The sequence below is a fragment of the Nymphalis io genome, chromosome 28 (assembly GCF_905147045.1).
Source record: "Nymphalis io chromosome 28, ilAglIoxx1.1, whole genome shotgun sequence".
NCBI classification, from domain to species: domain Eukaryota; kingdom Metazoa; phylum Arthropoda; class Insecta; order Lepidoptera; family Nymphalidae; genus Nymphalis; species Nymphalis io.
Window position 1 is genome coordinate 7,929,398 of NC_065915.1, and position 72,089 is coordinate 8,001,486.

General features: G+C 34.6%; 8 protein-coding genes across 8 annotated transcripts; 7 read left to right on the forward strand and 1 right to left on the reverse strand.

Moving 5' to 3' along the window:
• Positions 1 to 363: 363 nt before the first annotated feature.
• Positions 364 to 4,403, forward strand: LOC126779041 (uncharacterized). The gene is made up of 3 exons (XM_050502790.1): positions 364 to 479; positions 1,968 to 2,853; positions 3,307 to 4,403. Exons 1-3 carry the CDS (start codon positions 438 to 440, stop codon positions 4,401 to 4,403), a joined length of 2,025 nt encoding a protein of 674 aa, XP_050358747.1. The 5' UTR covers positions 364 to 437.
• A 13,032-nt stretch (positions 4,404 to 17,435) lies between these two features.
• Positions 17,436 to 18,372, forward strand: LOC126778980 (uncharacterized). Its single transcript, XM_050502723.1, has 2 exons — positions 17,436 to 17,509; positions 17,645 to 18,372. Exons 1-2 carry the CDS (start codon positions 17,459 to 17,461, stop codon positions 18,356 to 18,358), a joined length of 765 nt encoding a protein of 254 aa, XP_050358680.1. The 5' UTR covers positions 17,436 to 17,458; the 3' UTR covers positions 18,359 to 18,372.
• Positions 18,373 to 19,781: 1,409 nt separating this feature from the next.
• LOC126779042 (uncharacterized) lies at positions 19,782 to 22,143 on the forward strand. Its single transcript, XM_050502791.1, has 2 exons — positions 19,782 to 19,831; positions 20,448 to 22,143. Exons 1-2 carry the CDS (start codon positions 19,784 to 19,786, stop codon positions 22,092 to 22,094), a joined length of 1,695 nt encoding a protein of 564 aa, XP_050358748.1. The 5' UTR covers positions 19,782 to 19,783; the 3' UTR covers positions 22,095 to 22,143.
• Positions 22,144 to 22,520: 377 nt separating this feature from the next.
• On the reverse strand, positions 22,521 to 24,111 carry LOC126778986 (uncharacterized). Its single transcript, XM_050502734.1, has 2 exons — positions 24,032 to 24,111; positions 22,521 to 23,104 (listed from the first exon to the last, which is right to left on the reverse strand). Exons 1-2 carry the CDS (start codon positions 24,077 to 24,079, stop codon positions 22,571 to 22,573), a joined length of 582 nt encoding a protein of 193 aa, XP_050358691.1. The 5' UTR covers positions 24,080 to 24,111; the 3' UTR covers positions 22,521 to 22,570.
• Positions 24,112 to 25,786: 1,675 nt separating this feature from the next.
• Positions 25,787 to 30,062, forward strand: LOC126778996 (protein FAM136A). Its single transcript, XM_050502746.1, has 4 exons — positions 25,787 to 25,959; positions 26,717 to 26,836; positions 27,914 to 28,012; positions 28,590 to 30,062. The coding sequence occupies exons 1-4, from the start codon at positions 25,873 to 25,875 to the stop codon at positions 28,725 to 28,727; spliced, it is 444 nt and encodes a 147-aa protein (XP_050358703.1). The 5' UTR covers positions 25,787 to 25,872; the 3' UTR covers positions 28,728 to 30,062.
• Positions 30,063 to 36,893: 6,831 nt separating this feature from the next.
• On the forward strand, positions 36,894 to 38,075 carry LOC126778992 (uncharacterized). Its single transcript, XM_050502741.1, has 2 exons — positions 36,894 to 36,972; positions 37,619 to 38,075. The coding sequence occupies exons 1-2, from the start codon at positions 36,904 to 36,906 to the stop codon at positions 38,057 to 38,059; spliced, it is 510 nt and encodes a 169-aa protein (XP_050358698.1). The 5' UTR covers positions 36,894 to 36,903; the 3' UTR covers positions 38,060 to 38,075.
• Positions 38,076 to 55,561: 17,486 nt separating this feature from the next.
• Positions 55,562 to 56,615, forward strand: LOC126778985 (uncharacterized). Its single transcript, XM_050502733.1, has 2 exons — positions 55,562 to 55,674; positions 56,001 to 56,615. The coding sequence occupies exons 1-2, from the start codon at positions 55,633 to 55,635 to the stop codon at positions 56,577 to 56,579; spliced, it is 621 nt and encodes a 206-aa protein (XP_050358690.1). The 5' UTR covers positions 55,562 to 55,632; the 3' UTR covers positions 56,580 to 56,615.
• Positions 56,616 to 60,110: 3,495 nt separating this feature from the next.
• Positions 60,111 to 60,950, forward strand: LOC126778991 (uncharacterized). The gene is made up of 3 exons (XM_050502740.1): positions 60,111 to 60,166; positions 60,382 to 60,451; positions 60,482 to 60,950. Exons 1-3 carry the CDS (start codon positions 60,122 to 60,124, stop codon positions 60,886 to 60,888), a joined length of 522 nt encoding a protein of 173 aa, XP_050358697.1. The 5' UTR covers positions 60,111 to 60,121; the 3' UTR covers positions 60,889 to 60,950.
• Positions 60,951 to 72,089: the final 11,139 nt, after the last annotated feature.

A 72,089-nucleotide genomic window follows, 5' to 3' on the forward strand; every position in this document is an offset into this window, starting at 1 on the left:
TGGAGTTTATTCCACCACGCCGCTCCAACATGAGTTCAAGGGTGCACATGAGATTTATTCGACAAGTGCAGGCGGTGTTTTCCTTCACCATTGAGTGGGTTGATATAATTTTAAACACAAGTCATATAAACTCAGTGTCCTGATGGATCGGAACCCGCGACCATCACTCCAGATTCACTTGTCTAGAACAATTGGACTATTTTTGGCTTTCGTCTTTTGTCTTGTATAGTTTTAAGTTCATTTATTGGTTATATAAATTATTAATTAATAATAATTCGTGTTTAATCGTTATCAAAATAACAAATCACAGATAGTAAAGTGTCCGTTATCTCCGCTTATAAGACGAGAGAAGTAATCTTATCACGTATTAGTCTAAAAGATTTTGATGTGGTTTCATCTCGTTATTACTTCGAGGGTTAAGTGTCAAGCGATGGTTAATGATGTATAAATTGATATGTATCCTGAAGTGTTTGACATTGGTGAGTGATTAACTTTTTTTTTTAAATTTAAGCTTAGAAGGCAAATGGATCAATGGACTTGATGTGGTTACCCCTGCCCATAGACCAGCATTGCATTGGAAATTAAGACGTAAACCCCTTTGTCCAAATCCAGTGGTTAGAACACGAATCTTAAAAGGAGACTATGCGTTGAAGACCACGACAAACACGAATTAATTTTCATGTGCTTTATATCGCATTCCGTGCTCAGCGATAAAAGTAATCATAATGCGGAAACCTGCCGTGGACGAAGATGTAAATCTTCCAAATGTCCACAACCAAGCCCACCAAGCAGACCAAGCCTGGTGCCTACTGGTGGTAGAGCTTTGTGCAAGCTCGTCTGGGTAGGTACCACCCACTCATCAGATATTCTATCCCAAAACAGCAGTACTTGGTATTGTTGTGTTCCGGTTTGAAGGGTGAGTGAGCCAGTGTAATTACAGGCACAAGGGACATAATATCTTAGTTCCCAAGGTTGGTGGCGCATTGGTGATGTAGGCGATGGTTAACATTTCTAACAATGCCAATGTCTAAGAGCGTTGGTGACCACTTACCATTAGGTGGCCCATATGCTCGTCCACCTTCATATTCTATAAAAAAAAGCCATATTATAGTAGGTTTAAGGAGGGGTAACTTTAGCCTAAAAGTGGGACATTGTTTTTTATTTCACCATTACTACTCTATTTAAGTATTAAGATACTTAACTCGTCGTAATTAAATATATTTAAACGTAAGATAGTTCGTCTAGGAAATAATTACACTCTTACATACATAGCTGTTATGTTGCAATTTATATATAAATTTATCGCTTTAATTTGAATTTATTTCAAATATATAATGTAACTGTTAACAGTTAACTGACGTAGAGGTCTTGTATCACGGACGCCATATTGGTATTATAGTGACGTCATAGTTTTAACGAAATGAATTATTTGAATTATTATGTAAGGTTTTCTTACTAATCATTCTTTTATTGTTTTTTTTTTTGTTATTTCAACTGCTGTTGTACAAGTGTATTTGTGTTTTTTGGAGTCTGTAATATCATAATGCTCTAGCCAGGTTCTGTAAAAATAAATTGGATTTTTTTATAGTGAGTACAATATATATTAGTAAACATTAGGCACATGAAAAGTCAATGGTACCGGATTTAAACCTATGATCATCGGTTAGCACAACCAAGTGTTTTAACCATTGGACCATGTTGGCTCTTAGTTTATACATTAATCAATTTTATTGCACACACAATACATTAGCATAGCAAAGGATAATATATAAATTGTTATAAGAGTGCATAACTGGCCTATCGCCATAAGCAATCTTTTTCAGACAACTTTTGACAGAAAGCTTACCATAAGAATTATAAAAACAGGGTAGTAAAAGCTTAAATAAAAAAACTTACATTGTATTATTTTATCTCAAAATGAAACAAATGAACGTATCAAAATATATTGATGATCTGTTTACTTTCAGGTGGCAACTAATCCCTTGCAAGAACTACAGTCATGTCCTCAAGTCAAGTATGTACATAATTACGGACAACCTGACGGACCGTTGATAACGCCATCGAATTATAAACCTTACCAACAACAACTTGTGGTTCAAGATCAAATACCACCTACAATCCAAACAATCCCTTATTTACACAATGATCAAATAAGCCGATTGTATTACAAAGTCATAGCAAGTCCGACAGTAAACTCATTTGCTGATGCAAATACACGTGTTTATGATCAAAATGGAATTGAAATTATACGATACGTGGCTAACCCTAATGTAGCTACGCCTAATGTAGTTAATAATTACATATTATTGCCACCAGAGTATTTTAAAGTAAACCAAAGTGTTCCCAATGAAAAATATTATCCGCGTAAGAAAAAACTAACAAAAGGTGATAACGAAATGAAAAATAATGAATTATCAGAAGTAGAGAATCATAAGAACAAAAAAATAGAACATGTAAATGAAAAACATACATATAACTATACTAATGACAAACCGACGAGTGATAAGCATGGCGACGATGTACCGAAAAAGAAAGCTAAAAGAAAAGAAGGTAGTAAAGTGAATAAAAGTAAACGAAAGTCGTCCAAAAAAAATAAAAAGAAATGTCAGAAACAAGAATCTTCTAAGGTCATAGATGAGGATGATCTTCTCCTTAAGCCCGATAAAAAAAGAACTCATAATTCAAAACTAAAAGCTTTAGAAAATGAAAGTGACAAAGAGGTTGTAGAACAACGAGAAGTTAAAACTACAACTAGGCGTAGTGATGATAACTCAAAAATAACAGACAAAAAGATTGAAAAGAAAAAAAAACTTAAAACTTGTCAAGAAAAGTGTATAGATTCCGAACCAACAGGTGAGCTGCATAAGGATATTCTTTTAAATTCTAACACAAACGAAGTCACTAAGAAAACTGCAGATGTCGATGTATGCTTTGATATTAACGAAGAGTGTGCCAATCTAGAAAGTCGAAGGACTCGTAATAACTGTTATGATCGCAAATATAATAACAATAACAATAATTACCGCCCTCGTCATCACAGTAGTAATAATCAGCAAAACATGCAGAGAGACTGTCCTGCAAATATAGTTTCTTACTTGAACAGTCTAATGTCATTTCCACAATTAAACACGAACTATTTTAATCCAATGGGTAATTTCCCTTACAATTTTAATTACTTGTATCAAACACCACCGCAATCTAACATAAGATCCAATGAATCGAATAAAAAACGAAAAAAAGGTAAGAAAAAGCAAAAATCAAATAATAGTAACACAAGCGAAAAACAATGTACGAACAAAAACCAAGATCACGAAGTGACTTCTGATGATTGTGAAAAAGTAGTAGTGTTAACACCACAATTCATAGAAATTGACCAAATAAATGATCCATTAATTTCTGAAAAGACATCACCTAATATAGAAAAGAATCAAGATAAAACTATAAAAGTTTTTTTAACTAAGGAATTCGAAAATGATAAAACAGATATTGAGTCTCCACCGGTCATTGTCGAGGCACCATCAGAAATTGTTGATCCTCCACTAAAAATTATTGAGACCCCACCAAAAATTATTGCAGCTCCACGAGAAATTATTGAGCCTCTGCCAGAAATTATTGAGCCTCCATCAGAAATTATTGAGCCTCCATCAGAAATTATTGAGCCTACACGAGAAATTATTGAGCCTACACGAGAAATTATTAAGCCACTTAATATTTATGCAATCGATAATTCAGAAGAAACTTTGTATGCTTCTCCGGTGTTAGGTGATGAAGACATTCCGTTTCTAAATGACAATGACGTAATCGACGAATATTATCCTGATTTCACCTCAGACAATCTATACTTAAGTAAAGAGGATTATGAATATAATAATTTCCACGACCGATACTATTACGCTTCGGATAATAAGGCAAAAATGAGTAGAGAAAAAAGAAGATATGAACACGTCAAAGGAAAAAAATTGAGGAAGTCCGATGATGTACACAATAAGAAACAAGAAGTTAATAATATCAAAGGCAAAAAGTCTATTCAACGGCACAAAGATACTTTAAAAGATAAAGAAAATCCTTCAGAAACAAAATTTCATACTCCCCCTCCACTTGAGTTTCCTGATTTTAAAACTGAAATGGTAAACAAGGATCGAGATAATCCTAGGAAAGAAAACGAGCATATACAAAATGAACGTCAGAGCGAAATATCTAAAAATTTAGACCACGATAATGAAGTTGAAACTGTGTTCGCACATTCGAAGGTCGTGAAATACGGCGCGTCGCCGAACACACAAGAGGCAACATTATTTGATTTTACACAAACGAATATCGGCGATGAGAAAATTATATTTTCAAGAGATGGAGATACAACTGTCATTATAGCTAGATCTTTAGGTTATCCGGAGGACTATTAGTTTCTGAACCAAGCCGACCATAATTGTCTATGACTTTTTAATACTATTACTTAAAGTTTCTTGAAGAAGTTAAGAAATCGAAAACTTTAGTGAATATACGATTAATATTATATTTTTGTTTCTTTTTTATTTTAGAATAATTAGACGGCACACGTTAATCTTGACCCATAATTGCGAATTCAAACCCCGGCAAGCACTACTGAATTTCTATGTGTATAATTTGAGTTCGTAATTCATCTCATGCTTGTGCCAAGTCGAGATGGCCCAGTGGTAAGAACGCGTGAATCTTAACCGATGAACGTGGGTTCAAACCCGGGCAAGCACCTCTGAATTTTCATGTGCTTAATTTCTATTTATAATTCATCTCGTGCTTTTCGGTGAAGGAAAACATCGCGAGGAAACCTGCATGTGCCTAATTTCACTGAAACTATGCCACATGTGTATTCCACCAACCCGCATTGGAGCAGCGTGGTGGAATAAGCTCTAAACCTTCTCCTCAAAAAGGGAGAGGAGGCCTTAGCCCAGCAGTGGGACATTTACAGGCTGTTACTTACTTACTTACTTTTTTGTGCCAAGCAGTGAGATAAGACATTGTGATGAAATCTGATTCGGTGAAATAAACTCCTAACCATCTCCACAAACAGAAGAGGAGGCCTATGCTAGGAGCTGTTACTCATTTTAGAACCAGATTTTCAAATTAAATCCTAATTCTAAAGTTAAATTCACTAATTCAACTAATATTATGTTTTTAAGTGACTCACAGTTGGGCCAAGGTACTTTTTCCTCTTAAGAAGCAGGTTTTATGGAGTTTATTTCGCCATGCTGCTCCATTGCGGGTTGGTCAGGACAGGTAAGACTGAAAGTAGAAGAGATTCTAACAGCAGAGGAACTCTCATATAAAGAATATTTTCCTTCTAAGGATTCTATTGTAAACAATATAATTCACGTTTTTCTTATATTATAATAAATTTACTTTTATTAAAATAAGCTTTCACAAGAAAACTTTTAACACAGTTAATCTTAACATCAAAAGCTCGACACCGAATAAAACAGGAACTAAAAAAAGCTCATGTAAATATAATAAAAAAGTTAAATTTGTGAATATAAATACAGTTTCTTTCTTAAATCGGGAAAGTCAGAATAATAAGGTATATTTGTCAGGGCTGCCCCTATGTATATAAAATGCTAAATATAAATATAACTTCACAGCTAAAAGCTATGACAAGTTATGTGACTATGGTATTTATAGTCTGCCCATAAACAACAATATGTGGAAGTGAGAGCCATTCGTTACGTTGTCTCATGGCTGCCAACCGATATTTTTGTAACATTTTTTTTTGTATATGTTGGTTACTAATCCGCAAAGGTATACAATTATGTATTTAAGCGTGGTTAATAAAATATTGATGATTCATATATAAGATTGTCAATCTGTCACAATTTAGAAATCGCAGATATTTTTTACGGATTTTACTTTGTTTTGATAAAACGTTATTAACGTTGGACATGAACATTAAATGTTATAAATTATTTAAAATCATGCAATATTGAGTAATAAAAAAATATTGTGAAACTTATGAAGGAAAGATAAAGTAAACAAAATGTACACAATAGGTAATGTTTATTATATTACATAAAACTAGATAACAAAATGAAACAGTTGTAAGTTAGTTATAATAAAACTTATTCCATTAATATTAAACGCAACAACAAAAACTTAACAACAAACATTTGACAATTAACTTTAAATCACAATTATAATATCATTCGTTGTGTCTGAACTTGGCATTATATTTATAGTAATAGATGCTAAATAAGACTTGCACTTGGGAGCCCTTTGTGCAGATAAAGCCGAAAGTACACTTAAATATTCTTCTGAATCAGCCTCCTTGAAGGATAAATTTATTTCAGAACTTGGCAAAACTACAGAAGAATCTATGGGTGGAGGACATGAATCAAATGGAGGATTTGAAATAACCGTGTCAGGATTAGCAATAGGAGTAGCAATATCTATAACAGTTTCTTGGAAATGAATATCATCACATGGACTCTCTGTTTGTTTAATATTAGGTATAAATTCAGGAGTAGCAGGAGGAGTTTTTCCAAATACAGTTGATAATAAACCCGCTGTCAATAAAGAAATAATGCTGTTCAATGAACAACTCAATTGTGAAGTAAGTGTATCTGTTGTGGTTTCATAACCATTTGCGCTTGTTAATATAGAACACGGTAATGTTGGTGGTTTCTTAATTGTATTAACGATAGGAAGCTGCGATATAGGCACTATTGGTAATTCTTTTTCCGGGACGTAAGCTTGATTAAATAAACATGACGATGATGATGATGTCGGTGTTCCCAAAAAATAACATTTGGTATCAGGTTTTGGAGGTAAATTAATATTATTACAGTAACATATTACATTATCAGGTGATTTGATGTTGTTTTGTGTTTGTGGCGGAATAGCATTGACAATTGGAGTCAACTCTAAGCCTACTTTATGATCAGTTAGTGTAACATGTGGTGGAATGGCAGAACAAGTCTGAGTTTTCTGAGAACTCGCTGTTTGGAACTGATTAAAATTATTCTGACCATAATTGAATACAACGTTAGTGATTGGATAAACTATTTTATCAGTCAAAGCTGAACCTTCGATGTTTGTTTTATTTTCTTCAGTTGTTGCTGTATTTTTAAATTTCTGTTGTCTTATATTGGTATTAGGATTATAAGACGTCACAGGATTTTCTACTAAAACAGCCGAACCTTTAGAGATTACATAATCTTCTCTTGCTTGATTCAAACGATTTTCTGATATTGAATTTTGAACTATTTCCAATTTAGGTGGAATTATAGGATTTTCTATATTTTGTATCGCTAAAGGATTTAGTGGAGTGAGAATTGAAGGTATTTGATAACTTTTTGTTGGTTTAGTGCAATCGATAAATATTGGTTTTGAATCACCGATTTTAACTTTATGAATATTACTTGGTAAATTATCGAGCATTACAGGTACTAAAGGGATTTTAATTTTATTATTACAATTATCTGTTCTAGTTATTACGTAACTAGGCTTGTATTGCACAACAGGCGGAACCAGTTGGTGTGTACAATCATTCAAACTAACATAAGAGTTGACAAAGTTACTATTTTCCAAATACGATGAGTCGATTTGAGGAGACGATAATGTTTGAGGTATAAATGCTGCATTTGGAGTAAATGATTGTATTTGTAATGGTTTATCAATTGCAGGATTGAGAGGTGTCGATATTGAAACCGTTTTAAAAGGAGGCTGGGATTCTTGTACTATACAAGGTTCATGTAGGAATTCAGTAGGAATGTTGACAGATTCAATCGATCTGGACGCCGATGAGCTGTAGGGCGTTGGTGTTCCATTACACAAGTCTGGTGTAAACGATATCGACAACGGCTTTTGATTTGCCGGTGAAGATTTGTAAATTAAAGATGTAACGGGCAAGGTTATTCCATCTGGTCGAACAGAAGATGGCTGAAAATAATTTTAAAATTATATACATTTTTATGAATTAAATAAATTCATGTCAGTAATAAGAGATCTGTCAATCAAGAACACATTTGCATTGCAGATTATTAATTTTGGAAATGGAAGCTGATTAATAAATTAATCGTAGATTATTTCAAATACACACTGAGTATTAGCCAGTACTGTAAATAGCTTATTATATATTTAAAAAAAATTAAATAATAAGTTTTCTGTCGCTGAATATAAAGTCTACCGAGAAGGATCTCGTTAGAATTTATATAAGTGCACTATATATCATTTATGTATGTTTTGTAAGTAGCTAAATAATAGAAAACTTTGTTATGATTAATTAGCAAGATATAGTAAAAAAAATTAAATCAAAATGTGAGTATAGACAGCGATAACATTTGTTTTATTGTTAAATAAACAAAATACATATTATAATGCCCCGCGTTCCTGCAGATTTGCAAATAAAATGTATCAAAATTTATTTTTAAACAGTCGCATTACATTACAATTGATCTCATCATATGTCATATTTTGTTAACCACCACCATCCATATACATTGGCGCTGTAAGAAATATTATCTATTAATTAAATCGCCAAAGTGCCACCCACCTTATCCACAAAAAAAAATATGCTATGTCCGTTCTTCTTATATTTGCTGGCGCACTCATCTATCAAACCCGAACGAACAATACATTTTGCTGTGTGGCGGTAGAATTTATGACCGATCCATCAACTAATCGATAGTCTATATATGTATATGATGAGTATGTATGGGTGGTACCTACCCAGATGGGCTTGGACAAAGCACTACCATTGAATTCTGATTCCATTCGGAGGTCTCAGTTCATAGTAACGTAAATGATATATATTCACCTGATACATTAACAGCCAACAGCAAGAGACCACTAACATCATATCGGAAAGTTCTCGCGTAAATGACACAATGAACTTGAAACGATTATTATGAACTGGAGCTATCTTTCGTAAAATCGTATTACTGGGTAACGTTACCAAATGAATTCTAATCGGGTTAGTATTACATAAAGATATTGCAATAATATTGAAATACTACAGTGAACACGTGAATTAACTGAAGATTGCGAGTTCGACTCCGGACAAGCACCGGGTTTTCATGTCCTTAAATTGTCACTTCAATCAATTCTCGGCGGTTTAGCTAAACATCGTGACGAGCATGTGTCGGGTGAAATCTACCAAATATGTTTTCAATGCTGGTTGCATTAAAGCGTTATATAAAAAAATCTAAACGTTCTTCTTTTTAAGAGAAGGTTACAAATTTATCTCGGCAGTGGGATATTTAAAAATTATTGCTTCTTATTACAATAAAGGCCTTGGAAAAGACGTGACTCCTTAAAGGTTCAAAGTCTATTTTAATTAATAGATTAAACAATAGACTCCATAATCCGGACACCAATTGTTCGGATATCCGTTGAATTTGGTCGATATCAAAAATAAATAAATCATAAACTAAATACTGATTAAATATTTGTGCAAAACTGTTCTAAAATATTCAACACTCGCCACTCGCATTTCACAAATATCATAATAGAATTTTACCCACCCACCATTAAATTGCTAAGTTCTTTATTCAAGTAGACTCCTACAGTCATTTTTAAATAGTTTTTTTACAAGTTTATAAAATAATATAAGTTAAATAAAATTTAAATTACCATATGATCAGACTATGTAGTAACTGTTTTCTACCAATTACACAGGTTTGATCCTGCATGAAACCCAACGTATGTACACTAACTCTATGCTTTTATATCACTTGCATTATATGTCATTCTGAAATCAGATTGACAATTATTAATTCGTAAGGCTGTTGCGAATTTTATTACAGAAACGTTCCTTTTTCCCCAGTGAATCGTGAATAGACTTAGCGGAGTCTTACACTTGGATATAAGCAAATATTATCATATTATAATTAGTTTGGCTCAATCTCATTTTGTAACACAACATACTGCATGTGTTCATTCAAATATCTAATAACTTTTCTCGAATCACTGCGGAAATTGCAAAAACAATTTTTATTTAAAAAAAAAACCTTTAAAATTAATGTTGTTTATTTTAGATTGTAAATTAATACTGTGACAAATAAATCGAACTTAGGTTACAATTCCTACTGCGCTTAATGTTTTATTTATATGCTTATTTTATTTATATGCCTTTGAAGATTACCGTAACCGTAACAGTCTGTGAATGTCCCACTGCTGGGCTAAAGGCCTCCTCTCCTCTTTTTGAGGAGAAGGTTTGGAGCTTACCTTCTCCTTTGAAGATTGTCAACACCGTAATATAATATTTTGAAACATCGCTTGTTATTTAGTCAGTATTAACCAAGGGAGTACCTTAGGGTGCACTCTTTCTCTCTTATTAAGTAACTTGTATTTTTTCTCTCTCTCTACTATAATTTTACAATTTATATAAACTACCACTGGTGACTTATGACCACGTAGACGTCACAAAGTTCCAAGATATTATGTCGTTGAAAATAAATATCGTATTTTTATTAAAAGTTTTATGGCTTAGACGCCGAAATTCTGCCGAATTACGCAAAAATATAATTTATAAATAATAATAAAATTATGTCAATAATACAGTTCATGTTTATCATCGTTATCATTTAAATGCTGAAGCGCCGCGGTTCAGTTTTCACCTGTCAGCGAAACCAGCTGCGGTAGACAGCGAGCCACTAACGTGGTGCGATGACCGCGAACTGCCTAGTGCTAATGACCCAATTACGTCACAGATACAAAAACCAAAACAGGAAGTTATTCAAACAAAATCGCACTTTTGCTTAAATAAAAAGGTACTCATTGCTCTTGATGCAAAGGGTACTCGATCGAAGTGAAGAAATGCCGGCCCTAAAGCTGCTGCAGTAGACAGGTTTACTCACTGGTTAAAAGGAAGAATGTATAGACGTGCCCGTTATAAAACGCAAAACTGCAAGCGAAGATGTGAAATCTGCTATGGTATGGCTTATGGCACTCCTGAAAATCTCTCAGACACATAAGCATCAAGAAATAGTGTTCTTCAGTCTCTGTACTCCGATAGAAGGAATGGTGTGCGAATCGGCAACCCCAGTTGGAAAACTGAGATGGACCACTAAACTATCTTAGCTAAAATAAACAAAATTTACAGGCTGTCGCTTTTAGTCTGACACATCTATTGGCGCACCTCAGGCCGACCAGTATATCGTGACGGCATACAGCATGACGCTCTCTTAGGCCGTTATATCCGGTTATGTAGGATTTTTACCCTGTGGCCGTGACACGTATGGGGATGCCATGGGGCCCGCGCCGTATCCTACTCGTAGCGCGACAGAGTTCATATCAGGGACAGTGTAGTGCTTTAGACCCTCACACACCTCGCGAGTGCGCATGGCAGGGTTGGGTATTGAATAAAGGTTGGGTGCTGTATAAATGTGCATTAATATTAGTTAATAATAATATATATATACATATATTATATAATGCAAAACAGTTCGGTACCAGTGTTTTACTCCTGTATTTTTGTTTTGTTCTTTGTTTGGTAACTCTTTTTTCTAATAAGAGTAAAATAATCGAATGTTGGGCACATGACTTATTGTTTTATTCGTTGTTGCTGTATATAGTATGTATTTATATCACATGCTTGTAATTTTGTATGTTCTGATAATATAATTTATTTATTGATATATAATATGTGTATTTTATATTTACATTTGTATATTGGTTTTGTTTTAATTAAATATTAATATTATTTTATTCATACCACCACCTACCTCATATCCTATCTGTAATTACTTACACCGTTGGTTACCTGGAAGAGATCGCTATGTAGCGATAAGGTTGCCATAATTGTACATTTATTTAGGCAGTAGTGTACTTTGTGTGTATAAAGTAAAGTAAAAATGTGTATGTCTAAATTATGTCGGAAACCGATGCCTGGACTTTGTTGTCGAAGGCCTAGATCCCGCGACAGGCCCAAGAAGAGCTGGCTTGATGTCTTGAGGAGCCCGATCTCACTAAGGAGGATGCTTTAGATCAGGCAAAGTGGAGTAAAAGATGCAGGGATGCGGCTAGGGTCCGCTACTAGGCCAGGAAAATGCTAGGAAGAAGAAGGTTTATCTAAAAAATATTACGGACAATGACAATGATGCCTTCGCATAAGGTACACAATAATCCCTCAATTCATTAATATCCCTTAAAAAATATTTTAAAGGGAACAACGAGTACCTATATTTAGTTAAAAATTAATTACAAAATCATCTATTATTTTTTTTGTAATATTTCAAAATTATCTATTACATTCGTATCATTTAAAATCTTTCATAATTGTTAACAGATAACAGATTATAATAAAACGTGATGTTATCATTTTTTTAATAAAAAAATAAACATTGCGAAAATATCTGATAATAATTAGATATAAATAATAGTATTTCATTTTATTGATCATTACGTTCCGAGATTCGAATTAATACTCACGTACATACAAAATGGCCGCTCGTCTCGTTTTACTGCTCGCCATCTCGTCGGTTGTGATGCAGGTAATAGATAAGTCAAACGGAATTATATATTATTAATATAATTATATTAAAATTTTCCAATTCTGTTTTAGTGAAGTATAAAAATTAATTTGATTAATATAATTAGGAGCAGCGTGGTGAAAAAAGCTCCAAACCTTCTCCTCAAAAAAAGGAGAGGAGGCCTTAGCCCAGCAGTGGGACATTCACAAGCCGTTAATGCAAATATAATTAGATAATAAAACTATAAATAATATTATTTTTATTATTTAGTTTGTATTACTGATATTATTTAGCTGTCTTGAAAAACGCTTATCAATTCGTCTTTGTTATTTGAGTGTATTTTCTTATATATCCGCCGGCTATAAATCGGTTTCTATAAGAGAAAAAGACACTTTTTTATTAAGTCGTTTACATATTAAACCCTCTTTACCGTAACAGCCTGTGAATGTCCCACTGCTGGGCTAAAGGCCTCCTCTCCTCTTTTTGAGGAGAAGGTTTGGAGCTTTTTTCACCACGCTGCTCCTAATTATATTAATCAAATTAATTTTTATACTTCAACTATATATATAAACCCTCTTTATAAAAATTTAAATTAATGTTAAGTAAAAATAAAATCAACTCGAACTAATAACTTATATAATATACTTATATAATAATTTGAATACATACGTTTATTGTTATTAAAATACTTACAATACCTTATTTTGGAAATGGCTAACAAAAATAGATATATATTTATGGATCAGCGCAATATACCTTTCTAAATAGTTAATGAGCGAAATGTCTGTAACTTAGAAATTAAATTTATTTAATGAGGGCTCACATTACGAGGTAATAGGTCTATGCAAATTAGGTATATTCTCCTGGCAACTGACGGTGGTTAAAACACTCATATTTTAATAAAATATGAGGTTTAAATACGAGTTCATCAATACGAGTCAATCCAACTTTAAGCCTTTAGCACTACAGAAAAGGAGGCTTTAGCCCAGCTGTGGGAGAGTAATAAGCTGTTACTTAATCAATGTTAAATCTCATTTCAGAATGCTTTAGGTCAATGTGTAAATCGAGTCGTTCCGGGTTGCGGCCAAACTGTTGTCGAAGGCCTCATCCCTAACCAGCTGTTACTACGTGAGCAAGGGTTGCCCCTCCTACCAACTGTACCCGGCCCTATCTATCCCGGGCCTCTCATGCCAGGCCCTATTATACAGGAAGGATATGGATATGCCCCCACTGTCATCCAAGACAGCAGTGTAGCTAACAGCTTAGCTAATGCCTTGCAGCTTTTGGTAGTAAGTAACCTCCTGAGCAGCACGCTGCCGGGCCCCTGTGACTCCTATCCCCTGGATTACGTGGGGCTGCCCACGTATAATTACATTTATTGATTAATTAATTCTTGTATATTTATTTTATTATTTGTTAATAAATATATTTTGATATAAAGTCTATTTTGTTTTTTGTCATTGCATTTTAATTTTTAACGGTTAAATCATGGTTGTTCTATAAAAAAAACAATTTGTTTAGGTTGCGGATAGTAGAAGTGTCAAGTTGACGTTTAAAATACCTGTCATCTTCAAATATTTACACTACTATCAGTTATTCGTAGTGTTCTGCAGCGGCTTTTGAATGACTCATCGTATAAAATTCTACTATCCGTGATATCTTCTAGACTTCATCATTAGTAACGTATTATGTACATGGTAGTCATTTTTGTTCCCTAATAAATACATCATAGTGAATATTGAATATGCTCACCAAGAAACACTTTTCACTGGTGGTAGGGCTTTGTGCAAGCTACTAGCTTACCTTACCCAGACTACTGGGTAGGTACCACCCACTCATCAGATATTCTACCGCAAAACTGCAGTACTTGGTATTGTTGTGTTCCGGTTTAAAGGTTGAGTGAGCCAGAGTAATTACAGGCACAAGGGACATAACACCTTAGTTCCAAAGGTTGGTGGCTCATTGGCGATGTGGGCGAGGGTAAACATTTCTCACAATGCCAATGTCTATGGGCATTGGTGACCACTTAACATTGGGTGGCCCATATGCTCGTCCGCCTACTTATATTATAAAAAAAAAACGAAGATTATTTTTGTTTGATTCTGGAATTATAGTAGAGTCACACACACACACATCACATACATACACAATAATCACAGTACAGTCGACACAAATGAAGGAGGATTTCCCCATTAGGTCGTCCCTTACATATAAACTACTATTATTATTACTAAGCTAATAAAGGGGATTATAAAAAAAGGTACGAAAGAAGAAAATATTCTTGTCCAACATTTTTAAATACTAGCTATTCCATTATTTATCATCTTATAGGCAGACGTATATATGTCATGTTAATACATATACATATATCAGAGGATAGACGTACCACCATGCCGTAAAGGTTAAAAACATTTTAAGGTACTATTATTTAAAGGCGCTTTGGATACTTTTTAACAAACTAGTAGTTTTTACTTCGATAAGGTGAGCTTTTTCACTTTCTACGCTACTTCTACTGTATAAATTAATTTAAACTGTCATAAGCAAGATTGAACCAAAGACCAGTGCACAGTAGTCAGCATACAATCTGCCCGCCCTGACCATCTGTCAGAGTTACACAATGGATTCCGCTGATATCAACGTTCGTCAGTACATGTCGATACAATTGTGAAGATGCAATCAATTTCATCGATGATAGCAGTTTCATAAAATTAACTTGCAAGCCATTAGTTATTCTAATATCTTGCCTTTGTCACGTTTATTAAGATAATTAGTAAATTTTATATTTCCTTATCAATACATAATTTAACTAAAAATTATTATATTTTACATAGATTGCTGCGCAGCCTCAACGCGATTGCCAATACGGTTGATTTGTTTTGTTGCTGCTGAGTGAGCTCACAAGGATAGCCTTTTGGACTATATCCTGTATATTGTAGTAACATATTTAACATGGCGTCATTATATGCGCTGCATTATTGAATTAGGACAACCTTGTCCTGTAATGATTTATGTAAAGTTTTGATAAATAAATAAATGAGCCAACAGCCCAGTGGTTAGAAGCGGAAATTTAACCGAAAACTGTCGGTTCAAAATCAGTCTAATAATTATATTAACAGTGTGTATGCAAATTAAAAATTTGTATAAAAATTCTATTTCATTATATTCAACTCTAGTGTTTTCACTTCTAGCTTACCCTACCCAAACACGTTCTTTATCCTCTCTGGGCTGGTACGGAGAGTAAGCCAGAATCCATTGCGATTAGTATTTCGACCCAGGACCGTAGTCTGTAACCTTTTAACCCACTAGAGCAAAGAGGCAGAAAGTAAACATAATACACGTAGAACAATATGAGTTTCATGTTGTTCACGATTCGCGTCACGTCCTGCTTGTATTGACCCTCCGAATATCATTTCGAATTGGACGCATTTTGCGTTTTACATTCCTCTTTGTTTCTGACGAACGACAAGTACATCAAAATGTAACAGCTTTTATACTCCACACGTGCGGCGACCTTATTCGCGATTAGAACGTATGGGCCGTTGATTATATCTTTCCAATCTCACACTTTCCACTTCTTATATTAAATCAGGATATATATTTATATCCATATATTTGTAACCACTACAAAAAATAATTGTTAAATTTTTATCTTCTATTTATTTATTTGTAAAAGTACACTTACAACATACATACAAAGAATTTACAAATGAACTTATAAAATAATAATAATATATCTATTATGCACGTCAATGACAAGTGTACATAGCACTTCCAGATTCATAAATTGAAAATAACAGAAAATCATAAGTAAATTTCTAAAAATGTTAAAATAGAATTATAAATTAAGAAAATTGTTATAATGTAGTAATAGGTAATGCCTAATGGTAGTTACAAGTGTTTGCTTGTTCCAAGGAACAACACAAGTGTTAGCAGTATCACTTTCAGGAAAACTTCTATGTCTTCGCAAGCAAATGCTGATAGTATTGGCTGTTTCGTTGGAACCAATCACTTCTCAAAATAAATTGGTTGCAAATAGTTGACACGAAGTGCAGTTACAAAACTGTAAACGTAAATTTACCTTTATTATTACTGATATACGGTCCAACGTGCCGATGCCAGCGTATTTCACAAATATTTTGAAAAGCTTTTTATTTTTATTTTCAAAGTAACTGTTATCACTTTGTTCACGTATATTGGAAGCAGTTATAGTATCGTTTAAATTTAATTTCATTGTTCTAGATACACATTATGATAGCTTAGTGATCTATTTCTGCTATTAGACCAATTCTCAACAGAGATATCCCAATTGGCGGTAAATAACAAAAAACTACACGATATTTTTTATGATAATTTCACAGAATTTGAATCGAAGTATAATATTGATATATTGATTGAGAAAGGCTGTAAGGCTATATAAGAGGCCATTAGCCTTACTGTTAAATTAAGCCGAGATGGCCCAGTGGTTAGAACGCGTGAATCTTAATCGATGATCGAGGGTTCAAACCCGGGCAAGTAACACTGAGTTTTCATGTGCTTAATTTGTGTTTATAATTCATCTCATGCTTGACGGTGAAGGATAAACATCGTGAGGAAACCCGCATGTGTCTATTTACATTAAAATTCAGCCACATTTGTATTCCACCAACCCGCATTGGAGCACCGTGATGGAATAAGCTCCATACCTTTTCCTCAAGGAGAGGACGCCTTAGCCCAGCAGTGTAGGTTGCACCCGCGCGCAATGATTACAAATACGCGTTTTAGTTCATATTGTAATTATTATTTAATCGAACGCTTCGAACAGAGAAATTATGTCATTTGTACTTTACAAAGTCGCTTACACATCATGTATTATTATACAGTATCTTATATCGAAACAGATAATGAAATGCTTTCCTAAACGCTGATATAACGATTTAAAGACGTGCCCGATAGGAAATTAAGATAAATCAAAATCTATATGAGCTAATGTACTAATATATAATATCATTTTAATATTACTCTCATAGAAAATAGGCGATAATATGACTTCAAAACTATTTCAACTGTTTGTAACGCAATTTCTAATTATTAAGGTAATTATTAAAATATTATTTAGTAATATTATATTTGTTTATAATTAAAGAAATCGATTACTCACATAATTTCCAAATTATTCTTTTTTTATTTCATTGTTGTAATATAGATCAATTCATATTGACTTTTTTAAGGTTATGTCGTCATACATGCAGCCATATTCCCTGAGCCCTTACGTCACAAGAGAGTCGGCGCAAATTCCGCAGAAGCCTTACGTTACAGAACGTGAATACCATAACTATCCGTCGAACTACGCTCATCCTACGTACAAGAAATCTGAACCAGTTTTGGTACAAGTTCAACCATCTAGAGCTCCACCAGACGTAACAAATATCAAGACTATTCCAACACCAAATAATTTAGAAATACCGAACAAATGTTCAGGGAACTTAGACTCCCATGTGCTTAATAATTTAGCGATTGCTTTACAGCTTTTAATTGTAAATAATATTATAAACAATCCGCCACCTGAGCCAAATCATTTAGTTTCACCTTTAGCGGAAACGATTTTAGGAATGACATTACCGGTAAATAGTAAATTGAGCGTCCATGATCATGAAGCACCTTTCCAAATGCCTAACGCTCAGTTCTTAGGTTCTTCAAACTTTGGTAACGACGTTATGTCTAAAGGTATGGTGGGCTTACCTTCCTTTGGGTCGCACTCAGCTTCACCGTTTTCTAGATCTGGTATTAACTTGATGTCACCATACGATGCTATAGCAAGTAGTGTGCCGTTGTCAGAAGCTATCACGTCATCCTATTTGTCTAAAAAAGATTTCCAAAGTCCATACGCCGCAATATTGGCGGCAGATTTGAATAGAGACTTATTCTCAATGGATTTTTTTTGAAAATGTGTGTTATCTGGTCGTTAATCTATAATATTTATTTAATTGTTATTTTTTAGAATAAATGTTAATGAAAGTATAGTTGTTTATTTTATGAAATAGTTTATTTTATGTTTTACGTTAATTTTGAAAGAGCCTAAAAAAATTATCTCCTCCGATTAAACTTATTTTCATATTTTGCGTTATGCAACTCCTAATTCCTTAGCATATTTTCCTTAAGGGGAGAGGTGGCTTCTACAATCAGGTCATTTATTTTACTGTCTTTACTTTCTGTTACCTTAATAGGGAAAAATCAATAAATGTAGAATTATGATGGAAAAAAATTATATAGAACCTACAAGATTAATAATTACCCTTCGATCATGTAACTGTCTATACCTTACTATTTAATATTCTTATGATTAACGTTGGAAACGAAAGTAAAACGTATATAGTATTCGCAATAATATTAAAATAATAAATTTGATTTACGTAATTTTAGCAACATTACGGGAATGTAAAAGCGTATTTTTTTATTAAAATACTAACCTTTAACTATAATTAATGTTCTTTAGGGGATGACTAGTCCAGTAATGTTACGTCTTCTTCTTTCGAATATCAAATCAAAGTCGACAAAAAGAAAGGAAACAGTGCTTAGCGAAATCATTGATCGACGGTAATAAGTAAAACCGTGATAAAATAAAAAGGCTTCTCTTGGGTGTCTGTCAGAGAGCTTATGTTATCGAGCAAGGAATCAAGTAAGAGTAACATTTTGATAGTTTAGCTCTAACCCTTATGTGATATGCAAAGCTTAGCGGTGATTGGCAACAATGATTGGATTTAACTGAATCAATACATGCCAATGTAAACATATGTCTATTTATTGATCTTTCTGACCGACTCGGATGACGGCGGCACGCACAGATGCACTCACTATTCCCTCACTCACCTCATAGGACCAACAGCCTTGCGTGCTTTCTGAAGCATAGGAGAATAAACAGTGCCCAGTTTTACCTGATTTTACTTAGTAGTTGGGCTTTGTGGAAGTTCGTCTGAGTAGGTACCCACTTATTAGATACTCGATAAGGTTGGTGGCGTATTGACGATTTAAGGGATGGTTAATATTTCTTTCAATGCCAATGTCTGTGGGCGATGGTGATTACTTACCATTAAGGCCCATTAGCAAGTGATTACCGTCACCAGCACAAGTATCATAACCAGCCAGTGTTGCCTGTATTGGAAAACATGATCGCTGTTTATTTAATAAAATAACACTAAATGTAATTAATATAATCTTTCATATATATAGAAATAATGTAACATTATTTCATATAACCAAATTTCACATTTATCATTTTATGCAACATTAGTATCGAAGTGTTGCGCACTGTAACCTATATAAATGTATATATACGGTATCAGTGTGTCATTTATGTCACAAAAACTACAATGGAATACATAATATTAGTCCTCACCTGCCTCGTGACATTTTGTCAGGTATGTTTTTGTTTTTATTTAATTATTTTCATCCGAAGATGTGCCCGACATAAACAGTTTATTATGCAATAATAATGTCTGCTTTTGAGAAAGAAAAGTGAAATATTTCAATTATTCTTAGCTATTTTCCGCATTTATTACGAAAAAACTTATCATAGCTTTGGGAGCAGGTTTAAAAATGAATATTTTCATTCCGAGTAATGCAAGAGACATTTCTCTGAATAAAACACTTGCATATTCCCGAGGCACAGCTTTAATAGAAGAGAAGTTCAAAGTGTTCCACGGTCCATTAAATTAAATTTATAATGCAAATTAAAACTTTACCGGACGTCAAACGGAAGTGTGGTTTATAATATAAGCATTATATTTTATTGAAACGTATTAAACAGAATAGTTTTCTAACCGCTGAGCCGAGATGACCCACATTTGATTTTTAACCGAAGATTGGAGGTTCTAAGGAGAACAGTTCCAATGCTTTTTATGTTTATGCGTGTATACATTATAAAGGCGGAGTATATTATGGTAGTAATATTAGTTAAATATCAAGTATTATGCTCCCTCAAAAATTAACAAAATAATTGTGATTTTATTGAATAATGTTTTATTATAGTTTCAGGTTCAATCACAGTACTGTGGGGGCTCTGGACCGACAACCGTCGTGACGAGTCCACAGCTGCTCACCAACGGACCATATTTAACTGCACCACAAGTCGTCACATCTCCAGTGGTCGCGACGACGGTAGTCGATAACTCGGTGTCGAACGCCTTAGCAAATGCCTTACAGCTATTAATAGTGAGCGACCTCATCGAGTCCAGACTATCGAAGGTTGCTCCGAATGCATTACTGAACTCATTTGCACCGATATTTGAAAGATTTGGTCCATTGTGTTCCCCTGTAGTTGATGTTGTTGCGCCCTGCCCCACTCCTATAGAAGCTATACCTCCATGCGTCCCCTTAATCGAAACTATCACCCCTACTTGCTATGGAGGAGTTACAGAAACTATCACACCGAACCTTTTCGGTGGTTTCACCGAAACTTTTTGCTCTAATCCATTCGGTATTTCTGAAACATTCATTCCCAATTACTATAGTGGATACACCGAGACAATTGCACCAACGCCCTGTGGGATAACAGAAATTATTGCTCCTAATATAGGCTTCAATACAAATATAGCAACACTCAATCCTAACATATACGGGGGTGCTACAGAAGTAATTTCAACAACACCATGTGTACAACAATTTCCGTCAAATAATGTGTTTGGAGGATTCACGGAAGTCGTTACCCCTACATGTGGTCCTAATTATTACAGCGGCGTAGCAGAAGTACTTGCACAAAACCCGTTCACAAATAATTACTTCGACCGCTTCGCAGAAGTTGTTACCCCAACATGTGGTCCTAATTATTACGGCGGTGTAACAGAAGTACTTGCACAAAACCCGTTCACAAATAATTACTTCGAACGCTTCGCAGAAGTTGTTACCCCAACATGTGGTCCTAATTATTGCGGCGGTGTAACAGAAGTACTTACACAAAACCCGTTCACAAATAACTACTTCGACCGCTTCGCAGAAGTTGTTACCCCAACATGTGGTCCTAATTATTGCGGCGGTGTAACAGAAGTACTTGCACAAAACCCGTTCACAAATAATTACTTTGACCGCTTCACAGAAGTTGTTACACCAGTGGCCTCATTTAATCCTGGTTGTATTGGAGGTGTGACTGAAGTTATAAGTTCAAACCCATACACACCGAACTTTTATGGAGGTGTGACGGAAATAGTCTCACCCTTTGCACCTGGCTGTGTTAATGGAGTGACTGAAGTCATTACTCCGCCATCATACATGCCTAATTACTGTGTTACAGAAGTAATTTCGCCTTTCTCGTCATATAACACTGGATGCTTTGGTGGAGTAACCGAAGTACTTACCCCTTCACCATTCTCACCGTTCTATGGTGGTATCTCAGAATTTATTTCTTCTGTTAGTCCTTTCAATCCCGGTTATATACCAGAAGTAATCACGCCTAATCCTTTTGCTCCGAATTTCTTTGGTAATGTAAAGGAAATTATTGCTCCAACTGGGCCATATGCACCTGTAGCTGCTGAGGTGTTACTCCCGCCTGCTATTCCAGCTCAACTGACATGCAATTTCGGTTACATGCCGACAACTGTGCCTTGCGTCAGTTTCAACGTAGAAGCATTACCGTTTGAGTCTTGTGGTTGTGGGTGCAACGGCTTCCCAAAAAGTTTTTATTATTAAATATTGTTAATATTGTTATATCTTTATGTAATAAAATATTATTATTGAATTTTCACTGTTTTATTGCATAATACACAATTTAATATGTATTATTTTATTTGACAAATATATATTAGAATTCTCATGTTTGTATAATTCAATTGCAATATCAAAATAATAATTATTGGTATTAGGTCAGCTTTTTTACATTTTAACTAGTTATCATCAATTTATACATGTATATAATAGTTATGGATTATAGCTATTTTTAGTTAAGTTATTAACCTAACCTGAAATAACATAAACTATTGAAAATTTATGCGTATAATTATAAACCTATTTTATTTACTATCCAGCAACATTAGTTCTGATAATAACAATATGAAAAAAAAAAAAAAAACTTTTAAATTTTGTGTTGAGGTAATATACAAATAGAAAAAAAAAACAATTTATTCAATAATTTATTAACAATTATGATAACTTACAGATAAAATCGATCAATTACCTAACATACCAAGAATATTTCCAATTAAAGCGTTATTGTTTACATTAGCAACACCTGGACCTGGAAATACAGAAACTCCAGGTGCTATATTAGGATTTATCATGCCTGGATATAAATTAGGAAAATTTATAGCAGGAGAGATTATATTAGGAACAGGATTGGGAAAATGTCTTTCAGGACAACCGCACGAAAACGCTGGTGACGAAAGAGCTTCACCAATAATCGGTGACGCCAACTGAGCCGCTAATTCTGAGCCACCCTTCGTGTTTTTAAGCAAATTACACACTATCATCAGCTGGATGGTATTTGCTAAGTTCTGGCACACTGATGGCGTGCAATCTGTGATGATTGTGGTGGGAGCTGATGGTACTAGTTGTGGTATCATAGGTAGAGCATTTGGATTTTCTATCATTGTTTGTTGATACGATAAGGGGTTATTAAGTGGTGCTTCAATGATTGTTTCTGGTATTTGCCTGTTGAATACGAAGTTTTGTGGTTGACGGTTCAGACATTGCGAAATGACATCCTGAAATTAAAAAAAATAATTAATTGTAAAATAGAAAAAAAAAATACAGACCAGTTTTGTAAGTATTGCATTACCTTTATGAGTCAAGAAAAGATTGGCTGAAGATTTAAAAATAGGCACAGCCAATCTCTAGATGTTTTAGATAAAACAAAATAAAAAATATAGCCCAGATGGGCTATATTTTTTATACTTACACTTAGGCTATTTTTTATACCTAACAAGTGAACTCCGAACATGCGGACAAAGTCGCGGTCGAAAAGTAATATTAAAAAAATATATCGAAAAACGAAAATTGATAAGTGAATGACACCTACCCAGACGGCTTAATGACTATGCCATAATAAAATATTAAGCACCTTATAACATGCAAAAATACTAGAGCATCATTATTTTTAAGGTAAATAATACCGTAATTTTTCATTGCGACCTTTCTTATTATAATCTCTTGCTCCAATATTTAAAGATTAAGGTATAATTTTCACGCCACTTATAAATGTATTAAAGCGTTTCGTGCTCCACATACGTAAAAGAGGCCGTTTTTACGTACAAAACTCATTTTTTTTGGATTAAGTGTGAATTACAAAGGTTATGACTTCAGTTATCACGTTTTATATAATTTTCTAGTGTACTATATTGCATATTAAATTTAAAATATATTTTAATAGTTACGCAATTGACCAGACTAAAACATTTTAAATTTAATATTTGATTAATTGACAATTGAAGCTGACAAATATGTTTTGATTTTGGATTTTAAATTTTTAAACGAAATATTTTTCAACTAATTGCAAAACAAGATGGCGTCTACATATTTTATTAAGCAATCAACAATACAAAGTTAACTGAAATATAGTCTAAATTATAATTAAATTACTTAATTAATTCTACTTCCTATTAAATTAGTAAAGGTAATAGAAATTAACTTACTGGAATTTGAAAAGTTGCAAAACAGAAAAATATAAGCAATTTTTCCATTTCAGTTATTACAGATGTGAATGCACTCGACGAAGAAGGTTTTATGAAAATCAAAGATTTCTTATATATTTATTCTTGTATTATCTGTAGTTCGTGTCATATCTAAATTACGCGTTGATAACATTTCATTTAGCATTAAAGTACGTTGAGTAAGCGATGTTTAATGCAGAAATCATAAAAAAATATTGTATAATCAATAGAGTATGAGTATTGATGTTTCGATCCAAATGGATATGGAGTCAGTTTATATTTTGTTTTAATATATGTATCTAACTTATGGTCTTGAGCCTACATTGATGGTGAAGGTCATGGTTATAAATTGTATACAAGCACTTTCTCGAAAACAAAGTTCGAAGTAGGTAATTTAAATAAATAAATAATTTTAAAAAATCCGACTACAGAAAAAAACGCAGTCTGAAAAGTACGATGCACGTAGTAAAGTACAGTCTTATGTACCAACTATTCAATAATTATTTATCATATAATCGGCGACTTCAAGATTTCAAACGACATAAAAATATAATTTGGAGTTAAAGACGAACGAAGAGTTTTCCGCTTCAGAATTTACCGCAATGTCGGCCTTTAATATTATATATTAAAGGCCGACAATGTCGGCCTTTAATATTAATATTATATATTATAAATTTAATAGACGCTGTTCGAACGTAAGTAACGTAACACAGTTGGATCCGACCGTTTCTCAGGGAACCAGTGTCGGTTCCATCATCGACACAAATTCGAGATGGCTCAATAAGTAGACTCAAGAGTAGGAACGTCGAAGGTGACTGGTGGATGGAGGCCTTTTTGCTTTATTTTATTTTATAGATATAGTTATTGTTTTTTTTTATCTCGACAATAAAAAACATGAAAAATAATAGCTACAGAGTTCCTTGTCGGATCTTTCTGGTAGAATCTACATTCTGAACCGGTGACGATTTTAAAGTAGTTATAGGCGTATTTGAATCGAGACTTAGAACAAAGCAAGCGACAGCAAAATCAATTCTTTATTAATAAGTAAGTATGCTAACACCGACTAACATTTTTACTCTAACTCTAAAACTAATGAATACTTCATTATTTTATGCGCGATAATTAAGCATTTTTTTATGTTTTATACTATAGACTAACAATATTTTATATTAATGTGCAATTATGTGCAAAAAGGTAACAAACAACGTATTATAAAATAATAGATACATTAATATAGTTATAATAAAAAAACAATAGTCTGCTCGTATTTTAAACTAATCTTTAAAAATATAAATAGTAAGAAATGGGTGTACCGTTCTGACCGTTGCAGAAATACATTATATTTTCAACCGAAAATATTAAGTAAAATATACAGTGACAAATTTATTAGTTTCTACTCTCAATAGACTTTATAAGTTTTTTTATATTCAATTTGGATCCACACGAGATAATAGATAATAGCCGATTGATAAAAATGGGTTATAAACTTCATTTCAATGGTGTTAATTAATTTGTTGTATATTTACACAACTGTGGAACAAAGAAATACAACTTGTGATAGTACATAAATTGGAAAGCTTTAATAACTTTTTTTTTCAATTAGTTAAAGAATTCCTTGTTCAAAACTAAATTACCAATTATCAGTATATCATATTTTCTGGATGTGTAAAAATTTACAATGTCATTGGCAACTCTACACAGAGTTGTCACTTGTCGCTGTCACTGACTACAGTTGTCAGATTAACCTGAGGATATCAAACTGCCGATTGCATTTTGTGTTAAATAATTATTATTGAATATACAAAACATTAATATTAACAAAAATGGTTGAAGCACAGAAGTACAGACTCGAGCAGGAGATGACAAATCTCGTCAATGAATTAGATAGAAGTTATTTAAGAAAAATGCAAGTAAGTTTTAGGTTATGTCTTATCATGTGAGACTTATGCAACATAATAATTTAAAAATACATATTCTGAATTACCTATTTACTTAAAAACAAAATAAAAAAAAATTCAATACTATACATAGCCTATAAATATTTCGAATTTTTAATATTTTTAAACAATTCCATTGATTCAATTGTTTGGTACCTGGGATTTGTTTTTATTAATTGAAATATTGTAAATAGTAAAAAATATCGGTAGATTTAACGTTACATAAATTTGGGTAAAAGAAACGATAGATAATATGATAATTGTAGAAATAGATTAACCAAAAAAAATATGAAGACATTCTTATAACTATTTCATCAGATATTATGTTTTTAAATTTTCTGTAACTAATAAAATAATTACTAAATATTATGCATTAAGATATCTCACAGGATAATGCATCAATTTATTTGTTAAATGAATACAATTAATATTTTAATTTTAGTAAACATATTTTAATATTATTTCAAATTTTATTAATTTATTTTCTGCTGTTCTTTTCTTTAATTCTTGTCAATATTATGTAACATAATTGATGTCTCCTTTGCTTGTTGTGGTTAAACATTAGACCTAATTTGTGTACTGTATTAATTTCTAATAATTACTGTATTATCATGTTGGTAATCCTTTAAAAAATTAATGGAATTATGTTGGTCATATTGTAAAGTGCTTAGAATGGAAAATACAAAGTCGTTACTGTTTTAAAGTTATTAATTAATCATATTTCTTTCAGGGTGATATGCACAGATGTGCATCGAAGTGTTGTGATGATCAGCAGTCTTCGTTAGAGAGAGTGCACGGCTGTATAGAGAACTGTACTACACCACTTAACCAAGCTAATAATTATGTTCAGGTATGTATTCCTTAATTAAATTGTTATAAAAGATAGAATTAACTTTCTTTTCTATTCTAAATCAATATAGAATTTTGACATTAATCCAAAAATTTTGACATTAGTCCTGCCTTTGGATTGAGTTGAAATCATTATATGATGATGGATAAAGTAATAGTAGCCGACATAGCCTAGTGGTTATTAACCAATGATCGCAGGTTCAAATCCGAGCAAGCACCACTGAATTTTCATGTGCTTAATTTGTGTTTGTAATTCATCTCATGCTTAATGGTAAAGAAAAGTTTCGGTTAGGTAATGTTTTGCAAGCTCGTCTGGGAAGGTACCACCCACTCATCAGATATTCTACCGCAAAACAGCAGTAATTGTCGTGTTCCGGTTTGAAGGGTGAGTGAGCCAGTGTAATTACAGGCACAAGGGACATAACATCTTAGTTCCCAAGGTTGGTGGTGCATTGGTGATGTAAGCGATGGTTAACATTTATTACAATGCCAATAGGCGTTGGTGACCACTTACCATCAGGTGGCCCATATGCTCATCCGCCTTCTTATTCTATAAAACAAATATATATATATAGAGCATACTTAGTATATTTTGATTTTATTTATCCATTGGGTCAATTATATTTACAAAACAAACAGTAACTTAATAATTACAAAAAAAATAAATTACATCAATAATAGCAAAACTATATAACAGGATTGTTATAGTACAGAAGGGGCAAGAGAATAATTAATCTAAAACATCATCTCCATTCATAGGTCACTCTCCATTCGCTTAGTTCCAATTTTGCCCCAAATCTATTGAATGATTAGTTTTTCATTGAATCTTCTATCATCTTGCTTGAAAGTTGAGTGAACTGGTGTAATTAACAGTGACGAGCGGCATAAGATTCAAGTGCCCGTGAAAGCAACACCATGCCTGCAAATGATTAATAGACCATTTACAATTGGGTGGCACTTTCAATTGTCTGATTGAATATATCTGCTTAGCGAAATATAGTTGGTAAAGAAAACCTTTGTCAACCAATTGCTCGAGGTCAACAAAGAAATTAATTGAGTTTAAATTTTATAATTTCAGAAAGAAATCAACCACCTCCAAAACAGACTACAGCGCTGTGTCATGGACTGTAACGACTCAGCAAGAGACAGGCTGGGCCCCGATCCCAGCCAAGAAAAAGTGAGTTGATGTCTAGATACACAATACAATATAATTCTGATCTCATAATTTTAGTTGTGTTTATAAAAACATAATGATTTTCTCTTATAATCTGATGTGGCAGTAACCGACATGATCGGAGAGAGATCAGATGCAGGATAAACAGCCGTAACTGAACTTGAAAAGCTCAATAACATGATATTGGAAAAAGCTTTCCACTAGATCCAACAAGACAGCTGTTAAGCAATATAACACAGTAAATATTTGGTCGGGCTTAGTGCAATTTTGTATAGAGACCAACCACTCCACAGTTGTTCTATAGCAAAACAACAATACTTATACACTATATATTGTTGTATTCTGGTTTGAAGTGTGACTGAGCCAGTGTAACTACAGGCATGAAAAATATAACATCATTTTTATGGGAAACCTCACAGCTGAATGTTTATCAATTCCATACAACCGATTGATTTATGAACCGATTGAGATCAAATTATGGTGTATACATAATTTTGGTGCTGGCAATACAATAGTGTTATATATTTTGTTCATAATAACCACCAAATGCAAGCTTGAATAACAACTTATTATTTTATAGATCGACAAATGTACGATAGATTTTGAGCAATGTGCAGTGAAATGCGTGGACAAGCACATAGGTTTGATTCCCGGCATGATGAAATCGATGAAAAAGGTGCTGGCGAGCGGCAAACCACCTCCAGCGAGCAGTGAATGAAATTCAAATTTCGAACATTATAGATTGTAATTGAACTTAAGATATCAAGAATATACTAATGTGTCATAAAATGGTGTTAGAACTAATAGTAAAAAAAAAAAACAAATTTCAAAAAGCCACTTTCGTTAAAATTTATTATTTACGTTTAGTTGCATTTATAAAACCAAGTTGAACATATTATGCAACGTAAGCGAGAGTTCTCAGTTCAACTAAAAAATCGATCAGCATTTATTTTCAATTATTTTAAACTTATTACTATGAAATGTTTTTTTACTCTATTCAAAGGATTTAAAAAAAATAATAATAATATTGTGGTAGGATTATTAACTTCAGAATTATTTTCCGCCTCCGTGTGAAAATAATTAATTTTGTTTTACCACTGTGACTTTATAGAGGTACTTTGCAAAAAGGCATCGTATACTGTTGCCAGTGAACAAAAATATTTTCCAGTTAACGAGTTATTTTGAAATAAGGGTCTTCCCGCGAATGAGCCTTACATTTAATTACTCGTTATAAAAAAAATCTTCACATTTAATCACAATACAAATACTTAAATGTATATTATTTTTATCTATAAAATATGAATACTTCTACTGGTAGTGATTAAATTAATTTACTTTACACTTATAAATTATGTCAAACTATAATGCAGATAATATACGTGATACTAGATAATGAATACCACAGATTATTAAAGATCTCGATCTATTATATCGCGTCGATTTGATGTCGAAGTTGGTTATTTGTCTTTAATCTTGCGTTGCAATAGGTTATAACTAAGTTTGACATTTTGACAACATGTGAGACGCCATTTGTCAATACGTCAATTTAACTCTACAAAAAGTTAAAAGGAGGTTGGAAATTCAATCCTTAACAAAAGCCGATACTAACAATATGTAAACGAAAGATATAAATATGCGTAAACATAACATTTTAAATTTACTTACGCTTTGTATATTTTTTAAATAACGTAAAAATTCCCGTACAATGATAACACAGTAACCTCACTGTTCTAAATAATTATCGCTTATGTGTTGTATGTATCTAAAACATAAATTATAAGGCCTTTTTAATTCAGTAACTCGTTTTAGTACTGTAAACTAAGTGTATTGATCACGGACTATGGCGTAGTCGAAATATTTTGTTCGTCAATCTTCAACCGACGAGATATTTTGCTCGGGGCAGACACAAACCAACTCTATATAACTTAGATATTGTTATAGAATCGTTCGTCAACAAGATATTTATGGTTATTTTGTAACATAGTTTATAAGAAATTTGTTGGGATATTAGAGTTTGTACAGCGTAGTTATTAGTTTAGTTTGTTCTGAATAAAATAATACAAGAATCTAACGTGTTTTATTGTTACACCAGCTGTTCCCCATGACGTCCGCGACGTATTTAGTTTTCCCGAAATCATGTCATTTGTCAGCAAACTGGCAAATGGGATGGTAAGTGAGCTTAAACATGAGCACTAAGAAATATGAGTGGGTGGTATCTACCCAGGCAAGCTTGGTGAAGTAACACCCTTATTAGCTGCCGACTCGATTGCAATTAGTCCGAGACATGGTGACACGATTTCACAAAAGTGTCTTATCTAGAACATAAAAATAATATTAACACAAAGTTGGGCAAATATGTATGAAACAAGTTTCGAAATATAACATGACATATATATAAACAATTTATTTGTTACACGTTTAGAAAGTGTGTCGCCATGAAGTGCTTGTCGCTGGTTCTATTTCTTGGATCTGTAAGTATATTTTTAAAATAAATCAACCATTATACTATGAAAGTGCGTCATAAATGTCGTTAGGAACGTAGAAGTATCTTCGTGGTTCTTATGCTTTATTAGTGAAATGTCTCCTAGCCGGACCGCAGGGTAAAAAGATGATGATGAGGTTAAAATTTTGACATTTTAGGAAAGTGAGATAGCTTCTGAGTTATTGTCGATAGGATAATGGTTAGAATGCGTTAATCTTAACCGATGGTCATGGGTTTAAACCTGGGCAAGCACTGCCGAGCATCATCAACGCGATGCTCGGAAGCGAGGAGTGCTGGTCGGAAATAGTGTCCTTCTGTGAAAATGTGATGTCGCAGAAGAAGGCCGTGGAGCGAAGTGGAAGAGGACACCGCTGCAAACCTGCTCCTTCAAAGAAGACCGGGGAGAAGAATGAGGCGCCATGCGCACCTTCTCCCTTCGACGCAATAGGCGTCGTCGGGACTAGGGGTTCTCAGTACCCTGGTAATCCACCGTCAGTACCCGGGAATACCCACTAAAAAACCAGCGGTACCCACACCGCCTTTTCGAGGGGCGTCACGGGATCGCACACTACCGTAACGCCCCGACGGTTGGCCCGCCTCTGCAGGCCTCCAAATCCTAGGGGGCTCTCAGGGTACAAAGACCCCCTAACCCCGGCAACACTTACGGCGGGAGGAGAAGATGCGCATAGTGCCGACGCCTTCTCCCCGGTCTTACTCGGCGAAGCGAGTCAGCGGAGGCCCTCTCCTTACACTCCCGCTCCGCTGCCTCCTTCTGCGACATGACATTTTCGCAGAAGGAGAACGTCTCCAACCAGCACCTCTCGCTACCAAGCATGGCGTTTATCACACTCGGCAGCGAGAGGTCTTAACCGACTAAGGCCGCCAGGGACAGGCGCTGAGGTCCCCAAGCGGCACTATACTACCACCATGCTACCACCTGCTCCAGTGCAGTTTGGTAGAATACACATATGGCAAAATTTCAATGAAGTGGTGGAATAAGCTCCAAACCTCCTCAAAAGGGAGAGGAGGCCTCAGCCCAGCAGTGGGACTTAACAGGCTGTTACTGTACTGTACTGTAGTGACGATGGGAATTCCCAAATGGCATACGGCGTATATAGTATGATTTTATTTATTTGTTAAATATTGCACACAAAACAGGTTGGCACAATTAACAGGTAAAGTATATATAATTATATATCAGATAAAAGCTGTGTGACAAACCCTGAACATGTATACACATAGTAGTGGGCTCAAATAGAAATCACCTTAATTGTACAAAAAGTAACAATAGCAACATAGAAAAGGAAAAAATAACAGTTCTTAAGATAAATATTAGACTATTAAGCTATGTTTCCACTAATAGTTGAAAAGAAAGATAAACTACAAATTTTGAAAATGAGAATGTTGAAATACGGTTACAGTATAACGGTCAATCAAACTAAGATCATTATACAAGCGACACATACGGCAGTCTTTAATATCATTGAGGTTTATTTTGATTTATAATAGACAACGTGATGATGCAATGCTCAACGAAGAATAGCCAACAAATAATTGTATGCGCACCCAGACATTAATTTTGTCAGTCACATATCGCCAGAATCAGGGATTGAATTCAGACATTCGAGATCGACATTTTTTTAACTAGTCACTAGAATGGCGATGTCCTTTTGGAACGACAAACAATTGTATATAAGAATGTACTCTTAAATATTTTAAATACTTCAACTACAGACCCAAGCTTACAATGTGTATTGTCTTAAGTTGTGCGTGGATAGTAAGCTTCGGAGTCGCTGTTTTAGCTAGCATGCTGTCTGTTTTACATTTTCTGGACTATATTCTATATAAATAAAAGTTGTGGCTTCCCGAATGTTTGACATTGGTCCGTACCGTAACAGCCTGTGAATGTCCCACTGCTGGGCTAAAGGCCTCCTCTCCTCTTTTTGAGGAGAAGGTTTAAAACTTAATGTAAAATGGTTAAATGACATTGGTCATTTAACCATTTTACATTAAGTTTTAAAAAAAAATAACTAAGTAATTCTGCAAGCATATTATCGTTTTATAAAAGATCATTGAACAAACACTCAATTCTTAATGTTTTACTTTGTATATGTGCTGAATGTTAAACTTTAATTAATATTTTTTTTATTTTCTAACCTAACGAAGATGTTTTTTAAATCAATTCGTCAAGGAATTAATCATAATTTCGTCAAAAAATGTTTGTGAAATGGAAATTTGTCATTTGTTTTTCATAAACGATAGCACTTATAAATTTCATCGTTGACGACGACAGTGTTCTATTTATTGTATTAAATATCATTTCAGATAAATATAGTTATGATCCGACCAGCTGTACTTGGCTATACAGTAGGAATTCAGCCCGGTTGTGGATGTTCTGGGATTGACGTCAGATATGCACCAATAAACGAATATTTACCTAGCTCGTGTCCAATTTCACCCCCAATGGCATTGTGTCCAGCGCTGGAGTTTGGATGTGTCTATCCGGGTATAGAAGCATGCGGATGTGGACTACCAGATTGCATGGCTCTTCCACCAGCCGTTGTATGCCCAAAGTATTTAAAAAAAATACCCATACCGCCACCGTTTTTGTAAAAATTAATGGAATAAATTTGTTTTTGTAATAAATATAATTTTTATTTGTATTGTGTTGTAGTAAAAAGCGTAAGTAGAAGTGTTAGCTTCGATAGCTGCTTTTGTGATGGTAAAAATAACGAAGACTTTGGAAATTGAATACTTGTATTAATGATAAATAATTATAAGATGAAGAACTGATGTGTGTCGCGCACGCGAGTCGAGACGACAAGTGAAGTCAAGTTGGTAGGCGCGTCCCCGCACCCCGCGATGATAGATAGTGAAGCGCCGCAACAAGAAGCATTTGTTGTGTGACCACCATGTGTGGTATTTTCACCACCGCCTTATTCAACCCTAAACTAATGTTAATAACGGTAATATAATTACTGACTTGGTGGTAGGACGTTGTGCAAGCCCGTGGCTACCAGCTACTTATCATATTCTACCGCCAAACAGCAATTTGTTTTATTGCATTCCGACTTATGCCAGCGTATGGACATAAGGGACATAACATCTTAGTTACCAAAGTTGGTGGCGCTTTGGTTATATCAGAGATTGCTAGTATTTCTTACAATGTTCATTTCTATGGACAGTGGTAACAACTTACCATCAGGTGGCCCATTTGCCAATCAGCCTACCTTTTTAAAATAAATAAATAAATAGTTACTTGTATTCAGACGTTGCACAAAATTATGTGGTAGAGCCACCATTGTTATAATAAAATCTAAACACTGTGATCGCATTGAGTCGATGTGTTGTTTGTTTTATATAAACTACGTTTGCACTTTTATGCATTTCCTTAAATGTACATGTAAATGACATCTGACCTGATTACGAACCGTTATTATGGACAAATGAAACAAGCTGTGTATGAAATATAAATGATAACAACTTACAATTGACGGTTACGTTTTTTTTTTTTTATTATTATAATGTTTGCTCATAATATGTTCTATAAGAGTAAATAGTAAAAAACAACAACATATAATAATTACAATGTACTTATACATATATTGATAGATGTTATGAGTACAATGAAATTATTTTTGATAAATATTTTTGGTTAAAATTTTCAGTATGAAGCATATACTGGTGGTAGAGCTTTGTGCAAGCTCGTCTGGGTAGGTATAGGCCACCCACTCATCAGATATTCTACCGCAAAACAACAGTACTTGGTATTGTTGTGTTCCGGTTTGAAGGGTGAGTGAACCGGAGTGAAGGAGGTATGTAATTACAGGTACAAGGGACGTAACATCTTAGTTCCCAAGGTTGGTGGTACATTGGTGATGTAAGCGATGGTTAACATTTCTTACAATGCCAATGTCTATGGGCGTTGGTGACCCTTACCATTAGGTGGCCTATATGCTTGTCCGGCTTCCTATTCTATAATATATATATCAACAGAAATGCAGTACAGGCGCTATGGAGTTAATAGAGATATGGTGAATCCTAGTGAGAATTCCATTACATCATTCGAGCCATTCACTGTACTAGTCGTAGCGTGTAGTTGTATAATTAAAACAGATGGTTGTAACGGAAATGTGTAAACTTTATACTTTAAATTAAAGAACATGAGATACTTGGGTTGCCTAATCAAATCTACTCTCTTTAGTGTAAAAAATCGTTCCGCAGTTTTAGATGATACAAGTAACAAGGTAATAAAAACATAACATCCATTAAGGCAAAATTTGATAGACTTTTATAAAGTAAGGTAAAAATATGAATTTTAAGTTTTGAATAAAACAATGGCTGAATTTGATTTCAAAATCAACAAAAGTTAATACAAAGATAACGATCAGTTGCAGATAAAATGAATGAAACGCTCCATTATCTTTATTTTTATCTGAAATCAGATTTTTTCTTAAGACTGTTGCGATATTTTATTTTATATAAGCTTATGTTTCTTATGTAAGTTCTAATTACATTTGATCTGTTACTTTAAGGTGAGGAAAGTAATTGATTCTTATTATTTATTTATGTATATAAACCAAATACATAATATATTGCTTTTAATTTATTTCAGGATCCAAAATGAATTATCTACAGTTATCTGTAGCATTGCTTTTAATGTTTACGCAAACTGTTTTTACGAGAAGTCACAAATGTATGGCAAACCAGAACGCAGTTGCAGCCGCATTAAAAAATATTTTCGGACCACAAGTCTTTGAGAAGGCAATACCAATGTCGCGTATGGCAAGCCAGTGGCCGCATCCGTATGAAGAAGTTGCACCCGTGATGCCATACCGAGCAATGCCGCGTGAAATTAGCGTGCCAAACATGAGACTCGTAGAACCGAAATGTCCGTGCCAAATGGGGGGAACATATCCTATTCGAACAGAATTTAGTCTAGATAGCATGGTTGGTCTACCAATGGCTCCCAATAAGCCAGCATATGCCATGCCAATGGCTCAAATGCCAGTTTACTCTCAACCGGCCCCTGAGGTGATTAATGTACCAGTTCCGTACCCTGTTCCATCACAAGTTCAGAAGAAACCCGCTTGCGGTTGTTCTTGTTCCGCACCAGCGCCGATAGTTAGCCCTTTCCTTCCAGCCGCATCACCGGTTTCAGCCTGGGCACCACCAACGTCCAACCTGCTACCACCAGTTATACCAAGCCAGACCAGATCTCACTTCTTACGGAAAATACCCATTCCTCCACCAACTTTATAAAAATTAGGTGATAGTTATTTATTGTTTATTTAATAAATTATGTTTTGTGGTTATTTTTGTTTTATTTTATTATCGATTAGGAGAATAAATCCATGAATATAAACAAAAACTATCCAGGAGTTATTCCTGTGCATAATTATAGTGTGTGTGGATTTAATTTTTCAATAGGACGGCAATCCGATACTATGGAAGAGACATCACGTGGAACACAAACGGTTTAACGTTTACATGATATTTCTGAGCCTCAGGAATGAAACACAGCCCACTTCCTCACCTAAGTCTGTTAATGAGATTTTTTTATGAACCTTGTTTATTAAATCCCAGACCTCTTGATCAAAAGCCTTATAATATATCAACTAAACCAACGAGACGAATTATACTGAGTCAGTAAACAGTTAACTGCGATGTTTGCATATTTTTGTCAAATGATTTTACACTTCAATCATATACACGGGCGTACGTAAATATTGTTGACGTTTGCTCTCGTTCCGTCATTGTGTTATTTTTATTTATGCAGTCTTCACTTGATTTCTTTTTATGCTGTTTGGACCGGAATACACACCGATACTTATTCGTATCTCACAGACTGTTTACTCTTTTATGACGATCTATCGGAGCCTTAAACAGTGAAAGCAAGATAAAATAACTCACCTTCTTTTCTATAATGTTCTTTTTGGTTAGTTTCGTTTTCAAACTTTTACGATCGTTGGAAATTTCAAAATGTTTCTAAAATATGTTAGAAATATTTCATGCTAATTAAAGATTAACTATTACTATTAATTCAACATTTCGTAAGTTTTGGAGAAAAATTAAATAAATATATATTATAATAGATAATATACCAAAAAAATTACATAAGCATTATTCAATATCAAAATTATTTTACATTAAGCATTGGGTTCCTTATGTTTGCTTTGGGTGAAATAGATACACTTCTAACAATAAGTGGGTATTTTAAAAACTATACTTAACTTGCGGAGCCCTAAGAATAAATAACCAAAACTTGTCATAGGAACTTGATATAATATTGACAAATACAGTACAACAATAGCTTTGTCAACCATTAAGTAATCTTATGTTATGTAAAGTATATTGTGACTAGCTTGCAATAGATAAATATTGAGTACATAAAGGCGTTACCGCTTGATATATGTGTCATCCACGAAGTAGCATAATAATGTTTAGTTGTATATTTATCTTCGCCTTATCAGTTATAAGTGTAAGTATATCACTAATCATAAGTAATTTTGGCTTCCTCGTTGTTCTATTGGCTGCAGATTAAGTCCCGGGCCGGGCAAATATAACGTTATTGGACTTTTCTATCGGTATATTCTGAGTTCTTGCCTTCGGAAGTGCTAGAGTTTACACTCCCATGCCTTAGATAGCACGTATAGACGTTGGTACTTATCTTTTCTATCGTGACGTCGTATGATAAAATCTGCACAGCTGACTAGTCTGTTGAGAATGGATTTGTTTACGTTATAAATGTTAGTAAACCTTAAGGTTTTACTTTTATTGCCACAAATGCCAACTCGTCTTACTATGAAATGTAGAAGTAATATAAGTACAAATATAAGCTCATAAATGTGACGCTTGGAAAGGGCTTTCTCGTAATATTACTACTAGAATAATAGAAGTATTAAGGGGAAGAATTTGGAACTTGGCATTGGAGCAACGTAGTGGAATGAAGTCCAAACCTTCTGAGTGGGACAGTGAGAGATGTCGAGATCAGGCGCATTAAAACTCACTCAGCTACAAGTATTTCTGTTTTCGAATTTAGAATCATACAATAGAATTATTGTTAGAAGTATGTTTTTGTAAAAAATATAATGTAGAACACATATTATACTTTATTTATTTTCCAGGTTCAATCACATCGAGGAGTGGCACCACCAGCGAGTGGACGACATGTCTACCAAAACATCAACGCTTTTGTTGTCACAGAACCTTGTATACAGAAACCACCACCACCATTACCATTACGGTGCAATGAAATGAAATTGACTGAGGCTGTTGCACCAAAAACTGCCCTGCCAGCAACTAAAGTGCCAGTCATACCATTTATAACCGAATTGCCAACGTGTCCGGATCTTTGCTTTGATGACATTTTAAAGTCACCTTTGGGTTGTTTAGATCCTATTTTAGATGTTTATGGTAAAGCAGCAGCAATGCCAGCGACAGAATTGCCAACGGGACTGCCAATAGCATCACGAGTTGCGCGTCTAGCTCTATCATCGGCTTTGCCAGGCTGTGATTGTAACAATCACTTCTTGGACAGACTGTGCATACCGCCGCCGTTTATTTAATTTATTTTATTGTTATTATAATTTTAATTTAATACTAATATAAATATTTTATTACAACTATGACCTTTTAATTTTGCAATTCAGTGACGTAGAGATACAATAAATTTAAATTAAAAATAAATAAGAATATATAATATTGTTTACACTAACTATTTTTAATTTTTATTTGAATTTATTTACAGTTTGAATAAGTAGTTTTTATAAAACATTTAAAAAATATATATTGTATTATTATATTTTATTTAAAGTAGTGCAGTAACTCAAGTTATAGTTTAAAGCTTTTTATAATAACGCTATCCCTGTAAAAAAATCTTTTCAGATAAATAGGAAAACCGAAAAGCAAATGTTCCTTCTCGTGGTAAGCAGTCACCGTCCATGGACTATAAATAAATATCGATATTTTTTTCAAAAACAAAACAAAATCTTATGTCAAAATACCTTTATATGTCACTGGTATACGTCAGTGTCTGTCATTCATGTTATGGCAACTTATAACTACTTCAAAAAATATTAAAACATCGCTATTTCGGAGCGAATGAAATATTAAATAATAATAATAATAATATTCTGGGACATTTTTCACACACGGCCATCTGATCCCAAATTAAGCTTGTATAAAGCTTGTGCTATGGAAACCAGACAACTGATATACTACATATACTACTTTTCTTTTGTAAATACGTACTTATATAAAAAATTACACCCAGACTCAGGACAAACAGACATGTTCATACACACAAATGTCTGTCCTGGGTGGGAATCGAACCCACAACCTTCGGCGTGAAAAGGCAAGTATCTACCAACCACGCCAACCGGCTCGTCAAAAACTTAAAATACAATCAAAATTAAAATACGTGTGATGTCACTATAAAATAAAAGATCTACATAATTTCTTATTCAAAAGCAAAATTAGAGAACTTTTTGTTAATAAAACGGCTGGTTGCTCTGCTTGATATGGCAGCATCACCTGAAAAATGAATGACATTTCTTATTGACAGTTATTTAGAATCGTACATAATTATTCGCGTTATTACTACCACCAATTACGTTTGACTCGCCATCTCCTACTGGTCGTGATATCGTGACAGCATTCTCACCCTCAACCACATTACACTCTTTGTTCGGACTAGGAAAATAGAAATTTGGTGTTCTTTTTTTGATCTGGTCAACAATATATTGCTGCGATCCTTCACTACGGATTATAGTAGCTTTACACCATTTATCAGGACCGCTATACATCCTCATCCATACCGTATTATTGTGCCTGCACTCATGGTGCAATATCGTTTATATTCTGTTTTTATGTGTTTCAATTGTTATAAGTTCATAATATTATAAAAATATATGTTACGGAATGTTGTAGTAAGAGACGAATAATAGAAGCTTTTTTGGCTTCATTTATAACCGCCGCCCTGTGGTGGTAACCACATCCGGTGGCCTATTTGTCCATCAGCCTGCCTATCTATAACATAAAAAACGATATTTCGGGTTCAATTAAGTTAAAGCGCTGAAGTTTCATGTGCTTAATTTGTTTTTATAATAATTTCTCTCATGCTCGGCAGTAAAAAAGTCGTACAGGAAGCTCACTAGTCGTAAGTTCACTACTGGGGAGAGGAGGCCTTAGACCAGTTGTACAAAAAACTATCTTCAAATTTAAATAATTACTTAATGATTAGAATATCGTGAAATCATAACTTGAAACAATTTGTGGCCTGATTAGATTAAGACGGAGCGATTGGTCTAGACGTGCCCAATTAAGTTTACAAAAACATTTCCAAAAACTATTACATAGTTGAATTTTATTACAATAGATCATGATATTTCAAGATTAATCTATTTCTTGATAAAATGTTATGTAATGGATAACATGAGATATTCGAAGATAACAAATTAATGAGATAAGCGTTGAGTACAAAAGGAGTGAGTGCGTTTTAGTGTAATTATTATTGAAACGATTTCAAACGAGAGAAATGGAAATGTTAAGAGCTGTGATCATTATTTCTGTGTTATATATCATTAATGTAAGTTCAATCAAGTAATATTATACACATAAATTAAAAATACCTACTGTAAATCATTTCTCCCTTGAATTGCAATTATGATTTTTTGGGTCAAAAATGAAGTTCTCTCGTCTCCAGTGAAGGCAATAAGATAAGGTGTTTATGCGTTTTAGAAAAGTTTTTGCATTTTTTTCAATTGTAAATGATAAAATTATTTTTCAATTTGTCAAACAGCAAAAATGTTCGTCTCATTGATTAGTACAAAAATTAAATTTGTCCTTTAGGCGCGTACTAGCCCTTTTGCGCAGTTTCACTCGTTATAATATATTAATTTGTAGTGCTATTCTGTAAAAACACTCGACCCTCGAACGTGATATGCGTATTAAAATAACGTATCACCGTAAGTTGGTATTGAATATTTCACGAGTGAGATACGAAGTGACTTCATACAGAGTAGTACTGCTGTTCGATAAATTAATCAACAACCGTTTCCGTTACTATCCGTTACTATAGCTATTCATATAATTTGGTAATTGGTTGAAGTTCACGATAATCGGATGAAGCGTTGGAGCGTATTCAAGGTTTTTATATAATGAAAGTTGATAACATAAGATAAAGATGAAACTGAATTAAATTTTCTTTTCAGACTACATCCGCCCAATATAGACTTCAAGAGTCTCTATCACCACAGACAATAAAAGTCCAACGACAGGCTTTCAACGTCCCAGCTACGATATCATCTTTAGATTTTTTATCGTCACCACAGACGCAAATACCGCGCCCTCGGTATGGATTCAGAAAATCACCAAGAAAAAACTCAAAAGTTTCCAAACGACAATACTTAGCTGAGGTTTTCAAGCAGTCTGCGATAAAAAACCTAGTGGCCGCGGCGAACGCGTGCAACAAAGAACCTGTCAATCTGCCGCTGTCAAACCAACTGACATATCAAAATAACGTTCCCAGCGACTTTTCAAAATGGCGTTTATAATTAATTATTGTCTTGCTCATTAATAAGTTAATCTATTATTTATTGTTATATTAAGTGAATTATTTAAAAGTAGATTATTTTATCATAATATTTATGTTGTTAATATTTTTTATAAACATTTAAACATTAAAAAGTTTTTATATTTATACATTTAATGATTGCTCAAACATCAATAAGAATTAAAAATTATTCTACTTATTTTTATAACAAATGTAGATAATTTGTATGGTTAAACGCGCTAATCTCAGAAGCTAGTCCTGTTGGATAGTTACATTAGGTAATAATAAATGATCGTTACGGTAGCACGCGAAAACGATCCCGTGGCGCTCCTCGTTAAGACGGAAAGGGTACCGCTGGTTTTTTAGTGGATATTCCGATGTTCGGGGTGCACTCGGCGCCTTGGACGCCGGCGAGGCACACATACGCGAAATGCGTTTTTCCAGCGTTAAAAAAGGTTATAATAATTGATTATTTTATATATTTATCGTTATGATAAATATAAAAGACAATAAATATGACAAACTGTTTTAGTATTTAAAGAATAATCACATAGTGAGCATGAAATATTCCTGCAGTACTCAGATTCAATTTGGGTAAACTAGCACAGAAAGTAAATAATAAACTAGTGTTAATTGTGATTTAACATCATCGAGTGACCCAAGAGAAAATATATTAGAATTGACCAAATACATATATTTATATAAGAATCATTGACAGCAAAGATTTAAATAATTATAAACAAATAATTGAATTTGATTATTGTTCAAATTGTGATCGCATTTTCCATTTTCACGTGGAGGCAACGACAATAAGAGGTTAGTTTGGACAAAGGTATTTCAGATTATAATAAAATATAACAATAATTGACCAAAAAATAAATTCCATTTACATAGGAAGGGGGTTTAGAATTGTTTTTGCACCATTATTTCAAAGTTCACGTGCTTCAACTGCAAACGACAAAGATATTATTTGAGAAATTGAAAAAATATATAATATTTATAAAGTAAGAAGTGTTGGTGGACACCTGGGTCGATCGGTTGAAATGAAGTACCTTACGTTCTATATAACGTTTTACCAAATAAAGGGCACAATAAAATAGCTAAACAAAAAATGTAACAAGCTTTATCAATTTCAACAAAAATAAACATAAATTTAGTGAAGGTGAAGGAAAACATCGTGGGGAAACCTGCATTTGTCTAATTTCACTGAAATTCTGCCACATGTGTATTTCACCAACCCGTATTGGAGTAGCGTGGTGGAATGAGCTCCAAACCTTCTCCTCAAAAAGGGAGAGGAGGCCTTAGCCCAGCAGTGAGACATTCACAGGCTGTTACCGTAAACATAAATTTATAATTATGAATTTTATTTAAAAAAGTTATTCCTTTACCTTCATACTGCAGTAGGTAATAAATAAAGGCATACGTTTGTGCATTACATTGTGACAAGTGTCTTGTCAATCGACGTCTTACACTCATTTCTCTTCGCCAATTCGCCAAGTATGATATAAAATGATAAATACAACAGAGATTTAATTTTGAAGCTTTGATCATAAAGCAATGCTGAAATTAACTTTATTCAAGTAGAGTCTTACAAGTCTTTTGTGTTGTCATTTTACAATGTACTTCATACCGAAAAAAAACGGGCAAAACCTCAATATATAGTAATAATACATAATAAAAAAGTCGAGATGGCCCAGTGGTAAGAACGTGTGAATCTTAACCGATGAACGTGGGTTCAAATCCGGGCAGGCACCTCTGAATTTTCATGTGCTTAATTTCTGTTTATAATTCATCTCGTGCTTTTCGGTGAAGGAAAACATCGTAAGGAAACCTTCATGTGTCTAATTTCATTGAAATTCTGCCACATGTGTATTCCACCAACCCGCATTGGAGCAGCGTGGTGAAATAAGCTCCAAACTTTCTCCTCAAAAAGGTAGAGGAGGCCTTAGCCCAGCAGTGGGACATTTACAGGCTGTTACATGTTACACATAATATATAACATTCAAGACGATGTTACCTGACTCCTTTTTTTTTTTTATAGCATAGGAAGGTGGACGAGCATATGGGCCACCTGATGGTAAGTGGTCACCAAACGCCCTTAGACATTGGCATTGTAAGAAATGTCAACCATCGCTTATAGCCAATGTGCCACCAACCTTGGGAACTAAGATTTTATGTCCCTTGTGCCTGTAATTACACTGGCTCACTCACCCTTCAAACCGGAACACAACAATATCAAGTATTGCTGTTTTGCGGTAGAATATCTGATGAGTGGGATACCCAGACGGGCTTGCACAAAGCCGTACCACCAGTAGAAAAAGAAAAAGAGATCAATTATAAACACAAATTAAAGTTCCGTGGCGTTTAATCTTTGTCTTTAACTTAAAGTGTTAACCCGCATTCTTCAATAAATAAACTTTATCTGTTTTTTTTTTTAAATTGTCTAATATACCGCACGGAATTGGCAGTGTGCTTGTAATTCTCGCGTTTTTGCAATCGATTTGAAATTTTATACATAAACAACGTATCTCCGAACTCCAATAAATATAGACGCGTGCAATTTTCTTGTTTATATAACAAACAATGCAATGTTATTGTAACATATTATATGCAATACAATAATAAACTAAACGCTTACTAAACGTATTAAATTTTAAGCTCAACAGAATTAATACAAGAACGTTGGACTTTAAAATTATAGCTAAGGATTGAATATTTATTTAAGGGCAACTGATTCACCCGTTTATTTTTTATATAAAAGTCATCACCACAACTCATAGATATTGGCGCTGTAAGAAATATTAACCCCAAGTTCAAACTGGCTCACTAAAGCCTTTCATATCGGAACATATATAGAATTGTAGAATACTAAGGACTGCTGTTTGGCGGTAGAATATGATTAGAGGGTGGTGCCTACCCACTCATTACACATTCTACCAAATGTTTTCCTTCACCACCAAGCACGGGGTTAATTACAATCACAAAACATGACCACTTAGTGTTTTACCGTTTATTGTCTTTACCATATCGGCTGCTTAACTTGAAATGTAATTATTAATATCTTAGCAATGCGTAATAAAATATATCGCTGTAACATTCCGCTTCTAATGGCTAAGATTTCAAGATTATTAAAATAGAAAGTCACTTTAATATTTAAATATTGATGTCCTGGATGTATGCGCAAATACGAGCGGTGGCAATTGAGATGACAGGAGACAGTTCAGCCGCGAGAATAACGGCTGTTTTCCGGGTGTAAGCATTGTCAATTTCCAAATTCCAAGCGTTTACGAGTACTTGCAATTTCTTGATAGGAAAAAATCAAAAACTTTTATCGACCCTACGTATGATTCGAACCCAAGGCCTCGGGCTATACAGCCTAATAAATTAAATTAGTAGGAAATTAACTATTATCTAACGATCAAGCGTTATGTAATTGCATATTTCATATTTATTATATAATTGAAATCTAATATTTATAAAGAAGATAGCCAACGTTTTAGATAGTAAGGTGCTATATAAACATGCTTTACAAACACACCACTCATTATTTATTTAATTGCAATGAAATTACTTTTTACATTATTATTGTTACATATAACTTTTGCTGATAATAATGTTCAGGTAAATACTTAAATATTTTTAACAAGATAAATTGAAACTACCTTCAAAATCGATAATATTGACTTTTATGGCTTAAATGTCATATTAAAAAATCAATCACTAATTTTAGATAATATTCCTATAATAATATTAATTTCTATGTCCTTTCCGTATATTTATATCCGATATGTAGATTTGGGCTGTAAGCTATACCAAGTACCACGACGTAAATTTTTGTAACAGGTTAACGTGGTGGTTAATAGACAGACCAAGTTGATATTTCTATAACAAACCGGCAGAAATTGATTTAAATTACCTAAGCTTCTACCCTCAATACATAGGAATCCAAGAAAATCCCTATGTCCAATCCACTAGACTTGTGCTTGTTATATTTTTAAATGTATGTTCAAGAAATGAATTAAAACATGGGTATTTTGGTTACAGCAAACTTACAATCAACTGCTACCAGTAGCCATGAAGTGTGGTTGCTTCGAAGTTCCAATTGTATCAGTAAGACAGAAATCCCCGTCAGCTGCTTGTGAGTGCCAGACATTGAGATATTCAAATGCACCAATCCAAAGAGCCGTGATTGGCAAAACCTACAGGAATATGCCATTGAATGGAAGAAGAAAGTTTACTAAATTGCCAAACAGAAATCGAATACCAAATCGAATAGCAAATGGTTTGTCGGCATATTATCGACCAGCTTATCGGAAAAATACGAAGACATCCAAGCAACATATGCTTCGCAATTACGAATTAAAAAATATAAAGTCTCGTTTGGCAGGATTGGCGAATTTGGCACTATCAACAGCAAATCTGCTATCGAATTTGCCAATGCCTTCAAAAAGCTCGTACACAATAAATACTTGTAATGGTTATACAGTGCCAGTGAAAGATTTCATAACGACAGACACCAGGCAACCGGGATACCGAATAAATACCGCTGGCAGAATAAAATGATATAAGAATTATTTTAAGTTAGAATATTTTATGTTATAAAATAAATTATTTATTTATTTCAATTATTTGTCATATTTCTTAACAAATTCCTACGTATATATTAATAGCTGACAACGCGAGCTTGGGACTTTTCAATATAAAATTGTGCATTTGGTGTCACTACGTTTTAAATTTTATAAATAATTTAAATGCTAACTTGTAAACCGTTTTGCTTACCTTTAGTAAAATTATACGAGTAATAATAAATGATGGGTAGAATTGTACGTTCTTACATCCTTATATGTTTATTTCTTTTATATAAAAAAATGACGTCTTTCTGGTAGGTACATATGTTTCTTAAGTTACATTAATATTCGCTAAGAATGCATTTTATCGATTCCTAAGGGTCCTTGGGTTTCGGGTCGAAGGAGCCGGGTATAGTGGTAGATTAATGTCGATCAATAAAAAAGTGTAACGCTTCTATATTGAATGAAGATTTTTGACTTTGACTTTGACCAAACAGTCAACACAGAGACATTTAGGAGAAGAAATAAACTAAAACACCACAGATATCTGCATCTAAGATGACTTAATGCTGTTTTAGTTATAAAACTTCAGATTAATAAATTGTCCTAAGGACTAGTGGTAATTATTAAGATACTCTCATTAGCAACCTGAAGTAAGGAAGTGGAATTGTTCACTCTCTCAAGCCTCAGAAAGCCGTTTATCTGGCACTTAAATTCTCTCTAATCATGCCGGATTGCCGTCCACTACGCAATATTCAAGAGGTCAATCTTAAATTTTGTAAAAATAATTTAACCGCGTTGGCTGGTGGCAAGAATGATAGTCAAAATTTACTAAATTTAAGCAAAATTATATAATGTTTCTGTGAACATTAACAACATTATTTATTTAATATATATATTTTTTAAGTATTTTATGTAGACAGCTGATTTCTTAGGGTAATATATCAGGGGCGTCTTGTCCGGCGTCGGGTAGGCTGTGGCGTTCCACAGGGGTCAGTTCTCGGCCCAATCCTGTGGAACGTTGGCTTCGACTGGCTCCTGCGGATATCCGTCCTTCCCAGAATGGGGGTGTTGTGCTATGCGGACGACACTCTCATCACGGCGACAGGGCGGAATTATCAGGAGGCGGCTCGCCTGGCCGAAGTCGGTACGTCGCTCACAGTGGACCGCATAGGAATGTTGGGCTTGAGGGTCTCCATCTCAAAAACGGAGGCCCTCTTATTCCACGGTCCACGTCGAGGCCCCCCTCGAGGGGCGTTTATCACCGTCCAGGGGACGGTGATTAAGGTGCAGGCCCACATGAAGTATCTGGGCCTGACCCTGGACGGAAGATGGAGCTTCGGGCAGCATTTTGTCCAACTTGGCCCGAAGCTCATCAACGCTGCTGCTGCCTTAAGCCGGCTCCTACCAAATGTAGGAGGGCCGGAAACGCCATGCCGGCGATTATACGCCGGTGTTGTGCGGTCCATGGCTCTGTACGGTGCTCCCATCTGGGTGGACGCTCTCACCGCTCGGAACAAGGTTCTCTTGCGAAGGCCGCAGAGAATCATAGCGGTGAGGGTGACACGCGGATATCGTACGGTGTCGTGGACGGCGGCAACACTTCTCGCGGGCGATCCGCCTTGGGAGCTCCAGGCGGAAGTGCTCGCGGAAGTGTACCGGTTCCGGGCGGAAGTGAGGTCACGTGGCGACCGTCCAGGGTTGGAGGAGGTGCTGCGAATCAGGACTCTCGCCCAGCAAGCCCTGATTCGCAGGTGGGAGGAGGATCTGAGGTCCCCATCAGCAGGCCTGGCGACAGTGGAGGCGATCCGTCCCCACTTGAGTCGCTGGGTAACGAGAAAAGGCGGCACACTGACCTTCAGACTGACTCAGGTGCTTACTGGACATGGGTGCTTCGGTAAGTACCTGCACGGATAGTCAGGCGGGAGGTAACGCCCTCCTGCCACGAGTGTGGTGCGCCTACGGACACGGCATGCCACACTCTGATGGAGTGTGCCGCTTGGGGGCCTCAGCGCCTTTCCCTGGCGACTTTAATCGGCGGAGACCTTTCGCTGCCGAGCGTGATAAATGCCATGCTTGGTAGTGAAAGGTGCTGGATGGAGATGGTCTCCTTCTGCGAAAATGTCATGTCGCAGAAGGAGGCCGCGGAGCGGGAGCGCGAGGAGAGTGCCTCCGCAGACCCGCTTCGCCGAAGAAGACCGGGGAGAAGACGCCGGCGCTATGCGCATCTTCTCCTCCCGCCGTGAGTGTCGCCGGGGCCAGGGGGTCTCTGTACCCCGAGTACCCCCTAGGATTTGGAGGCCCGCAGAAGCGGGCCAACCGTCGGGACGGCACGGTAGTATGCGCAAGCGATCCCGTGACGTCCCCCGACAAGATGGAGTGGGTACCGCTGGTTTTTTAGTGGGTATTCCGGCGCATTCAGCGCCGGCGAGTCCCACATACCCCCCCACCTCATGTGGGGGAAACACATAAATGTGTTTTTTCATAGAGAAAAAAAAAAAGGGTAATATATCAGGAGTGTCAGGTGTTAGCGTCTACATTCCTCGAGATATCTAAACACGAACGTGCTACCCAATAGACAAAGGAAGCAAAATGATTCATTGTTCGATGATAGCAATGTGTGCTGTTTAGGATAAAACAATTATGTGTAAGTAGTGTAAGGACTTAGCCGAAATGACACGGACGATGGCTGTTTTTATTTGTTTTTTATTAACTCAGGTGAGTTGTTACATTTATTTATATTCATTGGCCTCACGTTATTGGCATCATCAATACCCTTTGTCGTCCACTGCTAGACATATATCTCTCCAATGGCACGACACTGAGCTCGATCTTCAACTCTTCAATTTAACTCCACGTAGCGTGGAGAGCGTCCTACGCTACGTTTGACAAGGCGTGGTCTCCACTCATAGTTATTATTGTTATTTACATAGTTTCTTATTATTATATATTATCACAATAATTTTAGCCTCAATAGTGACGCAAATCAAGCATGTTTCATCTAGACCTCTGACCCTATTTCTGGATGTCGCACTAACAAAAATATTACGCGTACTTTTTTTTTTTCAATATTATATTATAGGTTGGTAGACGAGCATATGGGCCACCTGATGGTTAGTGGTCACCAATGCCCATAGACATTGGCATTGTAAGAAATGTTAACCATCGCTTACATCGCCAATGCGCCACCAACCTTGGGAACTAAGATGTTATGTCCCTTGTGCTTGTAATTACACTGGCTCACTCACCCTTCAAACTGGAACACAACAATAACAAGTACTGCTGTTTTGCGGTAGAATATCTGATGAGTGGGTGGTAGCTACCTAGACAGGCTTGCACTAAGCCCAGCACATACATATACAACGCTAGCCAAATTATATATATCTTTTTTTAAATTTGAGATTACCTGAAGGCGATCGTTTCATTCCCAGGGTGCAATCATTTAAAAAGTCATCGGATGTGTAATATCCTTTAGCACACAAGCTAGGAATATAAGTAAATCCTTCAAAGCATGCATTGTTTATTTATATAACGATACCAGTAATTAATTGAAGACAGAGCCGTATTGGTACAGCAGATGAGCGTATCCTTACTGAAGGTCGAGAATTTCTCTCTTATTAAATTTATTAAACTCAAACTTGTACTTTTATATAGATAAAATAAAAAATATTAACTGTATTATAAAGTTTTTTTCAATTTGATAATGAATATAATTAATTATAATAATAAAAACTATTATTTTCAGATATTGGTGGTGTCAGAGTCACGAGCATGGCTGAACAACCCAGGCAAACTGAAATTGCACAGTTTATCAGGATCTCCATTACGGACTGTATCTCAAAGTTCGAGTCACCCGCTATTTCTCAACTTTAAATCATTTTTAAATGCTAATAATATAATCAATAATAATATCAACGAGCCTCCATTGAAGCCGTGCATTGATGTGAGTATTCATTATATCTTAACCACCATTCTCAGCAGAATGTCGCGTAGCACAGCACACAAATTTTCATGCAACTAGAAGTGCACTCCATATTCCCTCACTCTTATAGTCCAATTGGAAGGCAAATCCGAAACAACCGGAAAGTGTCATTGGATACTCGGGAGTACCAACTTTTAAATGTAAAATCTGTAAAATATTATTATTGTAATTTTTTGTCTTTTTACTATTTATTTGTATTTATGATCCCTGTTTGGTCGAAATAAATGATTTTATTATTATTGTTATTATTATTAAAGCCCAAGCTACAATAATTACTTACTAATGATAATTTATTGAAAGTAAAACCGTTACTCAAAATAACTTGACTTATCGCCAGTGTTACACGACTTCAACCGGCCAGGTGTTAGCGACGGTCACGTTAAATTTTTTTATTATAAATAAGAAGACGGAAGAAGCCGAGATGGCCCAGTGGTAAGAACGCGTGAATCTTAACCGATGATCGTGGGTTCAAACCGGGGCAAGCACCACTGAATTTTCATGTGCTTAATTTGTGATTATAATTCATCTTGTGCTTTACGGTGAAGGAAAACATCGTGAGGAAATCTGCATGTGTCTGATTACACTGAAATTCTGCCACATGTGTATTCCACCAACCGGCATCGGAGCAGCGTTGTGGAATAAGCTGCAAACCTTCTCCTCAAAAAGAGGAGAGGAGGCCTTTAGCCCAGCAGTGGGACATTCACAGGCTGTTACGGATTACGGAAAACCGTTACTGCTCGACCCTTGTTTCGAACCCAGGACCTTGGTATCTGCAGCCTTATAAGCCATTAGATAGACGAGGTACTTGGACACTACCTGTTATAATGGACAATATCTATATATTTTAGGCAATATATATACCGGAACCATTTGAAGTAACAGAGAAATCATCAGTAATTCTACACAAACAATATGAAGTACACGAAGACACGGAAGAAGGCGAAGAAGAAGTAGAACATTACATATATTATAACCCGTACGAATCTTCTGAAGAAAATTCATCAAATGAATACGAAATCAATTATAAGGAAGTTTCTTATAAAAAAGATATCAATGACGCTGAAGACATCTCTGATGAGGAGGAAGGCGCTGTAACTGATGAAGGAGGAATAAATGAAGAAACAATTCAAAATTCTTCATATTCAGATGACTCTGATGATTCTATCTCAACCTAACTGTTATAGAAAGTCATGTCATGAAAGGGGCGAGTATCGTTATCACCGATGTTCATTTAGCGTGCGTATTTTGAAAAGTTATTATATCACTCTAGCGATATATAAATGCTAGTTTTCGCACGTGTGTGTATGCGTGTTGTGGCATGTGTAACGTAAAAAATCACGACTTCTATTCATTGTATCATCCATGGATTATTTTACACATTAATTTAAAATACCTCAAAGCATAGTCAGTTACTATAAATATATATTATTTATCTAAAATTAATCCTATCGTCTCGAAAATTATTTTTAATAACGCTTACAACATAGCGGAAATATACGATAAATTATTGGGATATTTGACAACGTTACACTCGTCCTTCAAAACGTTAATGTCTCTTTCATACCAAGCATTTGTAATGTGGTTAGAGAAGGATGGAGTTTTATCGAAAATATTCAATGAATTTATGTTTCTACATAGAGATACTTTAATGGTCTCAAGTCACGTACTTCTGCTATAATTACTTCATTTGGCGACGCGTGTTGAGAACCAAAAACGAGATGAATAAAAAAAATGTGACATATTATTTATGTTTGTACTAAATAGCTTGTGATTAATGTAATGTATAATAGACAAGAAGCCATTGCACGTATTGGTCATCAATATTATTATTGTTATAATAATAAAAATTAAAAGAAATGAACATATGCTAATATATGTAATTGAACTTTATTTTATTTAAGTTTAAACAGAATCGAAGATAATCCTATTTAATTTTAATGTTATATAAATAATGGTGACATAATATAGTTTATAATATATTTTTGCAAATTATTGTAATTATTATGTAAAAATCACGGAAAGACATAATTTAAAATTTGCATTTATTGAAATTTTCATTTATTTATAAATAATTTGTGATAAACATTTAATATAAAAGTGGGTCAAAGAAAATGTTCCACGTATTCATAAAATTGGTTTTAATATTAATTCATTAATTAATATAAACAAATCGATTTACAACTTAAAAAGAAATGTTTTATTTGAATTTGATAATCCTCAGTCAAGTCGTTTTTGGAAAAGTAAGTCTTATTTATATCTCTAACGGTTTTGATAACGCCTGGTCTTTCGGCTTACATGTCTAATATAAGCGACTCGCTTTGTTCAAATAGTGGTTTTAAAATGAGGCAAATTAGGAGGTATATATATATCTCACTGTCTGTTTGAGGTGAAAGTTTGGACCATATTCCACCTCGCTGCTTTAAAAATGAGTTTCCTCACGATGTTTGTTTCTTAGCCCAACACGAGCATTAGAAGACTTATAATCATAAACGGAACACATGGTTATGGTTGGACCCGAAATGTTTGCTTACGATGAACACGTTCCGCCGATCTGCCGAGATGGCCTAGTGGTTAGAACGCGTGAATCTTAACCGATGATCGTGGGTTCAAACCCAGTCAAGCACCACTGTATTTTCATGTGCTTAAATTGTGTTTGTAATTCATCTCGTGCTTGACGGTGAAGGAAAACATCGTGAGGATCTAAACCTGCATGTGTCTAAATTCATTGAAATTCTGCCACATGTGTATTCTACCAACCCGCATTGGAGCAGCGTGGTGGAATAAGCTCCAAACCTTCTCCTCAAAAGGGAGAGGAGGCCTTAGCCCAGCAGTGGGACATTAACAGGTTGTTACTGTACTGTACTGTAACATGTTCGAGCCACTAGGATCTGTAACATCTCAGATCTTATTAGGTGTTTATTTCATAGTTTTAATACTTCTCCTCGGCCTCCTTAATATATATTATTGTATAAAATTATATATTTTTTCTGTTTTTCCATATTGCACGGATGTTTGTTATTAATTCCAGGAAATTCTATGTCATGTGATATCAAAATGTACGGAATACCCTTCCGTGAGTATCGTTACTGTTGTTTTATATTAAATTTAAGAAATATTATAATAAGTCGTCCAAGTTTATGATTTTTTTATACGAAGCTTAATATATATTTATATAATACATAAAGCTATTGAGAAATTAACTTTATATTATTTATAAACTATACACTCGTTTAAATTACCTAATCTAGTCCATAAATGTATATCTCTACTAAAGGAGAAGGTGTAAAACTTGCTCGGTGACTAAAAATATGTGCAGAATAACATAGATGAACTATAAAAACAAATTAATCATTCAAAAAGTCAGTGGTACCTAATGGACAAGGTATCATTATATAAAACTATATTTGTAGCCATTATGAATGTCATAAAAATTTTATAACTCGATTTCAAACTTAGCATAACCTCGTTTATATAGTGTTACCCAAAAATCGCACAATGAAACTACATTTTGGTAAATGGTAAATGACGCATGGTCAGACTTTGTGAACAAAGCGCTCACCCATTTTTTCAAGGACTGAAACAGCCTGGATCCGATGCGTGCACACAAATCTCTCGTAGTCTTAAACCTTACATACTTATTTCCTGTAAATATGACCACGTTTCGCGAAATGATGCCGTAGCACCTCGCTCACGGGATCTCACTTTAAATAATTAATTATTTCCATTGTCTTTACCTTGAAAATTAAGGAGATTTATTCTATTTTGTGCCTGAACTATAGAAGTATTTATATATTATATCAACAGATCAATTTAGTGAATCCATATCTATCTGAAGGATTAGGGGAAGTGAAAATGTCAACAAATAAAATACCCATCACTGGTATCACTACTGTCGATGGTAGAGTAGCAGTAGTTGGTGCTGTGATGTTTGATGGTGAAGTTCGGGCTTCCGGTGCTGTGACTATAGTTGCTAGGAGTGGACGTAAGTATAAGAAAAAAATGTTTAATGCCATAAATTTATACATTAGACCAATACGTGCAACGCCACGCCAACGCCAACTGGACAAAAGTTCCAACTCCTTAACCTGGAATAGATGTCCTCGCTCCTTACGGAGCTTACAATGCGCTGCCATCTATGAAATTGATTAGTGTCACATCATAATTCTGTGCTTTTCCCATTATTACATGCACGTTTATCTCTTAAAATCCACTTGATCTAATCATTAGGTCATCTTGCATATATAATAAATACATTATGTATATAATTCGTAAACATGTATTATTTATTTTATTTTAATTACTATGTGTCATATTGGTGATCCTAATAAAAATAAAACAAAATATACTAATAACACATTTCATTTGCAGCATCACCAAGACCGCGGTCAACAGCCCGACCCGGACCCTTAGCGATTATGCTGGTCACTCCAAGAACGTCTTCAGATGTACCTTTGTCAATAATACCCATAGTCCTCCGTGCTGTGTCCTTGCCAATCACACAAGGTACTGCTACTATTTCCATTCCTACTCTGCAGCCAATCGCAGCCGTCACACCTCCCACCGTCCCTACTTGGTCTTTTCTTACGCCAGCTTCTCTAACAAAGCCTAATCTAGCTGTGCCAAGCTATTCACAAGAGGATATAACAGGATACGGCTATGTTGCTGTATCAGGAAATGAAATACCATTAACTGGTTATGCCAACCATTGTTGATGGTGTCCTAGCAACGAGTGGAGATATATCTTTTAAGGGATACGTACCTGCTAAGGGCTCTGTTGTGATAACTTGTAAAAGTTTTTAAGTTAAAATAGAGGAACAATAGGTTCCACAAAGAAATTAGACGATGACTCGATCGCATTATGAACAATCAGAGAAGAAAGCACTATTATAATTTGAGGGCGTAGCTTCATCTTGATTTATTAAACAATTCAGCGGTGTTCACCATATATGTGGGCATATAAAGTGGAGAGCATTTATTCTACGTAAAGTATTTTTTCCGAATAATACTGTAAAGGACAAGTCAATATGGGTTGTGTGAATACCGGAAGGAAGTAATCAAGTAAATGCCTATAGGGAAAGATGAATGGAAGACAGAACCACACGGCGCTGACTTCAGGTGGAATAAGAGGAGAGATGCGATGATAGATTATCGTTAATTAAATAAAGCTTAAAATAATATCTGATAAAAAATATGCTTGAACTTACAAGAACTTTTGAATCATTTTACAAGTTTAAATTGAATATAAATAAGTTTGAAAAAAAAAAAAACTCTTTTAGTACATTCACAGTTAGTTAGTAAAACTGATACAATTCGACCAGGCACCAATTCATTCCTTTATTAAAGTTGTAGTTCATTAATTTTACTTTATATATTTATTCTAATTATAAAGAGAGTATGGCTCAAAATTTCGAATGTAAGCCTGAGGATGTATCACTGAATTTATAATTAATCTCGTGCTTAGCGGTGAAGGAGACAATATCGCGTAAAAACCTAAAAATCATGTCGTATGAAAAGCACTATATACATTTAATAACTTATATATTCACCGACCCGCAAAAAGAAACATGACGGAATAGTAGAATAAGCAAACTTACTTTGTATCTTTTACTCTGCACATATCACAGGCTGCAGGCTTTATTATCTTGGTTATTAGTACGCGCCAGCTCTGGGGTCAATATAATCTTAGACCAGTCTCGTGAAATAATCAGCTGAACATTAACATATTACAGATACGTTAAGTAAGGGTTGTTTTAGCTATTCATGCAAATTATTTTTGTTTTTATCAAATGAAATAAACAGAATGACCCTACTTCCTAATAATTGCATAATAAACGAACTTAAATAAATCGTGTTAATCAATCAAATATAATGATAACAAACGCAAATCAGATAATGGTTATGTAATCTTATCTAAATTATAAAATAGTTTCTTAACTAAAGTCACGCGTGATGTAGATAGCCAAAGTCAACACATTGGATATAAAAGATGTTTGGTAAAAGTTTTACCATTATCGTTACTACTTTATAGTGATCGAAATGTATTTACTTGGATGTTTATTTTCACTTATTTTCCTTCAGGTAAGACGTTACAAGTCATCTTGTGGTTGATAACTTCTTTATTTACATTTAAAATGATAGTCACAGCATGTTTCAATATCGTTCTTTGAAACCTGACTCAGCCTAATATACTGAATTGATGAGTCTATAATAGGAATATTAAATATTTACTACTACGTCACAAACAGTTACTATAATTTAAAATATTTTTTTTTATAAAATACTAAACGGTTTTTGTAGAATATTAGTAAATACCGGTTAAACCAGTTAGAAGTAATTTATAAGTGTAATTAATTTCTGGAGTGCATTAAGAAAAGTATTTTAATAACTTTCAATTTTTGTTGCAGATCACATTCGCTCAAAGTATTTCTTATATGCCAAGAAATGGCGTCGCAACTTCTAATATTGTCTCAGCTACTCAACCCCAAAATGTAATTGCCAATGGTCATAACATTGGATTAGCAAGATCTCCAAGCGGCATGATAACAAACACGCCACTCGGTGTTGGCAACGGAATCGCAAGTGTTATAGCAAATACACAAATTGCTAATGCGATAAATGAAAATGCAATCGCTGCTGCCAACCAAGATGCAGCTAACGCGATTACTAACGCTAATCTAGCAGGTATTGCCAATGGAAATGGTGCAGCGAATGCCAATTTAGCGGCTCTAGCCAGTGCTAATTTGGCAAGCATTAACGGTAATATGGCAACATTTAATCTTGGTAATGCTTTCACAATAACAAGTGGCTCGCCTGGCAATCCAGGCTTTGGAATTCAAGTTTCAGGTGATGCCTTAGAAGTCGGTGGAACAGTGGCCGTTAATGGTCAAATACCAATCTACGGGACAGTAGCGGTTAACGGTAACTTGCCTACTGAGGGTTCCGCAGCAGTTAACTATAACTGTGGAAGACAAATTGTCGAATAATCTTTTTTATTTAATTGTAAAATTAAAATAATAACTATTTATATTAGATTAAGATGAATTAAATAATGATAAATATTCTGTGTGTAATTTTAGTACCTTTTTCAATAATCAATATTTTAACCTATACTTATTTGATAAAAGCGCTCCATTTTCTTGGCAGCGCCTGTGTGGCAATCAATGTATGCGTGAGCCCAGTAATTACATTTTAAGTATGAAATGTAAGTTTAACCTTTAGACAACGGTAAACTAAAATATTAATATCATACACTGACTATTACAATACTTGTAATTCTGACTGATCACCATCGCAGAGGGACGCACGGTCCTACACACAGGACCTAACCGAATCATTGTTGTAAGAAGTAACTTGGTTCTCAAACCAGTTGCATAATTTATAACTAGTGATTATCCCTTAGAGAGAGCTAAAGGCAACGATTAAAATAAATATGTTACTTATTATTTGATTATAATTTTAGAAGGTACTTATGAAACTGATCCGTATGAATATAAAACGACACACGCAACATTTTAGGGATATTATATATTTACCACTCCTTCATTTGGAAGAATCATTACGACTTTATGTAGCGAGTCAGCGTGCACAATTCATACGTGACAGCAAGCTTAAAATAAGGAATAATATTTTGGGGATGTTCGTTTAAAAGTGATAAAAACTTTAAATGTCAAAAAATGGTTTAAGACAATAATATAATAATAATAAGTAATCATAACCTGTTCACACACGGCTATCAGATTCCAAACTAAGCAGAGCTTGTAATGGAACCATGGAAACCAGACACCTGTTATACTACTTTTCTTTTGTAAAGACATACTTATATAGAAAATTACACCCAGACTCAGGACAAACAGACATGATCATGCACACAAATGTCTGTCCTGGGTGGGAATCAAACCCACAACCTTCGGCGTCAAATAGTCAATTGCTCAGTTAAATATCGTGACAGCGGGTGCAGGAAGAATAGAAAGAAATGCGTATTGCATATAGCAACCAAAATCGCTAATAACTATCAAAGTATGCTGCGTGCCTTATTTGATAAATAATGTAAAAGGCAACTATAATTGACAATAATATGTGCAGCAGAGAGAACCAAAAATGCAAGCAGCTTGTTGTTGCTAATGTTGCTGCGTTTAAAAATTTAAATTTAAAAATTTTCACCCAGAAGATCTGAATTACGATTCAAAGCTGCTCGCATTCTGTAAACCTTCACACAATACTTTAAGCCTTCATGTAATTAAATACTCATAATTGGGTATGAAATTTTCGAATGCCTGATTTTTTTTCGAAGGTGTGTTGTCTGTTCGGTAATTATAAATTGTTTAAAATACTCAAGTTTTGATCAACAAACAGGTTTATTTATAAATCAATCAATTTTAGCGGTTATCTGTAACAGGAAGTAAGTGTATGTAATTAATAAAATGTTGTATTTTTTTGAAAAAAAAAGAGTAACTACTAGTTTCTTGCCGGTTCTTCTCGATAGAATACACATTCCGAACCGGTGGTATCGCTTGACAATTCATAAGTACTTGTAAAAGTCAATTTAATAAATATATATTAAATTTATTAGATCGCAAATAAATAATTCGCAAATAATTTAATTAATCTACAGCTACAGCTACACATGACAACATTGTTGTCAATCATAGCTCATATTATAATGAGTTACAGCCTCATTACACGTCTTTAAACTGTGATATGGGCACCTATCGCCATCTAGCGGCAATAGTTGTCAAATATTGACGTTTTTGTCTTAAGTTATCTTTTAAATGGTTATATTCTTTTTTATAAATATCTTGATATTCCAATAGTTATTCGAATATATGGTATCACCATTATTTAAAAAGCTAATAATGATTAATACATAGTAAGCTGTGTTTTGATTGTTTAAAAATTTAAAGACATTTGATGTTTAATTTATTGTTAAAATATTGTGAAAATATTCAAAATAAAATCCGTTACAATTAATTATATAATTAGTCTGAAACAAATTTAATGCTATAAATAAAACCTAATTCGCAGTATATAGTATTCGTATTGTAGTACTAATACAATTTGTCTGGTATAATAGAAGTTGGTAGTTGCTAATAATGCATAGGTAGCTTGGAATTTATTATCTAAGGCAATCAAAAAGGGACACTGATGAATTAAAGCTCCGTAATTGTAAAAAGCCGAGATGGCCCAGTGGTAAGAACGCGTGATTCTTAACCGATGATCGTGGGTTCAAGCCCGGGCAAGCCCCACTGAATTTTCATGTGCTTAATTTGTGATTATAATTCATCTCGTGCTTTAAGGTAAAGGAAAACATCTTGAGGAAACCTGCATGTGCCTAATTTCACTGAAATTCTACCACATGTGTATTCCACCAACCCGCATAGAAGCAGCGTGCTGGAATAAGCTCCAAACCTTCTCCTCAAAAAGAGGAGAGGAGGCCTTTAGCCCAGCAGTGGGACATTCACAGGCTGTTACGGTTACGGTTACGGAATTGTAAAAAAATAAGCTAAAGTTGTGTGCGCGTTAGTTTTATTATTATGGGCATTAACCATGGAACTGGTGATGTTTATGTTTACTCATCAAGGTCAATCTGTAAAGGTATCCGCTGCTGCAGTGCTATTCTGTAAGAACCTGCTAATTACGTCAATCGTGAATTGCTATTTGATGTGTATTTTTTTTATATAATAGGAAGGCGGACGAGCATATGGGCCACCTGATGGTAAGTGACAACGCCCATAGACATTGGCATTGTAAGAAATGTTAAACATCGCTTACATCACCAATGCGCCACCAACCTTGGAAACTAAGATTATGTCCCTTGTGCCTGTAATTACACTGCCTCACTCACCCTTCAAACCGGAACACAACAATACCGAGTACTGCTATTTTGCGGTAGAATATCTGATGAGTGGGTGGTACCTAACCAGACGAGCTTGCACAGAGACCTACCACCAGTAGTACCACCAGTATAAAATATAATACTCTACTAAAGGTTATAATTATTATGGTCAGTGTCGCATATCACTTTCTATCATTAATTTGATGGTCGAGGTCGGCGGTGAGCTCGAGTCTGTAATTACAGAATAGCTCTACTGATCTTAAGAGTTTGAGTTTAGTTTACGAAAGCAATATAATATACAATTTAAAAAAAATAATAGAAAAATAAAGAAACATAATAAAAAAAACTGATACAAATATTTTAAGAGTCATTTTAATGTTGTCGTTAAATAAAAAGGCTTTAAAAATCAGGATTTTTATTAAAAGCGCTGTAAATAAAGTTAATTTTGATTTGAATAACTCGTACAATAAACGTACAGATGCACGTGTAGCGTTTTTCTACGCTATACCTAAGTATTGATAAAGAAAGTTGCATTTGTTCAAGATCTCACAGGCGATAACATTATCTGCTCCTCGTGGTGTCACGTCTCACACAATGTTGAGAAATTATTGATTTTAAATGATATTAAACAATTTATAAGTCAAAATACATCATATGTTGACGTACTCTTTTGTTAAAACTGTTGCCAGAAAGATGTCCCGACTCTTAGTAACTTGTTTCTTCATTGGCATTTGCAAGGTGAGTTATGAGTTATTTAATGTCTATACACATAACTATAAATATATATAATGGTATCATAGAATTCGTAATGATCTCGGTCTGTGTGTAACTTCTGAAGAATAAAAGTAAGAATTGAATACGAATTTACCAATAGACAAACTGGTAGCTTGTAATTAACTAAATAACATAATACATTCGAAATGATTCAGTTTTGTTTCGTTTTTTAATTACAGAGTTCTCTTTGCCAAGTAGCGCTTGGCACAGGATTTGGAAACAATCTTGCATTTAGCAACGGACTGGCAGCAAATAGTTTAGCAGCAACCAATCTCGCAACCAATGGAATCGCAAATAATTTAGCTTACGGAAACGGGTTGGGCTTCAATAACGGCTTAGCTAATCCCATTGGCAGTGTTATTGCTGGTAATGCGATAGCAGCTACAGCTAATGCCGCTGCTGCGAATGCTATCGCTGGCAACAATGCTGCCGCAATCAATGCTGCTGTCGAAAACGCTGCTGTGGGCGTAAACGGCTTATCACTTGCTGGCTTGCCGATATCTGGAGTATCCCCACTCGGTTATGGCGATGTAGCTGTAGGAGGGGAGCTGCCAGTAGGTGGTGCTACAGCTGTGGCTGGCAATGTGCCTGTGATCGGTTTTGTAACCTTCGAGGGTACTGTGCCAGCTGGGGGCATGGTGAGTGTGGCCAGCAATTGTGGGTGCAACGGTCAAACCGTCTATTAATGTGTTCATCTGTGATTTGATATAGCTCTTTATTTATTTAGTAAAATATTTAATTTAATAAAGTGTTTTTTTTAATCATGTTGTAGTTTTATTTCAATCAGTTTATAAATAACAAAGTTATGTCAATTTAAAGAATCACGTCGAACATTTATTCGATAAAAATGCTATAAAATAAGTGTTCAGTTGAATTGGCTGAAACTTTAGCTACCTAGAGCTAAATGAGTCTGAAAAATGATGACAATTTTAAGTTATAGGAATAATACAAAGTTAATAAAGGGATAGTTTCAGATACATAAACACTCCAATGTAAGTTGAGGTCAGATCTATATGATTAATTATATTAAATAGGGTTCAGCTTATGCTGGACACTGTCGTTTAAACGCACCCTCGCTCGCTTATAGCATTAAGTTATTTGCAGCAAACGCACGTATGTCGGAGACGTACGACGCTCACTGGTAACAAGGACCTCTGTCTGTATTTGTAATATATTTTGTTAGTTTATGGTAGTAGCTTATTTTCACGGTAGCATGCGAAAGCGATACCGTGGCACTCCTCGCAAAGACGAAAAGGGTACCGCTGATTTTCTATGTTTTAAGATATTTATTTCTCAAAAAATAATACAATTCACTTAATATGGGAAATACACGTTAATCATATAAGTAAATACAAAAATAATGGAACAAGTGGATATTAGTAATTTCTTAAACTAGTTTGTTATATTTTAACATTGTTGTAGATGGGTAAAAGGAAAAAAGTATGGCTACTATTACGTATCGTTTACATGGCAAGTCTACGGCTATTACATATTTATTTTTATTTATTTCTATTGTAAATACTACAAAATCGTTTCACCTGATATATAAACATATGTGTTTATATATATAATATATACACACACACACACATATACATATATACACATTTTGTTTCTAAATAATTATTTAATTTATTTATCAGCGCTAAAAAAAGGGGGCGGCTTAAGCAAATATTGTTCTTACGTCTAGTTATACGTTTTTGTGTTTGTCCTATTCTTGTAAGTGTTAATTTGGATTGAATATTTTTATTTAATAATTTAGGTATAATAATCGGTCTGGAGGACTATTATTATTATATCCTTTACGTATATTTACCGTGAGCGAAGTCGCAGGTAATAGCTAACTTAATATTTAGTATATAAATGATGCTAAAAATGATCTATGATCTTGTCTCGATATTAATCATATAATTGTTATGAAAACATAGGAATTAATACTTTATAAAAAAGACTTTGCAAATAGTGCGTTGTTTTGGAACAGATTTTATTACCATAATAAAAGGAGTACTGTTCTGGAATCCTTACAACGTGCCTAATCGTTTTGCCATACATCCAAGTGCTGACGTTGCTGCATGACTGTTACTGTTATGACCATCAAAGTACAAAATCAGTAGTCTGACCCTTATTGCATCGAGGAGTGAGACTTGGGGATTTCGTTTCCCCGAAATTGTTCACTAATGCATTAGAGGATACGTTCAAGACGCTGCACTGAGAAATGCGAGGTATAAAAATAAACGGCGAATACCTTTCACACTTGAGATTTGCAGACGATATTGTCATCGTGGCAGAAACCGTGTAGGGCATGCAGTATATGCTGAGCATAATGGCTGATTCTTCAGTTCAAATTAGTTTCCAGATGAACTTGGACCAAAACCAAGTAACTTTCAATGAATACGTCAACCCGGAACCGATAACTCTTAACCGAGTTCCTCTCGAAGTTGTTCAGCAGTATTGAGCAAACTTTGCAGTTGGGTCGAAACAACTTTGAGAAGTGAGCACGTAGAAGGATACAGCTGGGCCGGGCAGCGTGTAGGAAACTTGGTCAAGTCTTTTCGTGACAAATACCGCAATGCTTGAAGACTAAAGTGTTCAACAAGTACGTTATGACTTACAGAGCCGAGACGTGGACACTGACAGTGCGTTTGGTCCACCATTTTAAGGTCGCTCAGCGAGCAGAGGGCTATGCTCGAAGTTTCTCTGAAAGATCGAATCCGAAATGTGGTGATCCGACATAGAGCCCAGATTGTCGACGTGGACCAAAGGATTAGTAAGCTGAACTGGCAGTGGGCTGAACACATATGTCGTAGAACCGACAACCGTTGGAGTAGACGTGTTCTGGAGTGGAGACCGTGCCTTGGCAAACGTAGCGTGGGACGCCCACCGGCTAGGTGGAGTGACAATATACACAAAGTGGCTGGCAGTGGATGGAGATTGAGAACTGAAGATGGAGCTCAGTGGCGTGCCATTGGAGAAGCCTATGTCCAACAGTGGACGACGAAGGGTTGATGATGATGATGATGATGATAAAAGGTTATAGTTAGTCTTATAATGTAGACATATAGCAAAACCAAAATTATAATGTTATGCCTTAGTACAAAAGCTTAAAAATCTGTTCAATTCAATCCAAATGTCAACTTATGTTTTATGTTTGAGTGTTAAATAAATCATTATTATTATTACATCTACGCATGTGCGAGTTAACCAATAAATACCAGAATAAGCTGAACTCTATTTAATATGATTGACCGTATAGATCTGAGTTCAATTTGCATTGAAAGAAGGAGTTTAGGGTTATTCTATAGCAATTGCATCAAATAAATGTTCGACGTGAGTTTAAATTTACATAGCTTTAATATTTATAAATCAATTTAAATGAAACATAGTGAAATTAGCCACAATACATTGTGAGAAATCGCACTCAAATCCGTTAAGCCGTCTCTAGGATTGTCGTGCACAAAACGCACAGACAAACAGATAAACGGACAAAATTCTAGCAATCATTGTTTTGGGTTCTATCGTTCACTTACTCATATGTCTTACATGTACAGCCGACGAACGGTTCCAGATTTATTATTGTTACAATTAATATATCAAATGAAACCAATAACGCCATCTATTAACCATATAGTGTACTAAGTGTGTAAGCACTCAATTTAATAATATATGTTTATAATCTGTATAAAATAAATAAATTAGTTTTTTAATAGTCACCGTTGAAGTAACGTGTTTTATTTTCTTACTAATAGGTTATGAGCCCAGACCCATTTAGTTTAACTTTAGAGTCAGTAAAAAGTTGTAAATTTATAGTCTCAGTAGTTAGCAGAAATAGCTTTTAGTACAAATTCGTTTATTGCAAATGTGCCGAAACTTAAAACCGCCGAAAACCTGTTAGTACTTGAAGGAAAGCTAAATTTTCTCAAGACTGAAGGAATTGAAGCCAACATTGCGGAGGACGCCATGACGAAAGCCAAGTTGATTTTAACTATAGATCCGTCGTTATATGTACATGTTAAGAACGCTAACACTACTAAGGAACTATGGCAGAATATACAACAAATGTTTGATGAGTTCGGTTTTTCCAGAAGAATTATGGTATTGAGGAATTTAATATCAATACGTCTCGAAACTTCAAATTCTATGACAAGTTACATTACTCAAATTATTGAAACGGGGCAAAAATTATCAAGAACTGGTTTTTTGGTGAACTATGAATGGATTGGTAGTCTAACGTTGGCGGGATTGCCCGAAAAATATTTTCCAATGCTAATGGCCATCGAGCATTCAGGGATCGCTATTACGGCGGATGTTGTAAAATCAAAATTATTAGACATGAACGGAATTGAAGATTAGACGGAAGCAGCGTTATATACTAAAGGACGCAAGCGTGTCATTCAAAAATCGAAGTCGTTCAATAAAACTGTAAACCCGTTTAAAGATGGCGTAGCGTCAAATGTCAGCAATAGCAAAAACAAAGTCATCAAGTGTGTGTTAGTGTAGTGCTGTAAGCAGATTGGGCACTATAAAAATAAGTGTACGCAAGTTCAAGATTCAAAAACAAACAATTATAATGAGTTTACTGCCGTGTTTTAAGTGGAAACTTCGAAAAGAATGATTGGTATTTGGATTCCGGTGCGAGTGTGCATATAACCTCAAATGTAAACAATATTCGGAACACATCAGAAAATACGAGTATAAAGTAGATTACAGCAGCTAATGTAGCAGTGATGCCTGTGTTATGCTCGGGTGATGTTGATATTGTTACAATCACGTCAAAAAACAAAAACTCGATCACAGTAAAGGACGTGTTATGTGTGCCGAGTGTTGCTACGAACTTGATATCAGTGAGTAAATTGATTCAAAATGGAAACAGAGTGGATTTTCAGAAAAATTGTTGCTATATCTATAACAGTAAAAATCAACTGGTTGGAGAGGCCGGATTAGTTGATGGTGTTTGCAAACTTAATGTGGAAAATAGACACAACTGTTTGTTTACGTTATCTGACAGTGTGAAGAGTGAATTATGGCATCAAAGAATGGGCCACTTGAATAGCAGTGATCTTAATAAAATAAAAGAAGGTGCAGTTGTGGGTATAGACTTCAAGGAAAAAGCAGTTATAGTTAAAGGTACATGTGTTGTGTGTTGTCAAGGGAAGCAATCACGATTACCATTCAATCATGTGGGCACAAGGAGCAGTGAAGTACTCAATATCATTCATGCAGATGTATGCGGACCCATGGAGGTGACTTCAACTGGTGGCTGCAGGTATTTTCTGATTTTTGTTGATGACACATGCTTGACCTTTGTTTATTTTTTGAAGGCCAAGAACCAAGTGTTTAAATATTTATAGGAATTCAAAGCTTAAGTTGAAAATCAACAGAATAAGAAAATTAAAATACTTCGAACTGATAATGGCCTGGAATTCTGTAATGCATTGTTTGACAGTTACTTGGCTGAAGCTGGTATGTACTATACGTATACATACATATACTATACATATGTACTATACATCAAAAGACTAACACATATACCCCAGAACAAAATGCAATTAGTGAACGCATGAACAGAACTTTGGTGGAAAGGGCTCGTTGCATGTTGTTTGATGCTGGACTAGACAAGCATTTTTGGGCCGAGGTCATAAATACAGCTGTTTACCTTAGAAATAGGTCACCAGCATCAGGTTTGCAGAATATGACACCATTTGAGCAATGAACTAATAGAAAACCAGATCTTAGTCACATCCGGATTTTTGGTAGTCAGGTTATGGTGCATATCATTTTAAATTGCAAACACTAGAAATGCGTCGTGACTGCAATAACTTAGTATATTTGCATAAAATAATACACGGTGTTATTGATTCACCCTTGCTTTTAAGATCCATCAACATAAACACTAACTTTAAATACCGACACCCTAGAATATTTACCCTGGACGCATACAATAACAACATATCATATCATAATCCTATCGGTCGTATGTGTCGCGCATATAACAAAATTTTTCTCGAAAAAGATGCGAATGATGGTATTGACATTTTCAACAATAACCTAAATCTATTTAGAAAACAATTGGTTTCAATATTTTCAATTAACAACTAATAATAGTGATTAAATCTATTTTCTTATTCATTATTTAGTTCCTCATTTCAACATTTCATAATTTCATTTTATTTTTCATTGTCATAACTTGTTCATATTTTTCTGTATAATTTTTTCTTTTCATCTATTGTAAACGTTTTTTGTAAAGTGTACAATGTATTCTCAAGTGCTGATGTTATTCGATTTTTATAAGTGAAATATTTCGTCTACAATCTGTGTTCACATAGTTGTTGGGTTATAACTTAGCTTGCTTATAATGTTTACTTATATATTAAATGTGTCTTTAGTTATAATCTGTTTTGTGGACCATAAATAAATAAATAAATAAATATCCCAAATGAAAAACGACTTAAGTGGGATACTAAGTCTAAACCACATATTCTGGTTGGTTATGCTGAAAACATCAAGGGGTATAGGATTTACGATCCAAATAAGAAGTGTGTGTTTGTGAGCAGGGATGTCATAATCTAAGAAAACTTGAAGAGTAACATAGACGATAAGATATCAGTTTCAGTGGGGGAAATCTCAGAAACGCAACAAGTTAAGAGTAAAATAGATGAGATTGATATAGTCATTAGTATAGAACTTGAACAAGTTATTAACCAGATAGATAATACTGTTCAGGCCAATAACTCTATATTGCAGAATGTAAACGAGATTCTTATCCCAGAAAAACCACAGAGAATCAGAAAGCCACCACAGCGTTATGGTTACTCAAACTTATGCATGCAGTCGAATACTGGGAATCAAAATGATCCAGTTAGTGTTAAACAAGCTCTACAAGGCCCCGACAAAGACAATTGGATTGCTGCGATGAAAGATTAACTTCAAGCATTTGAAGAAAATGATGCCTGGGTAGTGGTGAGTGAAGTATCTCAAGGAAAGACTTTAGTTTAGTGTAAATGGGTTTATAAAAGAAAGTTTGGTAGTGACAATAATATTCGATATAGTGCTCGTCTAGTGGCAAAGGGAACCCAGAAACTATGAATAGACTATGACGAAACATTCTCACCTGTAGTGCGTCACTGTACTTCAAGATTGTTATTTGCACTCTCTGTACAATTAGATTTAAATGTTACTCAGTTAGATGTTAAAACTGCTTTTTTGAATGGTATTTTGAAAGAAAATATTTACACGGCTTATCCACAAATTGATTTAGATAGCAGGAAAATTCTAAAATTAAATAAAGCTATTTATGGATTGAAATAGTCGTTAAGATCATGGTATGAAAAATTTGATCAGTGTTTGACAGAATTAAACTTCAAAAGAAGTCATATAGAACCATGTATATTCACAAAATTCCATGATAGGGTTAAAGTTATTATAGCCTTGTATGTGGACGATTTCTTTGTGTATTCAAATTGTAAAATAGAGACAGATAATTTAATTTTAGTTTTGAGTTCTAAATTTAAAGATCTTGGACAAGTAAAGGAATGCTTAGGAATGAGAGTAAATATTGATAGTAAGAATAATGTTTGTACCTTAGATCAGGAACAATACATTGATCAATTATTGATTAAATTTAACATGCTCAATTGCAAAGAGGCTAGTACACCTATGGAGACAAAACTAAATATTGATAAAAATGATAATGTTAATGATACCTAATATTCCATATCAACAATTAATAGGCAGTCTCATGTACTTGTCTATGTTAACAAGACCAAACCTTCAGTGTTAGTTTTTTTGAGTCAATTTAATTCTTGTCATACTAGTACTCATTGGAATTATGCTAAACGCATTCTCAGGTATTTAAACAGGACTAAGCATTATTGCATAAGGTATGTAAAGGGAAACTCGGAGTTGTTGGGATTTGCTGATGCTGATTGGGCTAATAATGATATTGACCGGAAATCATATACAGGATATTCCTTTATCATGCCAGGGGGTGTCATATCACGGGAAAGCAGAAAAAAAAGACTGTGGCTCTTTCGAGTAAGGAAGCAGAATACATGTCAATGGCAGAGGCATATAAAGAGTCCATGTATTTGAGAACATTATTATCTGAAATCATTAATCAAGATATATGTCATATTAATGTCCTCTTATAATGTTATAATGTCCTTTTATACAATGATAGTCAGAGTGCTCAAAAATTTATTGTTAATCATGCTTTACATAGAAAAAGTAAACATATAGACATTCGTTATCATTTCCTAAAGGACACTGTCGGTAATAATATTATAAATATTAAATGTATTAGTACTATTGATATGCCAGCTGATGTTCTTACAAAGGCAATTGATGCTAAAAACCATTACCAATACATGGAAGATTTGGGACTTGTTAATTTTTATTTTTTTTTAATTTATTTCACGGTTTCATGTGATGAACACCCCCAGGTGTTAAAATTAATACATCAAATGAAACTAATAACGCCAACTATTAACCATATAGTGTACTAAGTGTGTTAGCACTCAATTTATTAATATATGCTTATAATCTGTATAAAATAAATAAATTAGTTATCTGATAGTCACCGTTGAAGAAACGTGTTTTATTTTGTTACTAATAGTTTGACATATTGGCTTTGACACTGACAGATTGATTTTGATACATTGACATTGACAGATTGACATTGACTGATTGACATTTTACAGATTGACTTTACCACATTGGCATTGTAAGTTTGACTTTGACACATTGACTTTGACAGATTGACATTGACAGATTGCAAGCTCGTCTGGGTAGGTACTACCCACTCATTAGATATTCTACCCCAAAACAGTCGTACTTGATATTGTTTTGTTGCGGTATGAAGGGTGAGTGAGCCAGGATTATTACAGGCACAAGGAAAATAAAATGTTAGTTACCAAGGTTAGTAGCGAATTGGCTATGTAAGCGATGGTTGACACTTCTTAAAATGCAAATGTCTAAAGGCGTTGGTGACCACTTACCATAATGTGGCCCATATGCTCATCCGCATTCCTATTCTATAAAAAAAATTGACTTTGACAGAATGACGTTGACAGATTGACTTTGACACATTGAAATTGACTTTGACACGCTGACTTTGACACATGTTGTTATTTAGTAAATGTGGCAAGTCATTTATATAAATAAGGAAGACAAATGGCCCAAGAATAGATCCTTGAGGGACCCCCACACCAACTGGAGCCCCGGGAGATCTCTTTCCATTTATGTCAACCCTCTGAATTCGATTGCTTAAATACGAAATCAGGAGGCAGAGTGCTGTGTCTTTAATCCCGTAGTGACGTAGCTTCCCGATCAACGTATCATGTTGTACACAATCAAAAGTCTTAGATAAGTCACAAAATATCCCAATGACTCTTCCCAGGCTCTGTAAATATTTTCAACGAACTCGACACCAGCATCGGTTGTCGAGCGACCCCTTGTAAAGCCAAATTGTTTATTGTGCAGCAACTTATGTGTATCAAAATCTACTAACATTTGATTGAGCATGACATTTGGTTGAATTTTTCAAAAATTTTGCTAAGCGTTGGTAGTACAGAGATTGGTCTATAATTATTAGGGTCTGAAGTACTACTAGATTTGAAAATTGAAATTACCTTACTATGTTTCATTAGGTCAGGAAACACGCCACTAAAAATGCAATTATTATTATAATAACAAGATAAGGTGCAATTACATCAATAATCGAATTGACTACCTTAACAGAGATACCCCACAGATCGGCCGGTTTCTTAACATCCACTGAGTTGATATAGTATTGTTTGATGATGATACTTCCTAGATTTTTAAAATAAAAAGACGTTTATTAATATATGACGGGGTGGTTTAGTGCTAATAATTTACTGTTAAACAGTAAAAAGACAAAATGTATTCAATTCACTACTCCCAACGTGAAATATGTCAACGGCCCAAAAGTGTTGCACAACATATAAATATTATGAGAGAAATAGGAAACAATCAAAGAAAAAGAAAAATAACAAATAGTGCGCAAAGGCGGTCTTACCGCGTATATCGATCTCTTACAGACAACCTTTGGTGAAAGAATTTTTGTAAGAGAACAGGTAATTGCATTCACATATAAAAAGGAGATACTAAATATTTAATAAATTACACATATCTACATCCCACTAAGCACATATAATAATACATACATATATACATACATACACATACATATATATACACATATACATATTATATATAATTATAGAGCGTAAAATTATATATAGATAATTAAAAACTACATACTATTTCATACATACATACGTTACTTGGATATGGACAAATAATAGCTTTTCAAGCGGTATTTAAAAATTCTCAATGAATTCGACTGCCGAATATCTGTAGGTAGTGCATTCCATAGTTTGATGGTTTTGCGGTAAAAGAGTTACTGTAGGTTTGTGTCCGGCTGCATGGGGTAACTAGTTTATTATCATCCGAAGGACTCAGGTTGTGTGCGCTGTCGCAACCAAGAAATTTAAAGCGTTCTTTAAGGTAAGATGGTGTGTGATCGACTTATAGAATAGAGTAGAGAAGAGATAAGGCGTGCAGATTTCGAAGTCTTTCGAAGTCTGATTGGCAGCCACTTTAACTGAGAAACATGATCAAACTTTCGCAGACCAAAAATAATCTTACGACTAGCGAAATATAGATAGCGAAAATCTTACGACTCATTTCCGCAATTTGAGGTACCCAGGAAAAGGAAGCATCAAGAAGTAGTCCAAGTTTTCTAACAGTCTCTTGCATGTGTAATATTTGGCCCTCAAACAAGATTGGAGGTAGATGTTTACCTTGGACCCTCGGCAGAAGCTTAAGACTGCCAAATATAGCCACTTGCGACTTCCTCGGGTTCACTTAGAGACCGTAAGATTGACACCAATCAGATATCTTTACCAAATCATGATTCAAGGTTGCAGCTGCCTCATCGATACTGTCTAAAGAAGCGGTAACGTAAATTTGAAGATCGTCAGCATATAGATGATAAGAGAAGGAAATAAGTGAAGAGAGAGTATTAATGAATATAGAAAAGAGAAGAGGAGAGAGCACACCATCTTGCGGGACACCGGAAGGAATATCTAGATAGGATTAATATTTATTATTAGCCATTATGCATTGCTACATAAGGCATAATCTGTTATATATTTTTTGCACAAGAAAAATAATTTCTAATGTACTTTTTATGTATGAGGACTAATGCATTATTTACTTTTTGTACATAAGGAGTAATGTCTTAAGACTTTTTTTCTAATAAGGAATAATGCATTATAAACTTTTAAACATAAGACATAATCTGTTATATATTTTTAGTACATTAAAACCTTCTGCACTTTCATGTATAAGGACTAATGCATTATTTACTTTTTGTACATAAAGTCTATTGTGTATGCTAAAATCTTATACTGAAACGTCACTTAACGAATGACAAGTATCAAATATACCGCTCAAATTATTTAAGACGCCGTTAAATTTGAGAGTGGTCGTCAGCTATCTTAAATCTATTTTCGTTGTTTTATAAACTTCAAAAATGGCGTTATCTTCACTTTCTTCACTTTCGGACGATGAAACAACAACGTAGCAGTCGTAGGAATGAAGAAAAGTTGAAAGCTAACGCTTTTGAAAAATATGATGATAAACAGTTTCAAATTCGGTTCCGTGTTTCTAGAGCCATATTTTGATAACACTCCGATATTACGCTACTGGCAGTTTTTAAAAAAGTGATAGGAGATATATTCCATGTCGAACAAGTTACTGTTCACCGTGTGGTACATAAGGTTACAGCTGCAATTGCAAAACTTAAATGCCATTTCATTAAAATGCCCTATTCCCAAGAACGCAAAGAAGTAGCAAACGACTTTTA

Excerpts from the sequence above, each read along its gene's own strand:
- LOC126779041 (XM_050502790.1), top strand. The coding sequence starts at position 438 with ATGATGTATAAATTGATATGTATCCTGAAGTGTTTGACATTG. Across the intron at positions 480-1,967 it reads TCCTGAAGTGTTTGACATTG|GTGGCAACTAATCCCTTGCA; the intron begins GTGAGTGATTAA and ends GTTTACTTTCAG. Across the intron at positions 2,854-3,306 it reads TATAGATTCCGAACCAACAG|ATCACGAAGTGACTTCTGAT; the intron begins GTGAGCTGCATA and ends ACAAAAACCAAG.
- LOC126778980 (XM_050502723.1), top strand. The coding sequence starts at position 17,459 with ATGACTTCAAAACTATTTCAACTGTTTGTAACGCAATTTCTAATTATT. Across the intron at positions 17,510-17,644 it reads CGCAATTTCTAATTATTAAG|GTTATGTCGTCATACATGCA; the intron begins GTAATTATTAAA and ends GACTTTTTTAAG.
- LOC126779042 (XM_050502791.1), top strand. The coding sequence starts at position 19,784 with ATGGAATACATAATATTAGTCCTCACCTGCCTCGTGACATTTTGTCAG. Across the intron at positions 19,832-20,447 it reads GCCTCGTGACATTTTGTCAG|GTTCAATCACAGTACTGTGG; the intron begins GTATGTTTTTGT and ends TTATAGTTTCAG.
- LOC126778985 (XM_050502733.1), top strand. The coding sequence starts at position 55,633 with ATGTATTTACTTGGATGTTTATTTTCACTTATTTTCCTTCAG. Across the intron at positions 55,675-56,000 it reads TTTCACTTATTTTCCTTCAG|ATCACATTCGCTCAAAGTAT; the intron begins GTAAGACGTTAC and ends TTTTTGTTGCAG.
- LOC126778986 (XM_050502734.1), bottom strand. The coding sequence starts at position 24,079 with ATGGAAAAATTGCTTATATTTTTCTGTTTTGCAACTTTTCAAATTCCA. Across the intron at positions 23,105-24,031 it reads TTGCAACTTTTCAAATTCCA|GATGTCATTTCGCAATGTCT; the intron begins GTAAGTTAATTT and ends TTTTAATTTCAG.
- LOC126778991 (XM_050502740.1), top strand. The coding sequence starts at position 60,122 with ATGTCCCGACTCTTAGTAACTTGTTTCTTCATTGGCATTTGCAAG. Across the intron at positions 60,167-60,381 it reads TCTTCATTGGCATTTGCAAG|AGTTCTCTTTGCCAAGTAGC; the intron begins GTGAGTTATGAG and ends TTTTAATTACAG. Across the intron at positions 60,452-60,481 it reads ATTTAGCAACGGACTGGCAG|CCAATGGAATCGCAAATAAT; the intron begins CAAATAGTTTAG and ends CCAATCTCGCAA.
- LOC126778992 (XM_050502741.1), top strand. The coding sequence starts at position 36,904 with ATGTGTCATCCACGAAGTAGCATAATAATGTTTAGTTGTATATTTATC. Across the intron at positions 36,973-37,618 it reads TCGCCTTATCAGTTATAAGT|GTTCAATCACATCGAGGAGT; the intron begins GTAAGTATATCA and ends TTTATTTTCCAG.
- LOC126778996 (XM_050502746.1), top strand. The coding sequence starts at position 25,873 with ATGGTTGAAGCACAGAAGTACAGACTCGAGCAGGAGATGACAAATCTC. Across the intron at positions 26,837-27,913 it reads AAGCTAATAATTATGTTCAG|AAAGAAATCAACCACCTCCA; the intron begins GTATGTATTCCT and ends TTATAATTTCAG. Across the intron at positions 28,013-28,589 it reads CCGATCCCAGCCAAGAAAAA|ATCGACAAATGTACGATAGA; the intron begins GTGAGTTGATGT and ends ATTATTTTATAG.